The 72,089-nt window shown below is 45.2% G+C and overlaps 1 protein-coding gene across 1 annotated transcript; it reads right to left on the reverse strand.

The window, feature by feature from the left end:
- Positions 1-17,880: 17,880 nt before the first annotated feature.
- LOC126428474 (uncharacterized) lies at positions 17,881-37,431 on the reverse strand. Its single transcript, XM_050090412.1, has 2 exons — positions 37,344-37,431; positions 17,881-20,192 (listed from the first exon to the last, which is right to left on the reverse strand). The coding sequence occupies exons 1-2, from the start codon at positions 37,353-37,355 to the stop codon at positions 18,828-18,830; spliced, it is 1,377 nt and encodes a 458-aa protein (XP_049946369.1). The 5' UTR covers positions 37,356-37,431; the 3' UTR covers positions 17,881-18,827.
- Between the last annotated feature and the right edge of the window lie 34,658 nt (positions 37,432-72,089).

A 72,089-nucleotide genomic window follows, 5' to 3' on the forward strand; every position in this document is an offset into this window, starting at 1 on the left:
AAAAACAAAGACATTTTTTGATGCGACGAGGATTTCACCAACTTTGAATCAGCATCTTTCCTCTTTTTTTCTTTCTTTCTTCCACTGATGCCATGTCCCGTGTCGACACAGGGTCGGCATTGTTAGGAACGGATTTGGCAAGGTTAGTGGAAAGGGGTGGCCGCATGCCCTTACTTCCGCCAACCCGCACCCCCCCAGGACGGAATTAGTGTACCCCAGCTGTCTGCGTCTAGTGGAAGTCACTGAATAGTGCCAGCGTGTTCAGGTGTCTGCGAGTCGTGTGACTGAGGCGGAACGCCGGGACCAGCCCGGTATTCACCTAGTGGGATGTGGAAAACCGCCTAAAAACCACATCCAGGCTGGCCAGCACACCGGCCCTCGTCGTTAATCCGCCGGGCGGATTCGATCCGGGGCCGGCGCGCCTACCCGAGTCCAGGAAGCAGCGCGTTAGCGCCCTCGGCTACCCTGGCGGGTTAATCAGCAACTTTCTCCTCCGAGTGTGAAAATACTTTGTCACCAGAAAGAAAATCGTGATAAAATAAGAGAAATCGGAGGTCGAAGAGGAAGATTTAAGTGTTCATTTCCCCGCGCGGTGTTCGAGAGTAAAACGGTACAGAAATAGTGTGACTGAGATTTGTATAACCCACTGCCAGGCACTTGACAATAAATTGCAGAGCAGTCTTGTAGATGTAGATGATCGTAACACAGTCCCTCCTTGCCGTGAGCATGGAGCGATTGCAGCACTGCAGGAGTCCCCCCCCCCCCCCCCCCCCACCTCCACGTCTGGGAGACACGCCGTCCTGGATGCGAGCGCGTGTGTGACGCGACGTTTCGACACGCAGCGGCGCTTTCATCTTCAGGAGCAGCGCGGGTTCCGCGTTCCGGCCGCGGCCGCGGGTGTCGCGCAGCAGATGGCGACCGGACACTGGCTTTCTCCGCGGCTCCCGGCAAAACGGCCCCTCGCGTCTCTGTTGTCACTTTCTCTGCGCGCATGACGGCCGTCCATCTCGCTGAACACGCAGCGCCGGACTGCTGACGAAACGTCTCGCTCCCCGGCGGACGGCATCTCACGCCGTCTGGCTACTGGCGCGTCACCGGCCCAACAATCGGACCGTGTCTGATGATAGAACGGGACGTCAGGATATCAGACGGAGGCGCGTATACAGGGTTCCGTGTGGACGGGAATGGGGGAGAGGGTTCACAGGTGGTTCCTGCCCCCACACACCATCCCCGAAATATAGCTCACCCACACTTTTCACGAACGACAAATGCTTGAGATGTTAGTCAGGTTGGTATGCCACCACTCTATGGGGCGGCTGTATACATGCATTCGGCCTGTAATTTCATTCACTGGACTGAAACTGCCTTCAGTGATAAGTCTCGCTTCGAAATGAGCGCCAGTGTCCAAGAAAGACGTGTCTGGAGAGGCCGTGGACAGCGCTGGGATACCAGCCAGACTGTCGCCCGCCTTACGGACCGACAACCAAGCCGGTCTGGTGTGCCGTTTCTTTTCATAGGATGATGCCTTTGGTTGTCATCAATTATTCAAAATAACAGTCACAATCGCACTATTTATTTTGCCGTCATGGACTGTGCGGCTGGTCCCGGCGGAGGTTCGAGTCCTCCCTCTGGCATGGGTGTGTGTGTTTGTCCTTAGGATAGTTTAGGTTAAGTAGTGTGTAAGCTTAGGGACTGATGACCTTAGCAGTTAAGTCCCATAAGATTTCACACACATTTGAACATATTTTGCCGCCAACCGGTTTCAACCCTCGACGGAGTCATCTTCAGGGCAATTTACACCATTTGGTCGCTCGCTGGAGTCGTCACCCTGCCTGTGAAGGTTGGTGACTATAGCTAGAGCGACCAAATGGTAAATTGCCCTGAAGATGAGCCCATAGCGGGTTGAAAGCGGTTGGCGGCAAAATAAATAATGCGATTGTGACTTATTTTGAATGATTGATTGTAAGTAAATTAATCGCTGTTTATCTCCATACAACTATGTTGTCTAAAAGTTTTGGTTGTGATCCGTGGTACCTTTGTAGCTGAGCGGTACGTCAACGATATTCTACAACCCGTTTTTCTGCCCTTCATGGCAAGCCACCCTGCACGTAGACTTCAACAGGATAACGCAGCTCACATCGGCGAGAGTTTCTACTGCTTGCCAAACCCTACCTTGGCCAGCAGGGTCGCCGGATCTCTCCCCAATAAAGAAAGTTTAGAGCATTATGGGAAGGGCCCTCCAACGATCTCGGGACTGACGATTCGACGTGACAATTGGATAGAATCTGTTTGCATAAGGGACAGACGTGGGCCAAAGCGTTATTGATTTGTTCAGTATTCGAAGCCTTTTCTCTTCAATAAAATATCGAATTTTTCTGAAATTGTAAACATTTTATTACGGTATATTGCTAATTTTTACTTATGGACCGTCTGCCAGCAACTGAATAGAACACAATTTTAGTGCCATACGCGTTTCGCCTTTATTTTCTGCAAGGCATCATCAGTGGCAGGTTGCGTGGACAATTTCTTACATATTACGCTCCTGTTGCATTTTTGGTGCTGTTCCTCTTCTTATGAATGACATTTTGCGTTTTTTTTCCATTCTACAGCTCTATGAACTGAACTGAACGCTTGTTTCAATGCACTGCAATGCGAAACGCGTATGGCACTAAAATTGTGTTTTATTCAGTTCCTGGCAGACGGTCCATAAGTAAAAATTATCAGTATACCGTAATATTAAACGCAACTGAGCACAAAAGTTGAAGTTGTAAACATTTGTATGTCTACGGATGTACTAAACATTACCGATTTTCGTCCCATTCGTATTGATCCTTCGTGGTGCGTGTTTTTTTGTGCACATATAACTGATACGTCCCTTCACCTAATTTAAAATCTGTCTTGTACATATACGTGGAACTGTCATGTCACCATAAAACACACATTCCTATTTGCCTGAAGGCCGTGTGTCTGGATTTAATACGGCTGCACACGAAAAGAAACCCACATATTTAAACCGTTTTTTTTATATTGTATACCAAAGACGGAAAACCTATCTTCCGAAATGAACACATTACTCCACTCAGTTTTGGCCAGATGCAGTAATAGTGGTTCAAATGGCTCTGAGCACTATGGGACTTGACTTCTTAGGTCATCAGTCCCCTAGAACTTAGAACTACTTAAACCTAACTAACCTAAGGACATCACACACATCCATGCCCGAGGCAGGATTCGCACCTGCGACCGTAGCGGTCACGCGGCTCCAGACTGTAGCGCCTAGAACCGCTCGGCCACCCTGGTCGGCAGTAATAGTGGTTCAATGTTCCAAAAATAGAAAAGAGTTTCTGTCGCAAGCGTTTTATCAAGATTGACGCGTTTCGCAGGGTCAGCGCATCTTCAGATTATCTTGAACAGCGGAGACTTAAAAGCAGTCACGTCATTGGCTTTTAAGTATAAGTAATGGCATCTCCCCTGTTCAAGATAAACTGAAGATGCGCTGACCTTACGAAACGCGTCATTGTTAATAAAGATAATTGCAACAGAGACTGTTTTTTTTAATGTTTGGATCGTTCTTCCGAAATGTTTGGAATTTGTTTTATAAATCGCAAGATAGTTCTTCAATTAAAAGACTCCTTTGAATTTGCGCTTTTCCTCCAACTCTTGTGCTGTCACCTTAATTCGCGTCACTTCATTTGTTTTCAGTTCTTCAAGAGCTTTTATAGCCGCATTTTCTTGTTTTGCTTGAGGACTGAAGAATTTCTTGAGCCGTGCTCCGGCTCGCGTTTGTGCCGTTGACAGGTTGGCGTCGTGTGTTCGGATTGTGACCTCTCGTTTTCTTAGTGCGTTCACTGGCGCCCCCGACCGATGGTTGGTCGTTCGGTCGGTCGTCTCAGTCGACGACGTGTATCTGATCTCTCGATCGCTTCTGTGTTCTTAGCTTTCGTGTCTACGTGCAATTCGTCTTGCTGCTGTGTAGTGACTGTTTTAGCATTGTTTGAGTTGTTTGTGGAATTGTCTTGTGCGGTTCCATGTGCATCTAGTCAGACTTTGAATATACAGCTTGGTCTTAACCATGTCTGCGTACTAGGATTTGGTGGAGCCAGCTTGTGTAATTAAATGCTCGTCATTTGACGATGTTAACTGTCACTCTATCGTGGTATTGGTTATCGCATCTTAGATGGATTTTGCGAGTGTGCTGGTCGGCGTTTAAGCTGTCCCTAGTTTGAGTTGCCATCCTGTTAATTGAGCATAACTCTTGGCTGCCTGCCTCACCGCTTACGCGGCTGTAGGGACTTTTTCTCAGGTCGATTTTTGGAGCACTGTCTGTGGATCACTTCCTTCTTTATTTGGTCTGATTGTGTCAATCGTTTAAAAATAATATTTTGTTAAAGTATTCCTATTGTTTGTGGCCATCAGCCTACAAATAATTTGAATTCTTCTTAATAAGACCTTCAGCGGTCAGTGTTGCTTGTGTTAGTCATTTTTTTTAAATGATTGTTTTAAAAAAAATTATTTCTTTAAATAAAGTGTACGTGTTTACTGTGCAACCAGCGGTAACTGATTAGGCCCCGTCCACACCTTTTCCTGCCTTCTCTAACCACAACGTCTCATTTCTGTGTTGCATAAAGAATGATAATACCTGGATAACTTCTAGGGCGTCATAAAGACAAAACTTATTTCACTACACTTCTTGTGAGGTAGTTGACCAACCCTTTAAATTTAGATTTCTTAAGAGTTGGTTGAAAACGATCATGACTCACTGTTCACAAAGATAGACAAGAGGACTGTGCCTCTGACGATGAGCTCGAACAGCGTTAAATGACTGAGAAATCCAACGTCGTGTAAGACACGCCGTAGTTTTGATAGCTTAGATGACAATTCTTGTGAAACACCCAGTATTAGTCTGTAATTTTTGGTATTTTAAGAAAACAAGGAAGATACGGAATCTAAAAAGTCTGTATATGCTACGTATCTGTCACATCATTCCTAACGTCATGGACAGCAAGTTTCATTTTGTGGTTCATACTATAAACAACATTTAAGTCCTTATATAAATGATTACCATCATCTGTTCCGATACCTACAAGATGTTGTTTTTTAGTAAATCCTATTTGATGTTATACTTTTCAAGAGCTACTAATAGTGTAGTAAAGATAGCTTCTCCTATCCACTTTCTGGTTCAACAATATCGAAAAAATAATTGCAAGCTACTCGCTCTAAGGACACATGGACATGTATTATTAAACACATTTTATTGGAAATCGTGGTTCTTCCTTCTAGCATTGTACTAAAGTTTGTATTTCATCTAATAAACATAATTATACTTCTGCATGCCCAGTCAGAGTGAAGCATATTACTGACTGATAAACCATTAAGCTTCAGTAGTTCAATTAGTTCGGGATATGATTTGAATTACAGTTTCTGTTTATCTGTTACATATAGCCATGTTAAGAACAAAGAAATTTTGGTTACTTTCTGTTGACGTTTTCTTTCCGCACAATGTTTTACTTTCTCACTCATTTTTATATACTTTGTTTTTTCTTGCTAAAAATGCTTAGTCGATAGGCACACGTTCCCTGCTTTCCACTATATGTTCAGAGCCCCCTAGACTTAATGTGGATTTTACCACGTATTTTGTAATTTGTAGACAACCAAGATCTAGCCTTTTTCCAGTTTCGAAAACGTGATAAGCAGCACAATCTCCTTCCATAATTTCAAGCCTTACGTTACTCATATTCTCCTCACAGTTCTCTGTCACCAAAGATGCACTACCTTTTCTTTATTAGTATTATCATTGAAGTTTTGTTTTTTAGATTGGCCGTGTATTTTAAATCTTTTGGCAGCGCTGTTAGTATGCTGTAATTGATTGCACACGTTTCCGGGAATGCACCGCTCTTAAGGTATGACGAAATTTTGCTTTGTTTTTAAGACGTGCGAAAATTACATAGTTCTTACAGGCCTGCACGCACTCACCAACAATACTACTTGCCTCGCAAGCTCACAAGCAACTGACGTCGGAGTTTAGACTGAAGCAACAACGACAGCATGAAAATGACGATTAGATTTGAAATATTTAGAAACATTACGCTTTTTCCAAAATTAAAACGTAAAGATGTTAATGTGAAAATAAACTGAGGCGACAAAATTCATGGGACACGTCCTAACATCGTGTCGGACCTTCCTTTCCTCGGCGGTCTGTCACAAAACACTTGCAGCTTACGTCCTCAATTATTTGCTGGATGTATTCCAATCTCTGACTTCCTCTGCAGTCTTTGTGCCATCTACAGCTCCCTCTAGTACCATGAAAGTCATTCCCTCATGTCGTAACAGATGTCCTATCATTCTGTCCTCCTTATCAGTGTTTTCCACATATTTCTTCCCTTTTCGATTTTGCTCAGAACCTCCTCATTCCTTACCTTACCAGTCCACCTAATTTTCAACATTCTTCGGTAGCACCACATCTCAGATGCTTCGATTCTCTTCTGTTGCGGCTTTGCCACAGTCCATATTTCACTACCATACAATTCTGTGCATCAGACGTACACTCTCAGAAATTTCTTCCTCAAATTACGGCCGATAGTTCATATTAGTAGACTTCTCTTGGCCAGGAATCTCCTTTTTGCCATTGCTAGTCTGCTTTTGATGTTCTCCTTGCTCCGTCCGTCACTGGTTATTTTACTGCCTGGGTAGCGGAATTCCTTAACTTCATCTACTTCGTGACCATGGATCCTGATGTTAAGTTTCTCGCTGTTCTCATTTCTACTACTTCTCATCACCTTCGTCTTTCTCCGATTTACTCTCAAACCATATTGTGTACTCATTAGAATGTTCATTCCGTTCAGCAGATCATTTAATTCTTCCTCACTTTCACTCAGGATAGCAATACAAGCACTTCGTTCTTGGTCGTCAATTCTTATTATTCCCTCTTGGCTGTTGTACATATTGTACATGATCCGTCTCTCCCTATAGCTTACCCCTACTTTTCTCAGAATTTCGAACATCTTACATCAGTTTACATTGTCGAATGCTTTTTCCAGGCCGACAAATCCTATGAACGTGTTTCGATTTTTCTTTAGTCTTGCTTCCATTATTAACCACAACGTCAGAAATGCCTCTCTCCTGCCTTTACCTTTCCTAAAGCCAAACTGATCGTCACCTAGCGCATCCTCAATTTTCTTTTGCATACTTCTGGATGTTATTCTTGTAAGCAACTTGGATGCATGATCTGTTACGCTGATTGTGCGGTAATTCTTGCACTTGTCAGCTCTTGCCGTCTTCGGAATTGTGTGGATGATGCTTTTCCGAAAGTCAGATGGTATGTCGCCAGACTCATACATCCTAAACACCAACGTGAATAGTCGTTTTGTTGGCGCTTCCCCCAATGGATTTAGGAATTCTGATGGAATTTTATCTATCCCTTCTGTCTTACTTGATCATGAGTCCTTCAAAGCTCTTGCTAATTCTGATTCTAATACTGGATCCCTTATCACTTCTAAATCGACTCCTGTTTCTTCTTCTATGACATCAGACAAATCTTCCCCCTCATAGAATCTTTCAATGTATTCTTTCCACCTATCGACTATATCCTCTGCATTTAACAGTCGAATTCCCGTTGCACTCTTAATGTTATCATCCTTGCTTTTAATGTCACCGACGGTTTTATTTCATTCCTCAGCGACATGTATTTCTCTATTCCTGAGGTTCCTTCTTCCCTCTTTCACCAATCAATTGAAGTATTTCTTCTGTTACCCACGGTTTCTTCGCAGTTACCTTCTTTATACCTATGTTTTCCTTCCCAACGTCTACGATGGCCCTTTTTAGAGAATCCATTCCTCTTCGACTGTACTGCCCACAGAGCTATACCTTATTGCTGTATCTATAGCCTTAGAGAACTTCAACTGTATCTCACTTATTTGCGTATTGATTCTTCCTGACTAATGTCTTAAACTTCAGCCTACTCTTCATCACTACTATACTGTGATCTGAGTCTATATCTGCTCCTGGGGTACGCCTTACAATTCAGTATCTGATTTCGGAATCTCTGTCTGAGCATGATATAATCTAACTGAAATCTTCCCGTATCACCCAGCCTTTTCCAAGTATGCCTCCTCCTCTTGCGATTCTTGAACAGAGTATTCGCTATTACTAGCTGAAACTTGTTACAGAACTCAATGAGTCCTTCTCCTCTCTCATTCCTTGTCCCAAGCCCATATTCTCCAGTAACGCTTTCTTCTACTCTTTTCCCTACAACTGCATTCCAGTCTCCCATGACTATTAGATTTTGATATCCCTTTACATACTGTATTACCCTTCCACTTTCCCCACACACTTTCTTTAACTCTTCATCTTCCGCTTGCGACCTCGGCATGTATACTTGAACTATCGTCATCGGTGTCGGTTTGCTGTCGATTCTGATAAGAATAACCCAATCACTGAACTGTCCATAGTAACACACTCTCTGCCCTACCTTCCTATTCATAACGAATCCTACTCCCTCTACACCATTTTCTGCTACCCTATACTCACCAGAAGGACTTGTCTTCTTTCTATTTCATTTCACTTCACTTCACTTCACTGACCCCTACTGTATCTAGACTGAGCCTTTGCATTTCCCTTTTCAGATTTTCTAGTTTCCCTACCACTTTCAAGGCTCTGACAATCCACGTCCCGACTCGTGGAACGTTATCCTTCCATTGATTATTCAGTCTTTTTCTGATGGTAATCTCCCTTGGCAGTCCCCTCCCGGAGATCCGAATGGAGAGATCATCATGACACTTCTTCAATTACAGGCCACATGTCCTGTGGATACACGTTACGTGTCTTTAATGCAGTGGTTTCCATTGCCTTCTGCATCCTCATGCCGTTGATCATTGCTGATTCTTCCGCCTCCAGGGGTAGTTTCTCACCCCAAGGACAAGAGAGTGCCCTGAACCTCTGTTAGCTGCTCCGCCCTCTTTCGCAAGGCCATTGGCAGATTGAGGATGGACTTCTTATGCCGGAAGTCTTCGGCCGCCAATGCTGATTATTAATCAAAATTTAAGGAGCGACGTGATTGGAACCCGGGACCGAAGACGTTTTGATTGTGAATCAAAGACGCTACCCCCCTTTTTTTTGTTGATCGTTGGGTTTGGTCACATGACATCCGTTAAAGTTGGTTTTTTGATCCTTCCACTTAGTTTTTTTTATTACAGAGGCCAACCAGGTCTCTGTCCGAACACACTGAGCTACCGTGCCGGCTGCCCCTTGACCACTGGCCTCTATAACCGTTCGTAATTGCGAAAGTGTTGGTGATACAGGATTTTTTGTACGAAATGACCTCTACATCACGTACCTTCGATGGGATTCATGGCGAGCGATCTGGGTAGGCAAGTGATTCGCTTGAATTATGCAGAATGTTCTTGAAATCAATCGTGATCAATTGTGGCCCGGTGTCATGGCGCATTGTCATCCATAAAAATCCCATCGATGTTTGGGAACACTAAGTCCATGAATGGCTGTAAATGACCTGCAAGTAGCCTAACATAACCATTTCGATCCAATTATCCATGTAAACACAGCCCACGCCATCGGGGAGCCACCACCAGCTTGCACAATGCTTTGTTGAAAACGTGGATCCATGGCTCCGTCAGATCTGCGCCACTCTCGAACCCTGCCATCAGCTCTTACCAACCGGAATCGGCACTCATCTGATCAGGCTACGGTTTTCCAGTCAGCTACGGTGCAACCGATACTGTCAACAGCCCAGGAGAACCACTGCAGGAGATGTTGTGGTATTGGCAAAGGCTCTCACGTCGGTCGTCTGCTGCCGTAGACCGTTAACGCCGAATTTCGCAGCAGTGCCATTATGGATAGGTCCCACATTGATTTCTGTGAGTATTTGACGCAGTGTTGCTTGTCTGTTAGCACTGACAACGCCACGCAACTGCCGCTGCTCTCGGTCGTTAACTGAAGGCCGTCGGCCACTGCGTTGTCCGTGGTGAGAGGTAATGGCCGATATGTGGTATTCTCGGCACACTCTTGATGCTGTGGATCTCAGAGTATTGAATTCCCTAACGATTTCCAAACTGGAATGTTTCATGCGTCTAGCTGCAGCTGCTGTTGTACGTTCAGAGTCTGTTAATTCCCGTCGTGCGGCCATAAGCACGTCGCAAACATTTTAACATGAATCACTTGAGTACAAACGGCAGCTGCGCCAATGTACTGACCTTTTATTCCTTGTATACGCGACGCTACCGCCACCTGTATATGTGCTGTCCTGTGAGTTCTGTCATCTTAGTGGAGTAATAGTACAATTTGTGTGTACGACTCCCCAAATTTAAATTAAATCTTACATTTCAGATATCTAGTAAGCGGAAAGTAAACACTACTGGTTGGGATCGGTAATATAAACTCAAAGAATGGTATGAACTGTACAGGGAGGGAAGGTATAGAATTCCTCCGCTCCGCCATGCAAATCGCAAAATGTGTATGGGCCATGATGAGCGGGACTTACTCGTTCTCTGACGCCTGGAGGACCAGTGCCGAATTGCAACGAAAGGGTCAAGATGCTTGGGACCGTCTATCGCTGGATGTCATTCAGCAAATTTTTGATCGTTTACACGCGAGAATACACCCCCGCATTCCAGCCAAAGGGGATACATTATTGTGGCGTGTGTGTCCCAAAGGTCTGCATTTATCACCTTACACTCCTACAGTGATGGACTACCTGTTACGTGTCAGTACAATGACCTCCTTGAGGGCGTCGTATTTTTTTTTTCCATCAGTGTGCAAATGATCAGTGGGAGTCTTCTCCTTGTTGTTTATCAACTATAGTGCGAAACGCAAGACACAAATTTTTAAAAATACATAATACAAATACCTGTCAAGTATACGAGCCACACTCAGCAGATGATTTAGTCAACGCTTCAGCTTGCTGTCTGCTTGGCGCGCTGCCGTCGCTGTGAATAACAATAGACGAGCGCGTGTGTCTAGACTGTGTGTGTGTGTGTGTGTGTTCCTCACGGTAGACTCTGGTACCAGTGTGGGAGACGGGGTCCTCCAACGCACGAGCGTGAAAGCTTCTTTAGATTTCAGTTGCAACCTTGATGTGTGTCCCCTGCATGTTTCACAATGTTTATTCCCATGCCATTTTTGACGTCATTCTGTTCTGTTTTCAGGTAAGTACCGCTGCTCTTTCTACACAGCAAACCGTAAGTAATTCAAGTTTTGCATTACTCTTTTCTAATTCTGGTACAGAATGATTCGTCAACTTTGCACGTGTACTGAGATTCCTTAGTCTTCGGATGTGTTTACAAAACCTCATTGTGGTATTTTTCGTAGTTGTTAGACGCTCTTTGTGCGAGCTGTTGATGGCCCACCTGAATAGGTTAGCAGGGAAACTTTTCTAAATCTACATCTACATGGTTACTTTGCAATTCACACTTCAGTGCCTGGCAGAGGGTTCAGTCGCAAGAAATTTTTTGCGCCAGATTCTTGGATTCGATACAATTCTTCCCCCGCCATTCCGCGTAGAGTAAGCACGTGTGACGCTATGGGTGAGTTCTGAATCTACATCCGCGGCTGCATGTACGCCTGTACACCACAAGCGACTTCACTGTGTTATGACGGAGAGTACTTCTGCTCCCATTGTAATTTCTCCGCTTTCTTATTGCATTACCGAATATTGCGTCGGGAAAACGACTGCAGCAAAGATCCACATGGAGCTCTGGTGTACTAATTGCTCGGATTCTTTTCATCGCGGTCATATTGCGTGACGTGTGGGAGGAAGTAATACACTATAAGACAGAGGAAAACGACGCACCACGAAGGAGTTGCGAAATTTAGTCACAAATTGTTATTCGTACAGGTATCGACTGAAAATTCAGAATCGTAAGCTTTGGCGGCCGGTGGATAAACGTGTGATGCTGCAGCGCAATTTCGCCGCACAGCTGGCAAGGACAGTAAACAGTGGACGTCTCGATACCAGGAGATAAAGTCTTTGCGAATTTCTTTCCAGCATTTGAGAGAGGACGTGTAGCTGACCGCAAAGAAGCTGATTGGAGTAATCGGTTAGTCGCTCGACATTTGAGCGGGAGCGATGTCACTATTCGCCGGTGTTGGGAGGAACGGGTGAACCATGGCCGAAAACAGCGTCGAGAAGGATGCGGTCGACCAAGAGAGGGGTGACAGAGAGAGAGGAGCGAGCAATAATCAGAGAGAGACTCGGAGCCACGGATTCATCAGTACCGTCGATCCGACGTGCGGCTGGTGCTTCAGTGATCACAAAGACGACTAATAAGCGTCTCACAGGAACGGGACGGAGTTCGCGGCGTACTTTGTGCCCACTACCACTGATCTCTGTACACCGACAAGCGTGTTTGCGCTGGTCTCGGGCGCATTCGGCCTGGAAACTCACTGACTGGAGTAGAAGTGTCTTCAGTGATGAGTCTCGCTACCAGTGAAGACGCGTCTGGGGAAGCCTCAGACAGCTGTGGGACACTAGCCTGACATTCAGGAGTGCTGGTCTGAGGCATCCTTCTCTTTTCATATCGAGACCCCACGCATTGTCATCCGTGGCGACCTCACACTACACCCCGTTTCGTTGCCTTTCGTGGCAACATAATCCAGCCGGCACACGGCGAGACTCAAGTGCTCGTCTCCGTGCCTGCCAAACCGTACTGTGGCCAGCAGAGTCTCTGGGTCTCTCCCCAGTTGAGAACGTCTGAAGCACTATGATCAGGACCCTCCATGTAGCTGGGGATTCTGACGATCTGACGCATCTATTGGACAGAATTCAGTACGATATCCCTCAGGAGGACATCCAACATTTCTATCAGTCAGTCAGTGTCGAGCCCAGTAATTACTTGCAAGGAGGACAGACGGTGGACCAACGCGTTACTGACTTGCTCAGTTTGTGAAACTCTTTGTCTTGAATATATAATCCGTTTTGTTTTTCAGTACATCAGCGGCAGTTTCGGGAGCTGCTTCCTTCATCGCTCAGTTACATTTCCTGAGGAGTGTCCCAGTGAATCTAATTCCTTAAGGGGAGGTTTACTATCTTTTGGTTCAAAAAATCGATTTTTTTAAATTGCGTTTTTGGATCCATAAAAGTGTTTAGATCCCACCCCTGAAACTGTTTTTCCGAATACGGAACGCAAATGTTTGTTATTCGCGGTTGAACAAAAAGATGCACCTGCCTGAAATCGGCCTTTTTCATGCACCAGTTTTTTTCGGTAATTTCAACTTTGTAGCCGCGAAAAGTTATTCTATGTGCTTGCCCATGACTAAATCTGATAAACTGATCAAGGAGCTTACCACGTACTACGGCTTGGCTTGGCAATCCGACGACATTCCAATTCGGTGGAACAGATGGAGAAGTCAATTTGGGCAACGTATTTCCACAAGTGTTCGACGGATGACCACGCACTACACCAAACTTGTCCGGCTGGGGAAACTACGTGGTTGGTGCAAGTGGCGCATTGCAGAGGCTACCGGACATCTGGACGAATATCAGCTCGAACAGCCGCTCTCCAAAGAAGTTCAAAAAGTGATTCATCCGATCTACGAGGCCCTTTCGTAGGACGACTTATTTTACCTGTGCTTGGGAGGAAACACACAAAATTCAAATGACAGTTTCAACGCGTGCGTTTGGAAGTTAGCCCCCAAGCATTTGCATTCTGGTGCGAAAACTGTGGAGATACTGACTTTTCTGCCAGTGAGCAGCTTCAACGAAGGGTATTCAGCAATTCTGAAGACCGTGACAACGATGGACGTCAAACCGGGACTCTATTCCACGCAGTTGGCCAAGCATTCGGACGACCACCGGATTCAAGCGGCCGAAAACCGCTTGTCACCGGCCGTAAGAGCGGCTCTGGAGCAGCGCAGGATGGCCCAGATGGAGCAGAACGTCCTCTATGATGAAGAGGAAGGACTTGTTTATGGACCCGCAATAGCACATTCAACGTAAGTTGCATAATATTGCAGTTATATATAGTCAAAACTTCAAACGCGTTTTTCTTGAAATGACCTTTTTAATCGCGCGTTATGATAACTTCAAACCTACTGAACCGATTGGCATGATTCTTTGTTTCCGACGAAGCCAACTAAATTTTCTAGGAGTTGTACCACTTTTATTCTGATCCATCAACTATGAATATTTTTACGTGGCCAACGAAGTCAAAAAATCGATGAAAAAACTCTATTTTTTTCAAATGGCCGCGTTTTGTTTCCTATGGTCCAACTCCTGAAGAATCTCACATACTTCGCTAACGTCAACTCAATTTTGATTTCAGGCGAGCCGGCTGACCTGTGACATACCGCGCGTGGAGGTCTACATGGAAATTTGGTTTCGTTCCGACGGCACTTCCGCCTTTGCTCTTCGACATTTCCGGTCGAAAAAATTCCACTTCGTAGAGGAAATATCAATAAACATTTTGACCAAATTTGACATTGATATCTGTAACACATCCCAAGAAAAAAATTCTCAAAGAACATGCTTTTTTCGGGCCAAAGATAGTAAACCTCCCCTTAATGGCCGATTTTAAGTGACCGTCGCTGCGGACGGTTACCTCAGTCTTAGATCCTGGTGTATCAGCTATGTCGAGGTAGTTACTTACCTGTTCCATAGATGATCTGAACGAATCTGTTATCGAAATAACGTAGAACGATTCAGTGTACAGAATATATATACTTCGTCAGCGTTAACATTAAAGACATATTTTTAGTCCTAATCATGCAGCTACACTTGAAAACTAGCTTTTTTCAACAGGTTATCTGTTTTAAACAAAAACTTGTCCATGGGATAGAAGTAATTGTCCAGAATAAATGTTCTTAGTTTACACTGAAAACTTTCTTTCCTACCTGTCAGTTATTTTATGTTATTGGGGAGATGTCAAAATTTTTTATAACTGCTTTCTGAATTCCTTTCTGAGCCGGCAACAACTTTAATAATGTGGAACAAATGTCATTTTTTTCTCTGGTGTCGTAGGTGTGCGTGTTACTGTTATCCTCAAATTGTGATCGATTATTTATCACAAATTGCATTAGCGAGTCAATGCGTTGTAGCGGCGCAGTTAAATGCCTAGCTTCATGATGACCGCGGCTGACCATCACACATTAGCCATACTGCTCGCTTTTGTGCAATCAGAACTTTCTTTCTAAGTGAGGAGTTACACCAGATAATTATCCCACATGACACTGTTGAGTGGAAACATGCAGATTATGCCAGGAGATTTGTTCGCTTGTCTCCAAGACTAGCTAAACTAACTGAGAAGCTCACTAATACACTTCTTCCTGTCCAAGTTTTCATCAGTATATACACACAAAAATTTGGAGAATTTCATATCTTTCCAATATTATCTAAACTATATAGTATAGCATTTTGCATTCGATCTGTTAAGCATGATTCAAACCTGTTGTGTGCAAAGGCATCGACTCCGTGAAACTTGTAACGTGATCTATGCAATCAAACGTCTTGGAATTATCACAGAAAGTACTAACTGGCGATATTTTGTCATTTACGGCTTGTAGCTTTTGGATGAGACTGGTTGTTACAGTTGATTATTGTTTCGTCGCTTGTAAGCTAAAGATTTTATTTATCAGCCGCTTAAAAACATCGAAAAATATTTGGTCATAGTTCCCTACTTTTACATCCCTATCTCTGCCCCGAATATATTTGCCTTTTTTTGTTCTATGATAGGTGATTTTTCAGTCTGGTTAAATACTACCTCAAAACGACCCGATCCTCTTGGTCGTTTCTTAAATTTTTTTCTGAATTGAGAAAAATTGTGCAATTAATCGTCTCGGTTGCATAGATCTAACTTTATTCATCTATATTCTTATAGAAAAATTATGTTTTGCTTTCAGATACAAAGATAGTAAGTTTTGTGGTTGGTCGACACGCGAACATTCGACGACTAGTTGTTCGTATGAGAAACAATATTCTTTTAAATTCACTCTTTTCGAGTGATTGCCCATGAGATTTACAATGAAGTGATAAAACTCGTGGCATACCTCCAAATATCGTGTCGGACCCTCTCTTACCCAGCATTGCCCTGGCCCACAGTCTGTGTCTTCATCAGCCCAGTGCTTGCCTCCTCCTTTTCTTTCTCGCTTCTTTTGTCATTTGCTGAGCAGCTAACTCTGCTTCATGTAAACGACGCTCATCCAGTTACCACAGTCCTTTAGCTGTGCTCTGTCCAAATCTTACCCCTAATTTCTCCAGAACCTTCTCTACTTCCCACCATTAAAAGTTATTACAGCATCAGACAGTGCTAACTTCAGAGTCATAAGGCCAACAAATGTATTTATAGGCACACGGCACCACACAACTTTATTGATGCACTTATTCACATTCTGGGGCCTCCCATGTATATTTACACCAAGTGTTTGGTGGAGGTAGACGCAAAGCATGACATGGCTTTTCATCGATTGATATTCGATGAAAGAAAGTGCTCCACATAGCTCTTTTTATCTTCTCTAAATTGTCACAGTTATTTCTAATGGCCTTCCCATTATATTCCGGTAATTCATCAATTACTTCGTGAACTAGTCTTCCAGCACATTTTGTCGTTTTGCCCTGAGACAGTTTTGTGCGACGCAGCTTGGTTTTTAGGTTACACACACATGTTCCCATCCTCTTCTTGACACGTTCTACACACTACACACTCAGCCTTCTAGACTGTGTAGTTCCCAAGATATGACTGCTCAACTGTGGCAGTATATACGCAGCCACGAAATTTGACAGTCACACGTCAACATTCAAAATATGATTTGAAGGTCTCACAATTGTCTGATTTTAATGTATTATATACCAAAATGTTCGGAAAGTCCAAAGTACATTACGGAGTAGAAAACAGAAAATGTCAAATTTCAACGAATTTCACGTACAATGTCCCCTTAATGGTTGAATTTCCAAAAATACCCTAACGTGTGTTTTTTTTATTTTTAACTGAGACTTCAAAATTTTGTTAGCTTTAGCTTCAAAATTGTCTTAATAGCGACATTTTCAAAAAGCTTTTATCTTCTATTTCACCCCCTTACGAGTGAAATTTAAAGCAGTCCCTTCTGAACCGATGCTTACAGTATAAAATCCACACCCTCTCCAAATTTCAGTTTTCTATCCTTACGGATTTGGGCTAGGCCATGATGAGTCAGTGATTCAGTCTGACCCTATTTCACGCCGTTAGCGATTCAGTTTCCAAAAACAGTGAAACACTATTTTTTGTTTCTAACCGAGAAGCCAAATTCAAATTTTCGTAGATTTAGATTTAAAATGTTTTCATAATGAAATATTTCATGATACATTCATTCTTCTATCTCACCCCCTTAGGGAGTGAATTTCCAAAAACACCGAGACACGTATTTTTCAAATTGTAACCGAGAAGTCAAGTACCAGTTTCCATAGACGTAGCTTTAAAAATACTTTAGTTGTTCATCAATAATGGTTTATTTTCGAGAAAACCTACACCACTATTTCACCACCATAGGCGTTAAATTTCCAAAAATGGTGAAACAGGTGTTCCTTTGTTTCTGACCAGTTTTCGTCGGTCTGGCCAAAAATTCCCGTTACGTTTCTTATTTCACTACCTTAGGATTGGAATTTCCAAAAATTGCTTCTTAAACGATGCCTACAATATAAGATACACACCCTCAGCAAATTTCAAGTTTCTATCCTCAGTGGTTTGGGGCGGGCGATGATGAGTTAGTCAGTGAGTGAGTGAGTCATTTAGTCGGGACATTGTCTTTTATTTACAGAGACTACACATTAGTGGAAAGTCATTCGGCAGTATTCTCAGGTAAGTGCAATCATCAGTCCAAATTTCTGTTTCCAAAAATGAATTCAGTAGGATTTGGTAGAGGGAACTGTATTAGAGGAATGCACAAATAAAGCAGCTGACGTCAGAGTTTTTGTAAGAAATATTTGGTATTTTTTTATTTGCAAGATATAAAAATACATGTGAACATATAAACATAACTTATCACAAAACGAGACGATGAGTGCTAAGTATAAAACGTGAGACATGAGTGGAAGCTACAAGTAACACAAAAGCACATTTGTACCGTTCGGTTATACAGGGACCCTTCTGGTATGTAGATTTCTCAGGCTCGCGCAACGACTGAGAGACCTTAATAAGTTATATTGCACACTGCGGTGCCCCTGAGCCTTTCGTATTACACTGGATGGCATCTCGTACGACCGTCACTTCGAACAGAACCTGGACTCTCTCTCCTTACTCGCTTGCGAAAAGCTTGTGCAAAGGCGTTGGTGGTTCAAAGTTGGCGTCTGTGCACAGCGACTCCGCCAGCGGAAACAGCAAGTGGCCAGGGTCTGTTCTAAGCAATAGAAACGGCGTGGTGGAAGCAGCGTGCCCAGATCTGTACCGTTTGGAAGATAGAAGTAAGAGCTTAGTTGTATGTGAGTGGTTATCGGTGCCAACTGCTGAGCATCTTCATCGGAAGATCTCGTTAGCGGACTAGATTATTTTTTTTTATTGTCTTCCGAGTAGCTGTGTGGGTAGGGTAGCAGATCTGGACAGAGAGAGTGACAGATGGAGGGATATTCCACCAGGAGTGAGGTCATACCCACTGGTACAGGTACATGCAGATGAGAGTTTAGAGATATGGTGTGCGTGACAGTTAGATGTGTGAGGCGACTCAAGGAGCAGGAACAATGGCGAGGAATGATGATCAGCAAGACGTCTGCACGGCCCTCACGTGGTGTTATCAGGGAGTTGGGGGCGCGGTCCGGACGACTGGCGACGATGCTCGAGGTGGTGTCTTCGTAATGGTGGTGAGGTATGTGGTCGGCGATACTGGCGATGCGGAGAGGTTCCCTGGCGGTGCCTCGGGACTTACTTGTGGTGGTAGCCGCCGCCGTAGCCGCCGCCGTAGCCTCCCAGACCGCCTCCGTAGCCGCCTCCGTAGCCGCCTCCGTATCCGCCGCCGAAGACGATGCTCTCACCTCCGCCGTATCCGCCTCCGTAGCCTCCGTCGTAGTGCGACTTGACCGGGACGGCCACCGGGACCTTCACCGGGACCGGGTAGGGCCTCTCCACGGGCACCTTGACGGGCACAGGGACGGGCCTCTCCACCGGGACCGGGTAGGGCTTCTCCACCGGGAAGGGCACGGGCTTCGGCACGGGCACGGGGTAGGGCCTGTCGACGGGAACCTTGACCGGGTATGCGACGGGCCTCTCCACCGGGTAGGGCACGGGCTTCTCCACGGGGTAGGGGACGGGTTTCTCTACGGGCACGGGGTAGGGCTTGGGGACGGCCACCGGGTAGGGACGGTCGACCGGGACCTTGACCGGGACCGGGTAGGGCTTCTCGACCGGGTAGGGGACGGGGTAAGGTTTCTCCACCGGGTAGGGCTGCGGGACGTGGACCGGGTAGGGCCTGTCGACGGGCACCTTGACGTGGACGGGGTAGGGGCGGTCGACGGGCACTTCGACGGGCACCTTGACGTGGACGGGGTAGGGCTGCGGGACGGGGACCTTCACTTCCACCGGGTAGGGCTCCGGGACGGGCACCTTCTTCTCGACGACGACGGGGTAGGGCTTGGGCACGTGGACGGGGTAGGGCTGGGGCACGGGCACCTTGACCTCGACGGGGTAGGGCACGGGCTTGTCGACGGGCACGTGCACGGGGTAGGGCCTGTCGACGGGAACCTTGACCGGGTAGGCGACGGGCTTCTCCACGGGGTAGGGGACGGGCTTCTCCACGGGCACGGGGTACGGCCTGTCGACGGGGATCTTCACCTCGACGGGGTACGGCTTGGCCACTGGGTAGGGCACGGGCCGGTCCACGGGCACGTGCACGGGGTACGGCTGCGGCACCGGCACGCCCACCTTCTGCGTCACCGTCACCGTCTTCACTTCGCCGCCGTAGCCGCCCCCGAAGCCGCCGCCGATGCCGCCTCCGTAGCCGCCTCCGAAGCCGCCGCCGAAGCCGCCCCCGTATCCGCCGCCGAGGCCGCCTCCGTAGCCGCCTCCCAGCAGCTCACCGCCCCCGTAGAGGCCGTGGCCGCCGCCCAGGTAGCCGATGCCCAGCCCGAAGCCGTAGCCGCCGCCGTAGCCGAGCCCGAGCAGGCCGCGCTTCTTCTGCGTCTTGCTGATCTCCTCCTCCGCCTGCTTGGTCCTCTCGTCTTCCTTGGCCGCCTGCGAGTCTTCGGCCGCCACCGTTGCCGCGAGGGCGACGGTAAGCAGGACCAACAGCGTCTGCGAACAGAGGGCGCGGGCGTGTCAGGCGGCGTAGAAGAGTCCTCATCAGGGGCTGCAGCCCTCAGCGCCGGAGGACTCGGGGACGATGTGGTTATATTGCGAGAGATGGTAGACAAAGTAGATAAGTTTATATGTGGGGCTGGGACCAAGGGCGGTTGGTAACACGAAGTAGAAGATTTCAGGCAATGTCGTACACTAGGGAGAAAAGTCTAACAAGACACCCACGAGACCACCTTTGGAATTTGTATGGTAAGAGGTCGCTAACGGCAGAACCGAAGCAGTACTGAGGATGGTCAGCCACTTAATAGCTCAGCAGCAAGCTCATTGCCCAGGAAAGGCAAGGGGAGTCTCGTCACTTCTAAAGTATTATTCTCAGCAAGACATACTGTGCCGGCCGGAGTGGCCGAGTGGTTCTAGGCGCTACGGTCTGGAACCGCTACGGTCGCAGGTTCGAATCCTGCCGCGGGCATGGATGTGTGTGATGTCCTTAGGTTAGTTAGGTTTAAGTAGTTCTAGGCGACTGATGACCTCAGAAGTTAAGTCCCATACTGCTCAGAGCTATTTGAACCATTTTTGAACACATATTGTAGAATTTCTCAGCGCTCGAGGAAGTAACTGATGCCTTTGCGATCGTCCTACTAAATTTTTGCAAGATGACCCTTCGTGCAGACAGCAAAACTTAAAAAAGTGGACTGGCTGCCTTGTCCTCCGCTGATTACTTCACACAGAGGCTGGTTCATACCGAGACAGTAATTTAGTCACGTGGCGTGTGTTTTAGTAGCTAGCGCTTCTAAACGATGTAAGGGGAATAGCGGGAGTTCAGTTGGTGGCCTAGTGAATGTGCTCGGCAAGTTCGTTGAACAAGTGAGGGCGAATCGAGTAGAACATCTTGCATCAAGGATTAATCTGGCAGAAGTGGAAGAAAAGATTAAAAATATAAAGAAGAGAAAATGAGTACGTAAGCACATTTGCTGAAGAGATACACACAGAATGCAGAGCGTTAAATGTGCTCCGTAAAAGGTTGTAGACGCAAAAACATGCTTCTTAACGCTGAGAAAGTCAACTCGGATCCTTTGAGAGGAGCCAAAGTAGGGAGAGGACCAGATGTCTCCCCTCCCAGTGAGGTGGGCGTCCTTAACGACGTAACGTCAGCTCCCTGTAGGGCTGGAAAGGAATCGGCCGTATCTTTTCGTAAGCAATCGTCTTCCGTCATTTGTGGATACCGCGAGAAACTGGTCTATGACAAGGATTACGACGCCGCTCCTCCTACGTACTAAACCGCGCTCAGGCTCATACTGAGCCTAAACACGAATGACCAGGATTCTCTGCCGTCTGCATAATTTCGAGCCGAAATGCTTGGGACTGCTCTATATAGAAGCAGGCGTGTGTCGCCACGGCACTGAACTCTATTGGCTTACGTCTGCCCCTAAAGTTTGACCAGCACGTCCGTAATCTTTTTATATCCCACTCACTGCGAGACAACAGATCACCGCATCCTGTGCGACGACATCTGTAGTCGTCAATCCACTCTAATGTGTGCTGCGGAGGGTACTTCTGTCTTTTCCTCCCTCCCTGAATCATTCGGAAAGTTAACTGAATCTTCCGCTATTGTAGAACAAAAGCAAACTAGCGCTTTTCATTCATTAGCGAAGTATGTGTGGAGAGGAACAACTGCCTTGTCGGTCGATAAAGCCACGTATGAACTCTGGTTTCGCCGATTTTCTCGTCGTTGTCATTTCGCAGGAGACATGTTCGAAGAAGTAACATGTTCCGTGCGTTGTGTCTGGGACTCCTATTAGTAAAACTCTGAGGGATGGAAAACGCTTCTCTTGTAGTGCCTGTTACTGGTGCACGTTGTATATGTCTGTGAAGCTCTCGCGCTTAGTAAACGACCACTAAACTGACCTATCTCCTGATCTTTAAATAATCGAATGCCCGCGTATAAAACAGCTCCAAACGTCTGATTACATTACAGATCATTTACTATGCTAAACGTTTGACGTTAAGGATATAAACGACAGAAAACTATATCGAAGGTTTTAAATTATATTTACAGTTTGTTGGAAGTGCTAATGGCTCCCATTACCATAAACTGGGTGAGAATGGTGAGGATAATTTGGACTCCGTTTTAAGCAAAATCAAGTTTTTCACGCGTCTCGGAAATTATGACTTCATATCGCGTGAACTGCGTGTCGTGCAATGATATAATTTTGGAGCTACATCGGATGATCCAAAATGGGATTCTGTCACAAAAAATGTGTTGCAAAGGTGTTAGCAGTAAAGAAGTAATAAATTAAAACGTCATACCGGGTGCCAAAGTTTTACTGAATGAACAGCGAAAATATATTAAGCGGTGAACTACGTTGCTTTCGTCATTTTGTAGCGGATGTCAGCGGAAAAAGGTTTCGTAATGGTTTGAAACTATGTACGAAGTTTATTGGAAGTCGCTAAGTGCTCCCATTGTCAAAAAATGCGGGAGAACAGTGAATGTATTCGGGTATTTGGCGCCTCGTGAGCAGAACTGCCATAAGATGTATGCGAAGTGTGTGGGAACAGTAATGAGACTGCCTGTGTACCTGCCAAAGTTCTTATTTTTTTGAAACAAAGATATTGACACCTTCAAAGTAGCAGCTATGTATTGGCAGAGTCTCGGTAGCGGCGCTGAGTTGCTCAACTGGTGGGGCCTCTGTAATGTCTGTCACATTCCTTTGAATGTTCTGCAGAGTCCCAGAACGACATCCTTTTGAGACTTTTGCAGATTCAAGGACTCAGATCAGATGAATACGGGGTGGTGGCGAGGGGTGCGCTGAGGAACAAGAATACCTATCGAGGTCAAAAATTCCGTGACGAAAGGGGCGTGTCATATGAGGCGTTGTCATTATGAGTATCCGGTCTCTCTCGGTCCATCCTTTTCTGCGCCTTTGGAGGACGTCTCGGTGAGACTCTTGGTTGACAGTTTGTCCTGGGCAAAGAACGTCGGCCTCATCTCACAAGAGCACCAACACGCTGAACGTTTCCGTCGCCTTTTGAAGTTTTAGGTCTCCATGAGCGAGGATAATCTCCATTCGCGGATTCCCCAAGTTTAACACAAAACTTGAGGGCATAACTTTGTTCTAAATTCCGGTGTTCCAGTTTCGTAAGAAAAGCACAACTTAACTGAAGGCGCTCTCCAAAATAACGTGATGGTTGGACGGAGCTGAAACACGGACTGAGCATCTGCAAGGGATGAACACACCAGTCCGCCCAGGTAGAACAACAGAAGGTTGCACAAAATGGTTCAAATGGCTCTGAGCACTATGGGACTCAACTGCTGAGGTCATTAGCCCCCTAGAACTTAGAACTAGTTAAACCTAACTAACCTAAGGACATCACAAACATCCATGCCCGAGGCAGGATTCGAACCTGCGACCGTAGCGGTCTTGCGGTTCCAGACTGCAGCGCCTTTAACCGCACGGCCACTTCGGCCGGCCAGAAGGTTGCCAGATGCCTGTGTACAAGGGACACTTTGTGCACAGTTTCTAGCTGTATGTCCATTCTTACTCTGTTAAAACCATTACCATAACATTGTATCTCTTAATGAGTAGAGTAGAGAGCGTTTTAAATTTTCAAATTCTGTCATTAATTATGTGCAGTGCTGAAAATCAAAGTTTTTTTCACCCTAGAAGCTGTTAGTCAACCTGCAACGGAGACTATGCGAGAGTCACGCGTGCAGTGGGTCAGCCCTCCGGCAGTCGTGATGTTGGCAAGAAGTACGTTACTCTTGCTAGGATCTGCTCCATTTCCCCTGTCTGTCGTACTAAGTAAGGGACCCCGACCGTTGACCAATACTAAAGAATATCTCGGACGCATGTTTTTATGCGGACGCGTTGCGTTGTAGCTAGAGAAAGTAGGCGGCCCGAGCCTGAGGAGGGACTATTTCCGTCCGAAACGCCAGAACCCGCTGTTACGGCAGAGCGGCCGCCGCGGCCACAGCCACTGCCTAGCTACAGCGACCCGGTTCGGTTTCGCTCCGTTCCGCAACGCTCCTGCGGTTCGGGGACCAAAAAACAGGAGGCGTAGCGGAATGCCAGACACGTAATACCGTCACACAACGACAGTCGCAGAAGTTCTGACTCAGCGGTGAAGGTCGCGTCGCTCGAGGCGCGAAAGTACCCCACTGTGACAGGAAAAAAATAAACAGCGGGACCTCAGAAAGAGAGAGACGGGCCGGCTGGTTAGCGGCGTCCCAGACAAGAGCGGCCTCTGTGTCTCTCCCCAGGCTGGGAGAGTGGCGGGAACTGGGCCGGTTGCCTGTCCACTTAGCGGCCACGCGGTTCGCACCCCTTCCACGGACTGAAGTGTGTGAAGGCTGACATTGTACAGCTACAGAACACGGTTCAGGCTCAGAAATCGTGATCGCTGTTAGACTCCTTCACACAGAAGGGCTTCTGTCCACAAGAAACTGAAATGAAATGGTCGTGAGGCATTGTGGTTACAAGTCTTATTTCAGGTGACGCCACGTTGGACGACTTGCGCGTCGGTGATGATGATGATGAGATGGTGATAAAGATGTGGTGTGACTAGGGCCTGCCGTCGGGTAGACTGATCGCCGGGTACAAGTCTCTTGGTTTGACGCCACTTCGGTGACTTGCGTGTCGATGGGGATGAAATGATGATGTTTAGGACAACACAACGCCCAGTCCCCGAGCGGAGAAAATCTCCTGCCCAGCCGGGAATCGAACCCGGGCCCTTAGGATTGACATTCTGTCGCGCTGACCACTCAGCTACCGGGGGCGGACATGAGATGATGATGATAACACACCACGCAGTCCACGAACCCAGAAAATCCCCAACCCGGTCGGAACTCGAACCCGGACCCGCTCCATGGTAGGCAAACACGTAACGACTCAGCTAAGCAGGCGGCCTTCTGTCCACAAATGAGCACGAACTGAGAAAGCATCGCGCCTGCAAAACTCAGACTGTCCTTTCATCACATTATACCTTGCGAACTGTGGATGAAGGTCAGCAGGTAGATTCCGTATTCCTATATTTGCATTACTAAAACGGTCGATGTCCCCTGTCCGTGATGGACCAACAGAGACTGAATTTCTAGTTACTGTGATGGATGACATTAAGCTCTAAATGTGGAAAACGCAGGCGAGTAGGAAATACAACCCCGTAACTTTAGAATATAGCATTAGTACTGTGCTCCTTGACACAGTCACACGGATTGAATATGTGGGCGTAACGTTGCAAAGCGACATGGAATAGAATGAGTGTGTGAGAATTGTGGTAGGGGACGTGAGTGGTCGACTTGGGTTCCTTGGGAGATTCAAATGGTTCAAATGGCTCTGAGCACTATGGGACTTAACTTCTGAGGTCATCAGTCCCCTAGAACTTAGAACTACTTAAACCTAACTAACCTAAGGACATCACACACATCCATGCCCGAGGCAGGATTCGAACCTGCAACCGTAGCAGCCGCGCGGTTCCAGACTGTAGCGCGTAGAGCCGCTCGGCCTCCTTGGGAGAGATTTAACAATGTGTGTAGTTCATCTGTAAAGGAGACCTCTTAGAGGACACCTGTGCGACCCGTACTCCACTACCGCTCAAATGTTTCGGATCTCCACCAGACTGGATTACAGGAAGACATCGAAGCAATTCAGATATGGTCTCCTAGATTTCTTAATGGTACGTCCGAGATGCTTCGGGAACTCAAATGGCAACTCCTGTAGGGAAGACGCTGTTCTTTTCGAGAAACACTGTTAAGAAAATTTAGAGAACAGGCATTTGGAACTCACAGCAGAACGATTCTGCTGCAACCTATGTACATTCCGCTCAAGGACAATAAAGACAAATGTAGGATATTAGGGCTCATTTGGAGCCATATAATCGGTCGCTTCTCCCTCGCTGTGTTTGTGAGGCGAATAGTAAACAAAATGACTGGTACAAGGTATTTTCCGGAGAACCCCAAGGAAGTGTGATACGAGTTATGTTTATAGTGGAAAGCTTCGGGAGATGTTTAAGACTGTTCGCAAATGTGGTTGTCTAGAATAAAGTAGCAACATTAGAAGACAGTCTCGATTCAACGAATGACCTTCAGAGGATTGATGAATGGCACAGACTCTGGGAATTGACCCTCAATAATATATAGCATACAGAGGAAAAGAAATCCACTACTGTACAACTACCCTTTCGCTGACAAAATGCTGGAAAAAGAATCTACAGGAAAAATCTGGGAGTAGCTATCCAGAGCGGCTTTAAGTGGAATCACTACATAAAACATATAATAGGAAAAGCAGATCCCTGACAGACTAATAGGGAGAATCTTAAGGATATCAAACTCATCGGCGAAGGAAGTGGCTTATAAGCCGATTGTTCGACCGATTGTTGAGTGTTCTTCGTCAGTATGAGATCCATACCAGGTAGGACTGATAGAAGAGGTAGAGAAGATCCAACGGTTTCGTCACGGGATCGTTTAGTCGGCGCGACGGCGTTGCAGAGACTCTCAACAAACTCGAGTGGCAGACGCTAGAAGAGAGGCGTTCTGCATCACGGAGAGGTTTACTATCGAAACTGCGCCGGAGCACTTTCAGTGAAGAATCGGACAACACACTACTTCCTATCTAAAAAACAACTCGCGAAGTGACCACGTCGAGATATTACATTAAATACAGAGGCTTCCCCACAATGATTCTTCCCACTTGCCACTCGCGAGGCGAGGGGCGATCAGTTAGTCGTACCAGAAGTATCCTCCGTTGTGTACCCTCAAGTGGTTTGCGCAGTACTGGCGTAGAAGCAGATTAGCGAAATGGAACAGGAAATTTGGGAACGGTAGTGCTGGCACAAGTACGTCCACCACACACCATTAGGCGGCTGGTGAAGTTTTGTCATACAGATGTAGGTGAAGATGTAGAGATGCCACTGTCTGAGACTCTGCGAATCAGCGCAGTCGTCGGAGTGTGGACGATGGCAGACTCACATCCCAGCCTGACATGGTTCATGTCCATCCACATCTACATTTTGTAACCCAGCAGGTTACTTGGAGTATTACGGATAGTGGTAGTAATCCGCCGTCAACCACCACACTGTGTGCTGCTTTCGCGGTAATCTTGCGGGAAGTGTATGGGAGGACGTAATACACAGCCAGACTCTACATGTGACGTACTCCGTCGGAATTTCAGCAGCAAACCTCCACATGATGCGCAACGCCTCTCTTATAACGTCTGCCACTGACTTCCCCTGAGCATCTCCTTAGCTCTCACGTGTCGAGTATTCCCTATATCTTCCGTTAATTTGTGTTATTAGGGGCCCTCACCGGCAAGCAGTACTCGACAACTGCTCAAATTTAAGCGACTTGGTCCATGGATGAACGAGATTTTCTCAGAATTCTTGCAGTATCTTAACCGATACTGGTCTCCACATTCCCAGGTTTACCGTCTGTCTTTCCACCTTCAAATCCTCGTAACAATCCCTCCTAGATAGTTGGCGATATGCACTGGTGCCAAACCGCGGACCCTGTGATCTGAGTTGTCGCTGAGGATGCCTCTGCCTACGAAAATTTCATAATGTCGAGTATCATACAGTTTGTGTATGTATGTATGTATGTATGTATGAATGAATGAATGAATGAATGAATGAGAGAGAAAGAGAGAGAGAGAGAGAGAGAGACGGACGAAACAGAAATCAAAACTGTCGTATTTCAAGTTACATGTCGTCCTATTTATTCTCTGTTTTTAGGGACACAGGTTACTAGCGTCCCTATTTCTCCTCCCGGACGGTTAATAGAGACGTCGGCAAGAGGCAGTTGCCTGCCCAGCTATTAACTGTGCTTCATCGCCAAAAGGAACGCGGCGCTGTATTCCAACTTGGAGGGCAATATCGGTTTTACTTTATCCCTGGAAAGACCATTTTACGAGGTACTCCTGAAGATTGACTTGTATACGAAAAGTAATGTCTACGCGGGAAGTCTGGTCGGTTCGGCAAACGACCCGCCTGGAGAGGGGAAAAAACCTCATCCCGATGGCGGAGCGCCGCGAGATGTCTCGATCCCACCGCTGCCGACAGCTCTTGGACGGGCCAGCAATTACTTTCGCATAATGGCCGGGACGGCGCCCATTAGCTGCCGCGCGGGTGTTTACTCTTCGGCGGTTTAACGACCGCCGTAATTCGCGCGCCTGATGGAGCCGCCTCATCGGCTGTTATGACGCCGGCCAGGGGCGGTAAGTCTTTGCTGTGGCGGATCAGGTGTACGGCGATAGCAAAGGCCAGTGTTCCACAAAAGCGAAGGTGTAGCAGGGGACTCATAGGTGACCGAAATTGGACTCTCTGGAAGAAAAGAAATATTCTTCTCTCGAAGCCTGTTCTACTCTGAGGTTACAAAAGTCACGGGATACCTCGTAATATCGTGCCGGACCCCCTCTTGCGCGATGTATTGCACCAACCTGACGTGGTATGAGCTCAACAAGTCGTTGGCGGTGCCCTGCAGAAATAGCCATCCATAATTACGAAAATATTCCCCGTGCAGGATTTTGTGCACGACCTGACCTGTTATTACGTCGCATGAATAGTCGGTGAGATTCATGCCCGACGATCTGGATGACCAAATCGTTGGCTCGAATTGTGCAGAATGTTCTTCAAAACAATCGTGAACAATTGTGGCCCGGTCACACGGCGCATTGTCATCCATTGTCATCAGCCGTGCAATTTTTCTGCCCAAATAGCATAACCCATGTACTGCTTTAATGTGTCATTTGACAACTCAATTTTCGAGCGGCGCGCACGTTAACTCGATTACCTCCGACTACACTAAAGACGCACTTGGTGTGTTACCTTTCTCCGCACGGTCACTCGCAGCGGTAGCACTTGACCCCTGTGGAGGAGACTGCAGTGTTTACTGTGCAGTATATGCAGGATGACCCAGCTGCCCCTACCGATGGGTTTTACGCAACCCACAAGAACATCAAATACCACATGCAAGGTTTTCGTATCGCCTCACTTACTACGTGCAAAGTGTTAGAAGAAATGAAGAGGATCTTTTTTGTAAATGTAAAGTAGTTAAATTTTGTACTGGGATACAGTCTCGCTTGATGCCATGTTTTTCGAATTACTCAAGAAAAACGTATAAAAATGACCGTCAAAGGCGTTTCTCTTCAATAACTCGAAATCCGTGACCTCTGGTGGCAACTTATTCTAGTGCAATACTGAACTAGTATAATTTTCCTACAGAAAGGCCCCATTCGTTTTTGTCTGTAGGACTAATAGTTTGAGCAAAACGAGAGAGAGAATATGAAGATTTTGCGCATGGTTTTTGAATGTGTTGTGGGTTGCATGAAACCCAGCGGTAGGGGTAGCGGAATGACTCTATGTAAAGGAAACAGGGCCTTTCGAAGTATTGTATGAAATGCCTAGGGGTGCAATAGCTTGTGATGGGGAACAAGTTCCGTTAGGAACAAAAGGTTCGGGAGGTCGACGGTTCAATCCCGCGTCCGGCCATCCTGATTTCCTTAAATCGCTCCAGGCAAATGCCGGGATGGTTCCTCTGAAAGGGCACGGCCGACTTCCTTCCTCGTCCTTCCCTAATCTGATGAGACCGATGACCTCGATGTTTGGTCTCTTCCTGCAAACAGCCCAACCAAAAAAAGGTTCGCTGTCACGTCCCAGCGATACGAGGCATGTTTTTATTGAATTTGCCGGCCCTGGTGCGACGAGATTTCATGGAAGTAAGAGTGCCCACTGTGTGCTGTATCTGCAAACTGCCTACCGCGGTAAACTAGCACAGTGATTTTCAACAAGGAAATCTAAAGAATCATTGTGGAATAGATGAGTGGCTTACAGAACAACACACGCTACATACGCGACCTGCAGACTGTCTAGGCCCCAGCGCCTGTCAGAGGCATGACCAGTTATAATAGACGTGTACCATCGCTGGGAAGAGTCAGCGAACATTTTGCATCTAACAAAAGTGATGTAAGGACGTGATCTATCACCCCAAGAAGTTCGCTGAAGAGACTCTGAGAAACTCTGTATATGGAGGCGCCGAACTAGTGGGACGGGTGCTGGACTGCAGCGTGCGTGACGCGAGGAGCGCTGGAGAAAGCTGGAGTCCAGCGGTGCGTCCAGTCCAGTTCCGCTCGGCCCGCGACGCGCAACGCAACGCTGGGTCGCCGCCGGCGCTTTTAATTGCCGCGCTGTGTTGCTCAAGGACCTCTGCGGCGCTTCCTGCACACAGTAGCTCTCGTCTCGTAGCCTTCGCTTTGGCACGCGCTATCCGAGCACTCGACGCCTCAGCCCCGAGGATTCCAACGACCGATGGCCGATCGTGTGCTGGAACGGTCGCGCGTGTTTCAGGTCTAGTACGCCCATTTCACAGCGTCGTATGTGTGTGGGGCCAGCTGCTGCTATCAGCAACAAGTGTCTCTCCGTTTCGTAACAGTTTCCCGTTCACGAGTTCGTTCGCCAGCAGAGCCACAGGAGATATTAGGTAACACTTGCAGCCATACCGTAGATCCATTAGGCGCACCGAACACTGCCCTCTCTTTGGACGGCGCTACCCCATAGAGACCACTTTAAAAACCTGCAACGAAATCCCGTAATGACCCGCCTCCTTAGCCGTGTCCGCTAACACGCTGCTGAACGATGGCACTCGACTCTGAGGTAAGCCGGTTCGAATACCGATGGCAGATGTTTTTTTTTTTCGCTGCATTTGACCAGCAAGGGTAGAAGAGTTGGTGGCGTAAAGCTCCTGATCACCAGCCTTTCCGCCAATGACCTGAATTACATTCTGTAGTGTCCCGTGAAGTGCCGCTATTGATGGTGACCCTTAAGTCGGATGGAAACGCTAACCTCGGCGGAGCCGCCCGTGAGGAACAGGCTGTGAGCCGGCAGCGGGTTTCCAAACTCTCCCGCCCCGTCATTCATAACTCCACAAATCTCATCACTACACTGTGCAAGCACTCGTCACCCCACTCAGGTACACACTTGACGCCTCATAGCAAGTCTGAGGAAGCCAATGGCGAACCACCTCCACCAGCACCTTGCCTACAACAGCTGCGCACAATTCCGGCATCTGTCCCCCTAGCCCCATTCCTCGCCTATGGAACTATTTTCACTACGTTGATCCCTAAGGAGTTATATTTTCTGCTAAACGGCGGTCCTGAACTGTGTCTAATCTCTCCCAAAAGTTGACGAACAAAGAGTCAACCTTTGCTACGCCGTTCACCAACTTCTGGATCTCGAAAGATGCGTGGGTCAAATACAGTCGCTGTCTGTGGAGCCAATGATGGTCCTTCCTGAAGAAGTTAAATATCACCGAAACGCTCTGTGTCTGAAGAGCACAATCACCGTTCTCCATTACTGTCACTAAGTTCACTTGGCCCTCCCAAAACCAGTGTTTCGAGAAAAGAAAATCCCTATTTCGCTTCTGCACACAGGCGTACCAAAATAAGTGTTCCGAAAAAAAAATTCCCCATTTCGTAAACACTGCGATGCCAATCCCAGAAATACAGGTTTACCTGCTCTACTCAGCTCCAAGAGTCTGTATTCCCATACATGCAGACGCTCAACCACAATTGTTTTTTCGGGTCGATACCTGCTTTGTAAAATAATCATGATGAAAGCGGCCGAAATGGTTTAGCCTTGCGTGAAGGAGTATTGTAGTGATTGCACCGATCAGAAAGTCACACATTATGTTTATGTAACTGAAAGAAGTTCGTGGTATCTTCTCGTCTAAATCTGTACTCCGAATGCCACCTCACGGTGTGTGGTGGAGGGTACTTTGAGTACCACTGTCACTTCCCCATTTTTCTGCTCCAGTCGCGAATGGCTCGCTGAAAGAACGATTGGCGGTAATCTCTTTCATTTTACTTCACGGACTTTTCACGAGATACACATAGTAGTAAGCAATAAATTGGTTGATTCCACTAGGAACGTTTGCGCTTGGAACCTTAACAGTAAACTACAGAGAGATGCACAACGCTTCTCCTGCAGAGTCTGGCAGTGGAGCTGGCTCAACATCTCCGTGTCGTTTCCGCCCTTAGTAAATGAGCCTGTCACGAAACGCGCCGCTCTTCTTTGCATCTACTCTGTGTTATCGATCTTCTTGGCGAGGCTCCGGGAGCGACGAGAAATATTGGAGTACTGGTCGAAGGAAGGCTTCCTAAGCTACCTGTGTACGGGTGGACAGCACTTCCTCAGGAGTCTCCCAGTGGATGTCTGGCGTCTGCCTTACCATCAAATAGTCTCATGTGGCCGTCCCACTTTAAACCGCTCCTTAGACATACTTCTAGGTATTGAAAGGATGTGTGTGCTTCCAGTGATTGCTCTACAATCGTGTAATTATCCAGTAATGGGTCTTTCTGCCTTTTTATCCTCAACACGTTACATTTCCTTATACTGAGCGGCAACTGCAAATCCTTGCACCGATCGTCGATACTCTGCAAGTCTTTATGAACTACAAAGAGGTTCGCCAGTGCTGATATGTTTCCTGAATGATGACAGTCGGACTGACTTTCAAGAACGGAGTGTTCCGCATACTGGCAATTTTTAAACAACTATATTGGTTATCTTAGTGACGAAGGCTCTCGTTCATTATCACTGGCGGATGAAAAATTGTCTGCTTATTTTTGAGCTCAATATTGTGACTGTATCGTTACCAACTCGGTAATTCTGTGGCCTTTCACAGCATCCAAAATACTGGAGTACTATTATGATCTAACGGTGATCACATTGCAGGTTTCTTTTCCCAAAACGCTAGCGATCCAGATTTGTGCAAGGAAACAGTTTCGAACGTATTAACTGGCAAGGTTAACCATCTGCTACTAGTCTTTCTTACGAGGTCACGGATATCCGCAAGGAGATCCTACTTCCTTCTCATTGGTGATGGTATTTATGAAGGTATTTATGTCGTGGCGAAATGAGAGAAATGTTTGGTGAAAAACGCCTGAGGCTGAGAAGAATCTATACCTGCCAGGCCAGACAAAATCAGATTCGGCACTGACGTGTAAACACTACAGCGAAGAGTGGTTTACGAAATCCTTTCTTCCCCCGCACAGGTCGTGTCCGGTGGAATGGATATGGCAACTGCAGCCCTCGCCGCGGTGGACCAGAGTGTGTGCGTGTGTGTGTGTTTTGCCAGGCAGCGCACTCCGTTGACAGATGAAAGTCAAGAGCAGCTGCAACCTGACGATGAGGCCCGCAGCGTGCGTGCGAAACCTCCACACACACACACACACACACACACACACACACACACACGCCACGGCGGGACATGGAGGACACGCTCTCACTCGCCTTTCTCCGCCATTTCTTTCTTTTTTTGCCGCATATGGCGACTCTGCGCGGGAAGGAGACAGCGGAGCCGGCTTCGACACCTGCTGCGGTCCGCTTTCTTGGAAGGAATCAAGCCCGGGGTCAGCGCGTCCTGTCTTGCCCACCACAGATGCCGCGCGACCATATCGCCAGATGCTGCTTCTCTCAGCTTTCTAAATAGTGTTCGGGGGAAAAGAACCTATTCTTACCTCCAGGCATCCCCATTTACGTTTGCTGTACATTTCCACGATACTTGTGTGTTGATCGAAGTTACCGGTAACAAATCTAACAGCACGCCTCCGGTTTGCTTCGATGTCTTCCTCTATTCCGACCTGGTGCGGATCCCATGTACTCGAGTGGTGATAATTGGTACCACACAACCGTTTTACGTGCTACACACAGCTCAACGACAAATGCGCTCATAATCAGGTTGTCAGAAGCAGATCATGAGGTTAAAACACTAATAAGTGTACCGAAACATTTGCGATGGTCATTTTAGTTATTTTATCGATTTTGGTTAGAGAACACCGGATCTGTTGTGTTAAATTATCCTGTAGGAAATACTGCAACCATCCACAGGTTTCAGGCGTGAGCCCATCGTCAGAGGGTAGCAATCACAAAAACTTTGTTACATTTTAGGGCGCAAACGTATAACGGCAAAAAGTAAACATCACCATCTGACGATTACCTCAGGCGTGAAAGTAGTAACGGTACAATAAAATAATTTAAAAAAAAAAACCGCTCGTTGGTTGCAGTGTTTCCTACAGTATAATGTTCAAAGACTTTATAGTGTTTCAAACTCACGACTTGATTCCGACAACCTGATTATGAGAGCACTCTCTCTGGAAACACGTTGTTTAATTTCCTGTAGGACGTAAAACTATTGATTACAACCGATTGTTACTGATAAAATATAACAATGGCTACCTCAATCCCGTAAAATTGATAATATTAAACTTTAGCTGTATCGAATAGTGGGTCACGAAAGTGTTGTATACGCAGTCTCCTTCGTAGATGAACTACGCTTACCTAGAATTCTCCCACTAGAATAGTGTCGACCATTCAGTTTCGCTACGACCGTCCTTACTGCTGGTTCCATTTCATGTCGCCTTCCATCGGTTCTAAATCCTTCCATTTTGACAAATGACCAAAAGTCCAGTAACAGGAAAAAATGAGATAGTGTCAGTCCCTTACAGACACAGTGACAAATTTATTTCAGTAAAAGGGTATAACACTATTTCGAATACTTTAAACGGGAAATATTTTTTTTCTCCTTGTACTGACGTTAACATGCACAGATATAAGTAACTCTTAGCCATAAGTCGCACTTATACGCTCCTATCCAAAGACGAGCGAAATGGTTTAGAGCTTAATGTTGGAAGTTCCTGTGGAAATTTCGGGACTAGTAACATGGATAAAGAGTTTGCGACAGAGACTTGTTGAATTTGTCGTGTTCCTGTTATACACAGCTCTAGTGGATAAACCGCGTGTGAATAATACGAAACGTAGACGCCCATTTCTATTACACTTGCGTGATTTTCATGGGAAGCGATCCAGAATGACACAGCCCATAGTGAAAATTTTATTGTGCTCGTAACAATAGTGAGTGGTGTAGCGTGCGTGTGAAGTAGAACTCTTAGGAATAAAAACGTGTAAAACAAGCAGCGACTATTTTTGTACGCATTTTTCTCGTTGTGGATTACTGAATGTTGACCATTATTGTACTGCTGGCTGTCCAAACTGCAATGAATGTTTAAACTCTTCGACACATAGCCACAGGAACGAGCTCTTGTTTACCTGCATCTAAGCTCCACCCTCCAAATTAGTAAATTCATTTGGCGATTTGTGTCAGCCTTGAAATGTATGTCTACACACTGCCACTCTGCAAGCCAGCTTACTGTGGGGGGGGGGGGGGGGTGTATTTTGTATTCTAGTGTCACCTTCCTCCCCTTTTTCTGTTCGAGTCGCATTTGGTTCGCGAGGAGGAGGATTAGTTGCTAAGCCTCCGTGTAGGCTCCAATGTCTCTGATTTTATCTTCATGGTCTCTTCGGGAGATATACGTAGAAGGAAGCAACGTATTTGTTGATGCCTCTCGGGGCACTTGGGAGTGGTACAGGCAAGAGAATCAACAAATATACTGCTTGATTGGTTGAGCTGATCATCTCTGTGAAGATTCCGTGTTTACTGTATGAACCTGTGACGAAACGAGCTGCTCTTCTTTGGATTTTTTCTATTCCCCTATCAGTCGTATCTACTACAGATCACAGAAAGACCAGCAATATTCAAGTGTATTGTTCCCCTGAATCTCGGTCTGGCATGTACCTTACTTGCGATTAATTTTAAATCGTTCCATATGCAAGCTTCTAGATATTTAATGGATGTAACTGCTTGCATCGGTTATTCTGCAGTCGTTTAATCGTTAGAGAATGGGTCTTTCTGTCGATGTATAGTCAGTGCGTTACATTTGTTTACACTGAGGGTCAGTACCGCTATCTGCAGCAGGCGTCGACGGAGTTTTTGTACCCCAGCGACTTTTCTGTATACAACAGCACCCGCGAAAAAGCTTCGTGGAACTTCCGACGGTTTTCACTATCCCTCTGTAAGGCCATCTATATACAGCACGGTTGAGCGACTTGGGCTGTTCAGTGTTAAACGTCAAATCAAAAACACCTTGAGGCGTCTATATCTCAAATTTTATTTTCAGCATTTCATCTATCCTCAGAAACTGTAGTATATAACGAAGTAATAAGCAACCAGTTGCATAAAAGAAATTTAATTTCTTTTCCTATTTCGGGCGCTTAGTGCCTTTCTTCACTTAGTGCATTCTTCACTCAGTGCCCGAAACCGGTAAAGAAATTAAATTTTTTTATACAGCTGGTTGCTTGTTATTTCGTTATAAATATTATTTTCCTTATGTGGATCCGTTTCGGCGTTTCAGTACGCCATCTTCAGGCTAACTGATGAACGAAGTGCCGGCCGATGTGGCCAAGCGGTTCTAGGCGCTTGAGTCCGGAACCGCGCTGCTGCTACGGTCGCAGGTTCGGATCCTGCCTCGGGCATCATGTGTGTGATGTCTTTAGGTTAGTTAGGTTTAAGTAGTTCTAACTTCTAGGGGACTGACGACGTTAGATGTTAAGTCCCGTAGTGCTCAGAGCCATTTGAACCATTTTTGAACGAAGGGATCGCGTTGTTAAAAAGAAGTGTACGGCTACCATTTGCTGAATGCTGGCCGCTATTTTGATGGCACATAATGTCGGACACTTCCTACATGTCGGTCACGGAGCTTTAAGATGGTCGCATAAGTAAAATAAAAATGTGAAATATAGATAGCTGAAGGTGTTTTTGATGTGATGTTTTCTATTGACTATGGTCCTGCAACGCTTCCTTGGGGTACTCCCGAACTTAGTTTTACGTCTGAAAATTTCTCTCAGTTAAGAAAGAGGTGCTGTAAACTATACATCGGATGGGACAGGGTGGTAAATCGTAAGGATGAGAAAAGAGCAGAGGCTCTTGACCACGGTATCACGGCTGGAATGACTGTGCAGAGCCGGAGAGTCCTGACTGGACAGGTTAGTGTGGAGAGCTGCTCGAAACAGGTGTTCGCAGTGAAGGCGATAGCGACTGCACGTGCTCCAGGTCGTGTGGCGGTCCCACCCCCTGGCTGGAGAGGCTGTTCTGTGCGAAACTCGCTCATCGGCATTATCCAGAAAGTCCTGGGCGGCATTTTCGGCTCGTACTAGTTTTCTCGCGTACCTCCCCAGAATAGAAGTTGGGACCGGAGAAGGTTTCAAGTCCGTGTAGTGGTCCAAAAGGTTTTTTTGTGGCTGGTGTGGGGTGATGTGTACGTGTAGACAACTCACCTCTCTCCTCATGACTCCGTGCGTGCGATCGCGTCAGGTGGATATCACGTCTGAAGGAGACGTCCGCTGAGACTGCCGGTGGAGGCTGCGCCCGGCCCTTATATAGGGCCAGCCAGGGAAGGGTAGGGCCTGGTGGCCAGCGGCTGTGGAGGGAGGAGGTGCCGGACGCCGCCGCGCCGGACGCCGGAACTTTCGCCAGAGCGGATCAGCCGCCCCCACCACCACCCCTCCGGGCTCACGTCTCGCTCACCGGCCGCCGGCAGAGCACGCTCAGGACCCCGTTACGTCAGCCACCGACACCACCTCACACGTCCGAAACCCCCAGTGGTCCCATTATTTACTCCGATGACGAGTAACCCTTTCAGACGACGTGATGCCGTTTGAAACCACCAAGAATTTTCTCACTTCGTGGCGTATGCACAGTAGCTACACCTGCAGCCATTTGCGTGTAGAGCAGGTGTGGCGGTTATCGTTGAAACAATAGGTTTTCGGAATGAGATTTCCACTCTGCAGCGGAGTGTGCGCTGATATGAAACTTCCTGGTCCCGAGTTCGAGTCTCGGTCGGGCACACAGTTTTAATCTGCCAGGAAGTTTAATAGGTTTTCGTTTTTCTGTTCCTATTATTTCTTGTAATTAACGTAGAAATCGAACGGAAATGAAAATAGTGATTAAAATTCTTCTGGGTATCATGCCGCGTCATTGCTAAAAACTAACAATAATAAACTAAAACCGACGTTTCGGCCGAATTGCAACGGCCTTCCTCAGGGCACGACTCGGGCGAAACGTCGGTTTTAGTTTATTACTGTTGTTAGTTTTTAGCAATGGCGCGGCATAATACCCAGAAGAATTTTAATCACTATGACACCGCCTTATATCAAAGATTGAAAAATCAGGCTCCGTTTCAACATACACAGACTGATATATTAAATTACTTAGCTAAATAAAAGAAAACTTAGTCCGTCCACGATTCGCAACTTTTCTCGAAAAGTCGTAGGTGGTTGAATACCACAAAATATCACCAGCGCTCTCCTATTCGTCGTAATTTTTTGAAACTCTGCTGAAAAACCGTATTGTAATCTGTGTTCTACCATTATTTGGACGATACGAATAATCACTGCTGTTCTTGCTGTTATAGTCTTCAGCTCTCCATTCTACTCTATCCTGTGCAAGCCTCTTCATCTCCGCCGGCCGGGGTGGCCGTGCGGTTCTAGGCACTACAGTCTGGAACCGCGCGACCACTACGGTCGCAGGTTCGAATCCTGCCTAGGGCATGGATGTGTGTGATGTCCTTAGGTTAGTTAGCTTTAAGTAGTTCTAAATTACAGGGAAGTGATGACCTCAGAAGTTAAGTCCCATAGTGCTCAGAGCCATTTGAACCATTTTGAACTTCATCTCTGAATAGCTACTACAACCGACATCCTTCTGAATCTGCTTACTATATTCATCTCTTGCTCTCCCCCTACTATTTTTACCTCCCACGTGTCCCTGCAACACTAACCTGGAGATCTGTTGATGCCTCAGAATGTGTCGTACCAACAGATCCCTCCTTCTACTCAGGCTGTGCCACAAATTTGTCACCTCCCCAATTCTATTGAGTAGCTCCTGACTAGTTACGTCATTTACCCATCTAATCTCGAGCACTCATCTGTAGGACCACATTGCAAAAGATTAACTTCTCATGGTTGGGATTCACAGCCATATAATATTTCTTAAAAGACATCATAGTCACCGTTGACTGTATAAAATATTTATTGCAATTTCGGCCTTATGGCCATTTTCAAGTAACACTGCAAAAGTTACATTTGTTTTATATTCTGACAGAATGTAACTTTTGCAGTGTTACTTGAAAATGGCCATAAGGCCGAAATTGCAATAAATACTTTATACAGTCAACGGCGACTATGATGTCTTTTAAGAAACATTGCAAAAGCTTCTATTCTCTTCTTGTCTAAACTATTTATCGCCCATATTTCACTTCCATACAAATACTTTCAGAAAGGACTTCCTGACACTTGAATGTATATTCGATGTTAACAAATTTCTCTTCTTCAATAAAGCTTTCCTTGCCATGGCCGTTCTACATTTTATATACTTTCTACTTCGAGCATTATCATTTGTTTTGCTGCCCAAATAGCAAAAATCATCTACTACTTTAAGTATATGAAGATGGTATCTGTTCTTTCGGACACGTCTGAGAGAGCAGATACCATCTTCATGTAGTTAAGGCTAACCGGCCATTGTCCTCCTACTTCTGTGCTGGATGCACACGTATTGCCCGAACTCTTACGGGACTCGGTAAGATTGCCTGCCGCGAGTAATCAGTGTAATGGGCAGGGGCACTACGAATGTGGTGTGTGGACATTAAGTTGGAAATGTGGGTCTCACGGGGAGCGTGCAAGGGATAAATCCGTGCAGTCGCACTGTCCTCGGTGGCTCAGATGGATGGAGCGTCTGCCATGTAAGCAGGAGATCCCGGGTACGAGTCCCGGTCGGGGCACACATTTTCAACTGTCCCCGCTGATGTATGTCAACGCCTGTCGACAGCTTAGGGTGTTGATTTAATTATCATTTCATTCACCACTTTAAGTGTCTCGTTTTCTAACCTAATTCCGCCAGCATTCGAGTACATTCCATTATCATCAGTACTAGAGAGTAAAAACTGAAGTTGAAGTCTGTTTCTCGTGTTAATTTGTCCGTTTTCTGGTGCTAAAAGCAGATGAAGGGATGTTGTGAAGACACAGTCAGCAGATCAGCTGCTGTATGTTTTGATTGTAAAGTATGAATGAAGTGTTAAGTTTCAGGTTTTCTACACATATCGCAAGTTTGTTGTGGCTCATCCTGTTTTTAATCCTCTAAAGCAAATGGAGCATTGAACTTACCTGATACCACGCTTCGTGAAATACTTCCAGACTTGTTGTGATAGAACTAGTGACCGAACCGACGACACAGTGCGAAATCACCGTACGGACCAGATGGGACTGGCCTCGCACACTGCCTGTTCACGCGTACCATCCAATAGGCCACACCACACAGCCACAGGGGCGGTATTGTGTCAGAAATGATGTACCAGTTCTTTCGCCATGTCTTTGTTGCTTGTTTCTGTCGGTATTGTTATTAAAATAGCACTGATCGCTTTTTACCATTTTCTATAATAATGCAATACTTCAAAGCTATGTAAATTTTACGAATTAAAATTATTCGTTCTTTTAAAACGCGTATTAAAAAACTAAAATTTGTACCGCTGCTGCTATGGCCAATTTATATTTCGGTCTTTATACCGGGTTGTTCGTAAAAAATAAAGACACCTGTTATAACCGAGACCAAACAAATACCGATTACTCAGAACTAAAATACTGGTATCGGTTTTATCCGGCCGGGTTTCCCCATCCCTAGTCTCAAGTAGATGCTGCCCTGTCGCTGCTGCAGCTTGAACAACTCCATAGTTTTCAACCTTAGCAGTTAGACGAACAAATGTAGCTGCCATTTTCTATGCTGTGGACAACTGTTTTCAAACTGTGATTTAATTTGCCTCCATTTGCGTATTGATTAGGTACGGAAGACTCCTGCTCAAATTTATACTGTGTATGTTTTGGCAATAATTAAATGCGTATTTATTTTCATAATAATTGTGGTGTCTTCTTTTGAAACCACTGCAACTCTAAGGGGAACATGAGTAGCTGCGCGAGTTGGTGGTATTTCCAGCGTCACACGATGTACTCTCTCAGAGTAAGGGCCTTTTGGAAGGGACTTGTTCCGATGCCGCCTCAGACTGACAGGATCACTCAAAGTGGAGAGTCGGCTATCTCGATATTCGAACAAAAAAAAAAAATCAAATCTTGTCATGCATTATTCCGTGACTGAGAGCAAAGGACCATTAGAAAAAAAAGAAAAAGAAATTAAAACTGTTGTTCCAGTAGAAAAACTTGCAACAGAAGTAAATCATGGACCTATGCGTGGCACCTCAAAACACTGTGTACGCTGCAGCACAAAACAGGAACATCGCAGAAGCAGGTGCAAGTGTCATCTCTGACCAGTTGCCCTGTGCGTGGCTGCTGAAAGGAGCTGCATTTTATCTTACCACAAAAAGTGACGACACTTTTTGCACAGTGGCTCCATCTGAAACCACCCCGCACGTGTTCAGTTAATGTATGTAACACTTGTTTTTCGCATTTCTCTGTCTCAGTGTATGTATAATAATCCAATGAAAACAAGAAAATTCAAAAAATTAATTTTTAATATTTCGAGCCTGAAAACGGTACAGAATACAGGCGAAACACCAGTACCGCAATAAGGGCAGCAGGTGAGAGGTGGCAGTCCAGTATTGAACAAAGAAGAGAAGTGGGGAGCTAAGAGCAATGTACACAGAGCGTCTCCCAGGAGGAACGGCCAATGTTCAGAGAGGTAACAGGAAGCAAAAAAGACTAGTAATCCTTGGCTTTGAAATGCATACCTTAAGACGGGGGGCCGTTCAAAACATAGACCGAACGATTTCAATTTATTTTTTTATTTGTTGGTAGAACTCATGACCGATAAGATCTCAAAGTTTCATCGATGAAATCGAATCCGAAGTGCCCGAAAAATAATTAAATGTGTGACGTGACCTTCCTGCCACGCCCACTTTTTGAAGCAACACTTCAGTACGAGTTCGGTGAACGACGATTCCGTGCCTCAATTTCAAGCAAAGTCAGGCGGGATACACCTTTGAGGCTGGTTTGTTTTACAGATTATCTGTGGCTCTGTTCCGTATCTGAGAAACAGTAACCGACCATCTGCTTTGTTTGTAAAGAAGAAATTCCTATTTTGCCTCGTGCTGCTGACGGAGATTAATGCAGGTGTTCGCTTATCGTGCAGTTCTTGTATTTAATGACGGAAACGGAGGAAGCGAGACGGCATCAGGGAGAACGGGCTTTAAGATAAGAGAAATAGTTGTGCGGCGCCTCTCTCCAGCTGAAAAGTCAGTTGAAGACCTGGTAGAGGAAAGAGGACAGAAAACAGGAAACCGGAAGAGAAGCATTGAAGGGAAAGAGCACACTGAGTAAAAAATACGGGGTCTCCTGAAGTTGTGGCATAAGAAATACCATTAGGTCGAACTTAAAGTTGTATTTCCTGAAAACTATGTTTTTAAAGCTCCTCATCATCTATGAAGACTATAATTATGAAATTTTTTAATGTTATTTCTGTAAACACAATAGCCGGCCGGAGTGGCCGAGCGGTTAAAGGCGCTACAGTCTGGAACTGCACGACCACTAAGGCCGCAGGTTCGAATCCTGCCTCGGGCATGGATGTGTGTGATGTCCTTAGGTTGGTTAGGTTTAAGTAGTTCTAAGTTCTAGGGGACTTATGACCACAGCAGTTGAGTCCCATAGTGCTCAGAGCCCTTTGAACCATTTGTAAACACAATAAATGTTGTTTCAAGAGTACGCTTTCAAATACTGAGTGAAAGCTGTGATATGGGACAAAGTGCTTGAAATTTTGCATTAATTTTACATTATACCTATCGAATTATAATTAAAAAATTATGAAAATTCTCCTATTCGATGTATTCAAACCAACCTCATGATAGGAGCTTACCATATGTAAAGAGATTAACCAGACAGCATTTTGTAGATATCTTTTGAATAGTTTGTGAGAGAAAGGTACATATATTATTTTCTGAAAATTTTTGAATTCCATAAGAAAACTGTTAGATATACGTAATGCAAGGGACGTAGCAGTAACCGGGTTAATTTCATGTAAAGTACAGTTCAAACTTTCATTGCTATATCTTCAAAAATGTGAATTTCTCGCCTCTTATAAAGAATGTGTGCTTCTCATGAACGTGCTCCCTAAAGAGCTATGAACAGTTGTTTATCTTGGCTAGTGTGAAACACATCTCTTCTGCTGAACAAGTTCAAATCAAATGGCTCTCAGCACTTTGGTAATTAATATCGGAGGTCATGAGCCCCCTAGAACTTAGAACTACTTAAACCTAACTAACCTAAGGATATCACACACATCCATGCCCGAGACAGGATTCGAACCTGCGACCTTAGTGGTCGTGCAGTTTCAGACTGAAGCGCCTAGAACCGCTCTGCACACCGGCCGGCGCTGAACAAGTGCTCTTACGGCATGCATTGTGGAGCGCGTGTTTAGCGGACAATATTTTTCTTCTTTTTGGTCCGTACTGCCTCCTCCCAAAATATGGAAAGGAAAGAGCCTACAGTAGAAGGCATTTCTTTCGCGCGCCGGCCGGAGTGTCCGTGCGGTTCTAGGCGCTGCAGTGTGGAACCGAGCGACCGCTACGGTCGCAGGTTCGAATCTTGCCTCGGGCATGGATGTGTGTGATGTCCTTAGGTTAGTTAGATTTAATTAGTTCTAAGTTCTAGGCGGCTGATGACCTCAGAAGTTAAGTCGCATAGTGCTCAGAGCCATTTGAACCATTTCTTTCGCAATACTGAAGACGAGGAAGTGGTCATAGGTCTTCAGGTACGCATTTTGGAGCCCATGTTTACTGGACATGTTTGCGTCGAATGACCACTCCTCTCATGTCCCTGAATACGGACAATGCCTCCTGGAACGCCTTGTATATGCAAGATCTGTATAAAGGAATTAAACTAGAAGGGAATGCTGTGTTCATCATCATCGTTTCAGGGATCAGGCTGTTACACGTTCCGGAGTCACAAACAAAATCATTCCCTAAGGTCTACATACTATGTCGTGGGCGATCTGTATGGTTACAAACAAAGAACGCACTTCGTTCGCCGCCATCGTAGTATAGATACTTTTATTGTTACAAGATGACTGGTGTCAGCACCTTAATATACTGGAACACATACAAATTTACGGAAACAAAGAGAGATACTCAGATCACATTGTTAGCGATCAGTTAGTGAGGTGACCGCAATTTTTTTAGCAGTTTTGGTGGTGTACTACAAGTTTAGATAAGGCATTGGAAGAGATTGCAGTTTACTAAGTTGGATGGTTTATACATAACGTATGTATATTCCGACAAACAGGCGATTATAGTAGAACAGCCTGTGGGCCCGTGTCATTACCCCAAACGTTATAGATAACTTATCCACGTGTAAACATCTCATTGTACAGCCAATATATACTTTGCTCCCAGCGTATTTCATGCTACAGTCATTTTTCATTTGGTCGTCCAGTGCATTAATCTGCAGCTTTATCATCGTATTAACGTGAGAGGTTGCCGATATAAGTGTTTCCGTCTCAACCGTTAGCTATAGTGCTAAATGATGGACATCTGACTCAGTTCCAGCTAGTTGACTTTCGTCATTGCTGTTTACTTAAATGCCCCCGTTTGTAGCAGTTTGTGACGCACCGCATGGGTTGTAGACATCCTTTACGCGCTGCCACGACCTGTTCACATATTCACATACGCACTGTTACGACCCATTCATACATATAACTTCTTTGTAGTTGCCAACATTACTTTTTATTTCTGTTTGACTCTGTAAGGCACACCTCGCCCCGGTTAAGACTTTCATCTGAGTTAGGTGACTCCCGAAGTAAGTACCGCCCCGCGCGGTTGTTGCTTGTGCTAACCCTTCCCACGAGTGACACTCTGCTGGACCCCGCCCACTCGTCTGGCCGGCTTAGCATTCGCGTTCGCACCAGTGCGATTTTCTCTTTATGTCGTGTTGCTTTGTTTCTAAATTTATGGGTTACTTTTTAAAATTTCTTGATTATTACTGTAGTTTCCTCACTGTTCAACAAGCAGACACTATGTATAACTGTAGATTTTATACGAAACGTAGACCTGAAATGTATGGTCAGTTGGCATCCTGTATTCTTGGATCGGCCATTTTGAAAGATCCACCTTTATTTCTGGTGCAGCGCTATTCACTGCATGCAACTTCGGCATGTGGTCACTTAGCGTGTACTACTTATGCCACCCATCGGCGAGATGGATAATTCTGTACCGACCTGCCATCTCTGTGTTGAAGACCCTTACATATGCACCAATTTATCGGCCGACCAACAGACTGATCAATTTCGTGTCGGCCTACGCACGTCCCGACCGACTGCACTCGCCGATTACAATGATGCCCTGTTGTTGTGATCTGTTTCTCTTAGGTTCGTTGCGTTTATGTCGCCGGCCGTGGTGGCCGAGCGGTTCTATGCGCTTCAGTCTGGAACCGAGCGACCGCTACAGTCGCAGGTTCGAATCCTGCCTCGGGCATGGATGTGTGTGATGTCCTTAGGTTAGTTGGGTTTAAGTAGTTCTAAGTTCTAGGGGACTGATGACCTCAGAAGTCAAGTCCCATAGTGCTCAGAGCCATTTGAACCTTCTTTTCTTGCGTTTATGTTCTACGAGATCTCGCTTGGTTTCACACACAAACAAAAACGAGGCATTGTAATGGCAGTTTCAAAAGTAACAGGGCAAAATAAAAGGCGACAAAAAGCTGTTGACAAAGAAGTGGCCAATGTAGGGAAAGGAATTTAACAACGTCCTGTTACTTAAGCAGCTGGGAGCTGATGATTTTCGTAGTTATTTAAGAATGGGTGAATCATCCATTTCGGAGCTGCTGAACATCATCAAACTATTCCTAACGAAAAAGGATGCATTACGCTTTCTAGCCACTGGCAGAAGTTGAGAGGACCTGATATTAGAGCGAGCTATGGCGCTGCAGTCATGGACTGGGCAGCTGGTCCCGGCGGAGGTTCGAGTCCCCCCTCGGGCATGGGTGTGTGTGTTTGTTCTTAGGGTAATTTAGGTTAAGTAGTGTGTAAGCTTAGGGACTGATGACCTTAGCAGTTAAGTCCCATAAGACTTTAAAAAAATAATTAAAAAAACCCATATTCAGCGCTGTTTTGTCTCCGTAGCCATCAACCGAAATTATTCCTTAAGCCTGTAACATGATTTACAGTTAAATGAGGTTCAAATGGTCAAATGGCTCTGAGCACTATGGGACTTAACATCTGTGGTCATCAGTCCCCTAGAACTTAGAACTACTTAAAACTAACTAACCTAAGGACATCACACACATCCATGCCCGAGGCAGGATTCGAACCTGCGACCGTAGAGGTCGCGCGGGTTAAATGAGGAAATACATCCTGGTAAAGCAAAATAAATAAGCCAAAAGATTTCACGTATACGTTATTAATTTATTTATACATAGCATAAAAGGTGACCTGTAAGTTTAAGAACGTCATTTTACATTCGAAGAATATAGAACAGACACAGGAAATGAAGCATTTAGCAGCTGCCAGAACAGTAAAAATTATCCCACACTTTGCTCTTCGTAACAGTGGGGTTGGATATGGGCTGACGTTTTTTAGCTCATCTAATGATGAAGCAATTATATTTTATGAATTAACGTCCACTGAATGTCGATATTTTGATTTATAGATTTCATGTCAGATAAACATCGGAAATAAAACGCAAAAACAGAAACACAATTTGTCTACAGATTTCCATTCTCTCTATGTGCCACACAAAACGATTATGGATTCGTTAAAAAATATAAAATAGGTGCTTCATTCCTTGTATCTGTATTGCTGTACTTCCCACTCGACGTGTCCCACAAACATTTGCAGTCTTTAAATTTCTCCAGAAACAGTGACTAAAGACGAACTTTTGTCGGTCAGTTGGCTCGACAGCGCTGCACACGGCACAATTTGTTGGTTGGATGTATCGGGGTCGGCCTTACAGGGGTCCTACCAACACCGACTCAAAGGAAGGCCTCGGCACTTGTTCGTGACGTCACGTCAGCTAGGCACGGCCAACGCCAGGTCTGTTGCAGGCATACTCATAATGGCGGTGTCTCCCTCTCTGACACAGGAAAATGTGAAGCTATTGGCGGTAACTGACCAACACACATTGTTTTGAGAGATTTCTGCAATCAATTAATTGTGCAGTTCGTTACACTTCTGAACTTAAATTTCCACCTGTTTTAAGGATTGACAGAATTCGTGCTTCTTTACCTTATTTGTAAATCTCAGGAAGTTACGTTTGTACTGGGTTGCTTTTACAACAAACTGTGACCATATTGGTGCTCTTCTTTAGGCATCATTGTTGACTATGGGGTGAGGAACACTGAATGTTAATGAAATATCTTGCGATTGTACACGTTTGGGGAGGGGGTGGGGGACAGAAGAGGAGGCAAAAGAGAGATACTTGTTTTATAAAATAAAATTTTTTTATCTTATAAAGTTTCTCCTTTCAGTTGCAAGAGGGGAATATTTATCTTTTCTAATGTGCATGTTTAAAAAAGTTTAAGCTCAGCAGTATTTTCGATGTATGAAGCTATTTTGTTTCCTGTTTAGAATTCCTTTCGTTGAAAACGACTGTGATCTAATGGCTGGCAACAGCTGGACATTTACACGTAAATTAGTTCACATTTCCAGTGATGATGTCAAACGAAAATAAATAAAGAAAGAAATAAATAAAAGAAACGAGTTCATTCTAAGAGGGTTAGGGTAAGTTTCGATAGCAAAATGGATGAAGTAAATATAGTTTCTTGAATGTAAAATTTACGAAGCTTGCAATGGGGCAAAGCATATTCTCATTGATCTACGTTTGTTTCTACACGATTCAGTAATACAGAACTATGATCTTCATTTGTAACTTTGCGATAGTAAAAAAATCTTTCATCTAAATAAATCTGCAGAATCCAAAACAATACCAAACAGTTTGTCCAAAAATAAGAGATTTATAGTGATAAGCTCGCCCACGCGTTTCTGCCTGCAACAAACCTGGCGTTCGCCGTGGCTAGCTGACGTGACGTCACCAACAAGCGCCGAGGCCTTCCTTTGAGTTGGTGTTGGTCCTACTCACCCAACATCCCGACAAGGAAAGTTCGTCGGTAGGTCGGTCGGTCAGTTGGTGCGTATGTAAATGTCGTGTGACTAGGGCCTCCCGTCGGGTAGACCGTTCGCCGGGTGCAAGTCTTTCGATTTGACGCCACTTCGGCAACTTGCTCGTTGATGGAGATGAAATGATGATGATTAGGACAACACAACACCCAGTCCCTGAGCGGAGAAAATCTCCGACCCAGCCGGGAATCGAACCCAGGCCATTAGGACTGACGTTTTGTCGCGCCGACCACTCAGCTACCGGGGGCGGACGCAGGCGGATTGAATTGGGCGTCGATATGCGTGGGTGGAACGAGGATGTTGTCAGCTGTGTGCATTTTATGAACTGTGTGTTTTCTTTATCAAGATGGGTCGGGTTCCTTTGTGCTTTAACTTCATGTAATACAATATGGCACTTTTACAACAGGTTCCGTAAGGTACGTGAACTTTTGTATTTTATATAATCGCTGAAATAAATCGGATTCCCCCCCATTATTTTCATCTTAGGCTGTTGAAACCGGTCGCCTTGAAATAGTGAAAGTTTTTATACTGGGCTCGCAGAGTAAGAAGGTCTTATTCCAGTATCGTTTTCCTCATTCGGATTGTACTTCACTAACTTTTGGGGAATTCTGTGACCTGGCTTTCTCATGAGGTGTTGTTTCCAATCTTCACGATATTTTTGAATTTGTTCATTGACTTTCAATATATTTAATTCTGTTTTAATATCTTCGTTTCGAATGATGTCTCTTCTTGTGCAGCCTTTCGTATTCCTTGGGAACCTCATCTCTGCCGTCTGAGCTTTATTTCCTTTTTTCCTTTTTTGGAGTAACCCAGCTTTCACTTCCATAAGGCAAAGCAGGAACTGCCATCAGTTTATAGAATTTCATGATGCACTCTTTTTGTACTTATGGCCCAGTGTTCTGCTAAAGAAACTTCTTTATTTTATTTTCAGTATCAGAGTTAAAAGCAAAAGTTATAGCACAGCCTAAATAAGTGGTTTGAGAGACTTGTTCTAAAAATGAATCATCGAAAACAATTTCTGATCTAACTTGATATTTTTCTAGGAACGCCGTTATATTTATTTTATTACTAGAAATTGTAGAGTTTTATTTATTGCATACTAGATGTACCTGGCTTGCCACAGAAAGAAAATAAGTGTTTGGTTTCACGACCTTTTTATTGACGTTGGTCTTTCCGTCTAGTGCGTCTTGACCGATTGTCTTGAAATTTTTACTCAACGTTGTATTGGGATACGCCAATGGTTTCATATGTTTTTTTAAAAAATAATACGTATGCGAAATGTGCTGCGAATAGCTTCAGTACGTTTCTCACGCATCACAATGTTAATGACGTTTCCTAAACTATGAGTCGTACAGTGGTATAAATTTGCCCGCACATTTAGTGATGATGTATGTGGATAACGTATGCAAAATATGTTGTGAATATAATTGGTAGTAACAGTATACAGTAACACATTAAAACTTCTTGTCAGATGCGGCAGTTTTACGGTATGTTCAGCGAAAATGTAGTAACCGATAACCCTTTTTCCTTTCATAATTTTGTGGCGGTGTCAGCGAGAAAAATTTTCATGAAGGTTTGAAATTATAAACTACGTAATGTTTGTTACTGACGCTAAGTGCTCTCATGCATATCTGGGTATATTCACGCGGTGGCATCTCATTGTTAATCATATCTCCTTAACTGTGTGTCGTACTCTTTTTACTGGGGGGGCGTACGGATGAGTTTCATCACAATCGGACGAATGTTATGTTTAGGAACGCATAAGGGCAAACATACAGAGAAACGTTCATCTTTTTTATACATGTTTGGTTCACCCGTTATACTGATCTTTTGAGGTCATCTTCATTCTTTTGAATAATAACAATATCTGCAAACAGAAGCACATTCAGGTATTCCTCATCCGTTATCTTAATTCCTTTGCTTTTTCTATCTTTAATATTCCACTAAAAACAGTAAAGCAGCCTGTTTTAGATCCGGCTTATTATGCAGTTGCGGTTCTTTTAATCTAGTATAAGGCGTGGTAACAGTGGAACAGGATGGGTTCCCAGTTCGGAATGAATTCAAGGGGCTCACCTATTTCAGATGACAACCTTTTCCAGACGTTGATCAGAGCTGGGGGAGTGGAACTATAATTTATTTCTAGGACAGTGTGTGTATACTTAAGTGTTACTGCACGGAGTGGTGTGCTGTTGTGATCGAGTGTGTGTCCTTGAAAGTTATGGGAAGTAGAGGAGGAAGTAGGTGAATATGAGAGGGGAGCTATGACGCTACGAGGAGAATTCGGCAGCAGAGCACTGAAAAGTCTGAGTCGGAACAAGGCAAGTGGAGTTGCCGACGTTCCCTCAGAGTTGCCGAGACCCTTGGTCAAGCCCTCCAGACAAAACTATTCCACCTAAACTGTAGGCAATGACACTGGCAGAAAACCCTCCCACTTTCAGGAAATTGCAATATTCCCAGTTCCAACCAGTACACCTGCTGACAGGTGTCAACATTACCGAAGTATCAGCTTAATACTTCGCGTTTGCAAACTGCTGAGACGAATTATTCACAGAAGAATGGTACAAGTAGTCAGCCTCAGGGAAGATAGCTTTGCATTCCGCAGAAATGTAGGAAACAATACTGACCACACGACTCAGAAGATAGGTAAAAGAAAGGCAAACATACATTTGTAGCATACGTAGGTGTAAAGAAAGTGTTTGACAGTGTCGATTGTAATGCAGTATTCTAAATCCTTAAGGTAGCAGCGGTGAAATACAGAAAACGAAAGGTTATTTACAACTTGTACAGAAATCAGACTGCAACCGCAAGAATTTAAGGACATAAGAACGAAGTAGTTCTTGAGAAGGAAGTGAGACAAGGATGTAGCTTATCCCCGATTGTTCGACCCGTGCATTGAACATGCAGTAAAGTAAACCAACAAAAAACCTTGGAAAAGAATTAAGCGAAGGGGAAGAACAAAACAATTGAGGTCCGCTAACGTTTTTATCAGAAACAGGAAAGGATCTGCAAGATCACTTGAAAGGAAGATATATCATATTGAAGAGAGATTATGAAGCACCCACAAAAGTAAAATGAAATGTGGTCGACCTAATACGAATGATGCTGAGTTAGGTTAGCAAATGACAGTAAATGTAGTGTATGAGCTTTTCTGTTTGCGCAGAAAAATAACTGACATGGTCAAAGTATACAATACATAACATACAGACCGAAATAGCAAGAAAAGAATTTGTGAAAAAGTCACATTTCAAAATCTAATGTAAATTTAAGTGTTAGGGTATCTTTTCTGGAGCTATTTGTTTAGAGTTATTCTAGTACGGAAGTCAAAGGCGTACGATAAACAGTACATCTACATCCATACTCCGCAAGCCACCTGAAGGTGTGTGGCGGAGGGTACTTTGAGTACCTCATCGGCCCTCCCTTCTATTCCAGTCTCTTGCCCGCATCTCGTGGTCGTGCGGTAGCGTTCTCGCTTCCCACGCCCGGGTTCCCGGGTTCGATTCCCGGCGGGGTCAGGGATTTTCTCTGCCTCGTGATGGCTGGGTGTTGTGTGCTGTCCTTAGGTTAGTTAGGTTTAAGTAGTTCTAAGTTCTAGGGGACTGATGACCATAGATGTTAAGTCCCATAGTGCTCACAGCCATTTGAACCATTTTTATTCCAGTCTCGTATTGTTCGAGGAAAGAAAGATTGTCGGTATGCCTCTGTGTGGGCTCTAATCTCTCTGATTTTATCCTCATGGCCTCTTCGCGAGATATACGTGGCAGGGAGCAATATACTGCTTGACTCCTCGGTGAAGGTATGTTCTCGAAACTTCAACAAAAGCCCGTACCGAGCTACTGAGCGTCTCTCTCGCAGAGTTTTCCACTGGAGTTTATCGATCATCTTCGTAACGCTTTCGCGATGACTAAATGATGCTGTAACGAAGCGCGCTGCTCTCCGTTGGATCTTCTCTACCTCTTCTATCAATCCTATCTGGTAAGGATCCGACACCGGTGAACAGTATTCAAGCAGTGGGCGAACAAGTGTACTGTAACCTACGTCCTTTGTTTTCGGACTGCATTTCCTTAGGATTCTTCCAATGAATCTCAGTCTGGCATCTGCTTTACCGACGATTAATTGTATGTGATCATTCCATTTTAAATCACTCCTAATGCCTACTCCCAGATTGTTTATGGAATTACCTGCTTCCAGTCGCTGATCTGCTATATTGTAGATAAATGATCTTTCTTTCTATGTATTCGCAGCACATTGCACTTGTCTACATTGAGATTCAGTTGCCATCCCTGCACCATGCGTCAATTCGCTGCAGATCCTCCTACATTTCAGTACAATTTTCCATTGTTACAACCTCTCTATGTACTACAGCATCATCCGCAAAAAGCCTCAGTGAACTTCCGATGTTATCCACAAGGTCATTTATGTACGTTATATTGTGAATAGGAACGGTCCTACGACACTCCCCTGCGGCACACCTGAAATCACTATTACTTCGGAAGACTTCTCTCCATTGAGAATGGCATGCTGCGTTCTGTTATCTAGGAACTCTTCAATCCAATCACACAATTGGTCTGACAGTCCATATGCTCTTACTTTGTTCATTAAACGACTGTGGGGAACTGTATCAAATGCCTCGCGGAAGTCAAGAAACACGGTATCTACCTGGGAACCCGAGTCTATGGCCCTCTGAGCCTCGTGGAATAGAGTAGAAGATTTTGAAATGTTGCGCTACAAAAGAATGCTGATGATTAGAGTGGTCGACCGAACCACCAACGATGAGAAGTTGCATGAAATCGAGAAGGAAAGAAATTTATGGCACAACTTAATTAACAGACTGCGTAATTAACTGAATACGTGTTTATGCAGAGTAGGAGTAGTTTGGACAGCATAGATTTCATCTGTATCTGCATGATTATTCTGCAATTCGCAATTCAGTGCTCGGCAAAGCGTTCATCGAACAACATTCACGCACTTTCTCTATCGTCCCACTCTCGAACAGGACGTGGGAAAACGAAAACTTAAACATTTCCGTGCGGGCTTAGATTTCTCTTATTTCGGTATGGTGATCATTTCTCTCTACATTGGTGGGTGTCAGCAAAATATTTTCACATTCGGAGGAAAAACTCGCAGATTCAAATTTCGTGAAAAGATCTCGCCGCAAGGAAAAGGGTGCCTCTCCAATTTGCGTGTATTTGTGAGACTCTCCGCCCTGTGTCAAGATAATACAAAACAAGCTGCCCTTCCTTGAACTTTCTGATGTCATCTGTAGATCCCAACTGATGGCGATCCCATACCGCACAAAAATATTGCAGAAGAGGTCGGAAAACCTTAGTGTAGTCAGTCTCTTTTGTAGATTTGTTGCATCTTCCACCTAAATGCTCTGCGAACAAGACACAGTCTTTGGTTCGCTTGCCCAGCAACATTTTCTGTAGGATGGTTCCAGTTTAAGTTGTTCTCACTTTATAATCTCTAGATACTTAGTGGAATCTGGAGCCTTTAGACTTGGGTGAATAATCGTGTAATCGAAATTTAGCGAACTCATTTTACTACTCGTGTGGGTGACCACACACTTTCCATTATTTAGAGTCAATTGCCACTTTTCGCATCATACACTCATCTTGTCTAAATAACTTTGCAATTGGTTTTGATCTTCTGATGACGTTACAAGATGGTGAATGACAGCATCGTCTGCAAACAGTCGAAGATGATAAGAGGGCTGCTCATAATGTCTCCTAAGTCTTTTATGTAGATCATGAACAGTTGAGGGTGTGTAACACTTCCCCTATGACTTTCCATCAATTTCTACGAACTGAGATCTCTCTCATAGAAAATTACCAATTTAGTCTACCATCAAACCAGTCTTCGGTCCGATGGCCATAACAACATACCCGAATGAAAAATCAAAATATTTTTCAACCATTGCCCATTTACATAAATATAAACATTCGTTGTTTTGAACAAAAAAAATGGTTCAAATGGCTCTGAGCACTATGGGACTTAACATCTGAGGTCATCAGTCCCCTAGAACTTAGAACTACTTAAACCTAACTAACCTAAGGACACCACACACATCCATGCCCGAGGCAGGATTCGAACTTGCGACCGCAGCGGTCATGCGGTTCCGGACTGAAGCGCTTAAAGCCGCTCGGCCACCGCGGCCGGTTGTTTTGAACAGTTAGTGCACAAATGAAACCCAGATTTCAATGTAAATATGTACTGCTACAGATCAGTTATTTCTAAATAAAAAAGTACTTTTTGTTGCATTTAAATAATTTTTAGAACACTCCTTGTTATTTCGAGATCTCATCTGATGGTTATATAAGTTTGGAATATCGATATTCTGTCATATGAAGAAACACGTTCGTCAGGTGCTGGAGAGGGTAGAGGTTTGTTATACGTTGTCGGGATAACCCATCTTCTATAGTAAAAAAAATGGAACAGTCATCGGTTCTGGCCTAGTGTTTAGGCGAATAACGTCATTCTGGCTATGCGTCAGTATCACCTCACGAATATCATTAACACTCGAAAATAATTTGTCTTTTACAACTTCACTCCGCTGCTCGTCATTCGATTTCTCTTCTTATTATGTTGTAAGCTCCCCCTGGCCTTTAAGAACAGCTCAGGACAAACACTGTTTTAAATTTTTCATAACGTTGCAAAAACTGCAAGAGTAACTGAAAGTTATTACTTTAGTGTAGAAACGCGTTTACATCGTCACAAGATGCTTTCCCGATAGGAATTACTACACAGTGCAAGGCACTACCCATTCCTTTCAGCTGATCTTCCAAGTCCTTTGCCGTCTCTAATAGAATCACGACGTCACCAGTAAAGTACAATGCTCCTGTTTCTCCTCTCTGAATTTTAATTCCTGTTCCAAATTTCTCCTCGACCTCCGTTACTTCTAACGTAAACCATGGGGTCAGTAGCGTCTTGTGCGTTTCTCGGCAGTTCGAACTGATATTCTCAGAGGTCGACTCCTGCCAGTCTTTCCCTCGTCCTCTGAAACGATTTCGTGTTGGTATTTTGTAACTGTGACTTATTAAAGCGGCGATTCGGTAATATTCACACCTGTCAGTATCACGTGTTGTCTCGTGCTGAGTTGAAGGTAAAAAGACGTCTGGTTGACAAGACTATTGTTTCGTCATCCCCGTTAAACAGAGGCAATGCTCGGTTGTTCCATGCCGAAAGAAACCAAGTCCGCGAATGCGAAAGCCTTCAACCGTCTGTTCTCTTCCGCGCCCAAGTCTAGTAAATGTGGGCTCTAAAATGCAAACTTGAAGAACTGTCTTCATTTCTTCATCTTCGATACTGTCAAACAAACCTCTTCTACTAAGGGCTGTTTGCTTGTCATATTCTGACAAGTGGTAATACAGACAAAAAGAAGAGCATTTATTTCCAGTAAACGTGAGCTCTAAAAGTGCATACGTTAAGAGCTATGAGCACTTGCTCTTCTTCCCTGCTATTAAACACATCTCTTCTACTGAACAAGTACTCATAGCCCTGAAAGCCCCCCTACACACGCACCAATTTATTGGCCGGCCGGCCATTTTCGTGTCGTCCTATACACGTCCCGGCCGACCGACTGCACTCCGGTTCATTGTGTTTATGTCCAACGAGAAACCGCTTGGTTTTACACAGACGCAAAAGCGGAGATTCGCCTTGGCTGTTTTAGAAGTAAAAAGGAAAAAAAATGAGAAGAAACTGTGGGCAAAGAAATGGCTAATGCAAGTAAAGATATTCACCCACGTTCTCTGTTACTCAAACAGGTGGGTGCCGATCATTTAGTCCACTGGAACATGGTTACGCCGTAAACTTCAACCAACTCGTTATGCTTCACAGATTCATGATTTTCTCCGAATACGAGTGGCCGACTGTGGTTTGTTGAGAGAATCCTGGGAAAGTGCATCGAGGTCGCATACAAAATGCGTGTGCGACCTATTCTCGATTAATGCTCAGTATTTGGGATCCCCACCAGATCAGACGAAACGAAGACGTCGAAGCAATTCAGAGGCCCGCTGCCAGATTTGTTATCGCGGCTCGATCAGTACGAGAATGTTGTTGTTGTTGTTGTTGCTGTTGTGGTCTTCAGTCCGGAGATTGGTTTGATGCAGCTCTCCATGCTACTCTATCCTGTGCAAGCTTCTTCATCTCCCAGTACTTACTGCAACCTACATCCTTCTGAATCTGCTTCGTGTATTCATCTCTTTGTCTCCCTCTACGATTTTTACCCTCCACGCTGCCCTCCAATGCTAAATTTGTGATCCCTTCATGCCCCAGAACATGTCCTACCAACCGGTCCCTTCTTCTTGTCACGTTGTGCCACAAACTCCTCCCCAATTCTACTCAATACCTTCTCATTAGTTATGTGATCTACCCATCTAATATTCAGCATTCTTCTGTAGCACCACATTCCGAAAGCTTCTATTCTCTTCTTGTCCAAACTATTTATCGTCCATGTTACACTTCCATACATGGCTACACTGCATACAAATACTTTCAGAAACGACTTCCTGACACTTAAATCTATACTCGATGTTAACAAATATAAAATTGTACAACTGGCGAAGAAACATGATTTTTCCAAATTACTTAAGAGCTGTAGACAATCACCTACGAAAAGCTCTGTTCGGTTGATGTGAGGCTGCAAACTATGACAGCTTGATGAAACGTCGATCATACATAGAAGAAACTGCTACAGTATGCTACAGGAAGTAACAGAAAGAAATACGCAGTGAGAACAGAAATGACACATTTATTCAAAGACAATAATTACACTAGAGCCACAGCGTTTTATAATGGTCCCCCTAACAGTACAAAAGACGGGACACGTTTGTTAATAGGATGTGTCACCACCAAGGAGGACAACGCGTGTTCTCCACCTGCTGGCACGCTGGCCGGGAAGTTGGTAGGGAGTTCCTCCCCCACCAGCGCCATTGACAACTGACGGAAGGTCACTGTTGCCTGTGGACATGGCGCAACATGTCTCCACACTTAAGTCGGGGAGGGGGGGGAGAGGGGCAGGCCAGTCCAGTCCACTCGCCGATCATCATCTCGTTCCAACAGCTCATCCAACTGAATGATCCGATGCGGTCGCGCATTGTCATCCGGAAAATTGAAGTCAGGGCCGAATGCATCGCGGCAAAGAAGCACGGGGGGAAGGAGTACAGTTTGACAGTAACGTCCACTGGACACTGTACCGTGCTCAAAGATTTGGAGCTGAGTCCGCCGTCGCAACATCACTCCTGCTCACACCGTACTACTTGGACCACAAAAACGGTTATGTTCGACAGTGATTGATATATCCTTACATGACGAGAGGTGGGAACAGGTAATGCACTCGGGAACACTGAAGCAATGCGACGTCCTACGACGAGAACTCTTCCAGAATGTTCGGTCCAGCGTGGGAGCACCTTGCAGAGCATGCGTTACCGCCTTCGCCGTCACAATGCATATATTCTCTAATGAAATTCGTCAGAAAAACAGTGATGCACATGTCTACAGCACTACAGCGAAAAAGCGGCCTTTATTACCGAGTTTTAAAGCTGTCAGTGGCCTAGAAAGGAGAGTGCAGCAACAAAAATTTTTGATCTTTTTCCCTGTAATATGAAGTGAGTGACAGATAGCGAAGCAAGTTTTAAATCAACTTTAAAATCATTTCTCCCGGACGACTTCTTCTCTTCCAGTGATGAATTTTTACTCAAAAACTGGTAGCCAGTAAAAATAGAGACAGGATGTAGAAGCATGAGCAGAACTAAAAATCGTGATGTGTTCACTGATGTTGACACTGATCGTGTATACATATCATGCAGACTGGCTCGTGGCATATCGTTCCGCAGAAAGAATCGTTCAAATGATCTGTGGAGCATGTAACTAACTAACTAGCTCACACACCGTGTTAAGAAGCATGTCGCGCCTTTTGTAATCTCCATGGGACCATCATGAATCACGGTGCCTTTTGTGTGTAGAGTCCTGTACCGGAAGGAAGCAAAGAAGTGGATGTTGTTATGGGTGGCCAGTATCCTCTTTCTACCACAAAAATCAACGCTTGGATTAATACAGTTCTTTATTTGCATGAACTGGAAACTTAACTTGAATAGAGTCCATGTGTTGTGGTACAAGTTCATCAGTAATAGTCGTCTTGCTGCCTGGTGTAATGTCAATAAAACTAGTCCTGCTGTAGTCACTAATCTGGTTGCTATGTACTCTCGTAGCCTGTGACGAACTGAATTTGCTCTGCGAGTAAACTGACAGATGCCAAACTGGATGAGTGACAGTGACCCTCAGCTGTGCCAGACTAAATACGTCCTGTCGAGAGGGCATTGGTGGCTTGTTGCTTGCGGGTGTGTCTCTGGCCTCTCTCGTGACAGGTGCGCTTGATCCATGACCTACTTGTCGATCTTCGTACTTCATCCTTGTCGACCGGTGTTCTGGCAATGGCTTACGCCAGCACCCTGGGCACGTAATATCTTCGAATAAATGTCCCATTTCTGACTGTCTCATTCCTTATTTCTCCCAATTAACATTCTTTACTATACAATAGGTTGTATACATGGAAGAATCCTGGAGATACTAGAAGGTATCAGATAGTTTATATAATGGTAAGACAGAGATTTAGGAACCAGGTTTCAAACTGTAAGACTTTTCCAGGGGTAGATGTGGACTCTGACCACAATCTATTGGTTATGAACTGCAGATTAAAACTGAAGAAACTGCAAAATGGTGGGAATTTAAGGAGATGGGACCTGGATAAACTAAAAGAACCAGAGGTTGTACAGAGTTTCAAGGAGAGCATAAGGGAACAATTGACAGGAATGGGGGAAAGAAATACAGTAGAAGAAGAATCGGTAGCTTTGAAGGATGAAGTAGTGAAGGCAGCAGAGGATCAAGTAGGTAAAAACACGAGGACTAGTAGTAATCCTTGGGTAACAGAAGAAATATTGAATTTAACTGATGAAAGGAGAAAATATAAAAATGCAGTAAATGAAGCAGGCAAAAAGGAATAAAAACGTCTCAAAAATGAGATCGATAGGAAGTGCAAAATGGCTAAGAAGGGATGGCTAGAGGACAAATGTAAGGATGTAGAGGCTTATCTCGCTAGGGGTAAGATAGATACTGCCTAAACGAAACTTAAAGAGAACTTTGAAGAAAAGAGAATCACTTGTATGAATATCAAGAGCTCAGATGGAAACCCAGTTCTAAGCAAAGAAGAGAAACCAGAAAGGTGGATGGAGTATATAGAGGGTCTATACAAAGGCGATGTACTTGAGGACAATGTTATGGAAATGGAAGAGGATGTAGATGAAGATGAAATGGGAGATACGATACTGCGTGAAGAGTTTGACAGAGCACTGAAAGACCTGAGTCGAAACAAGGCCCCGAGAGTAGACAACATTCCATTAGAACTACTGATAGCCTTGGGAGAGCCAGCCCTGACAAAACTCTACCATATGGTGAGCAAGATGTATGAGACAGACGAAATACCCTCAGACTTCAAGAAGAATATAATAATTCCAATCCCAAAGAAAGCAGGTGTTGACAGATGTGAAAATTACCGAACTATCAGTTTAATAAGTCACGGCTGCAAAATTCTAACGCGAATTCTTTACAGACGATTGTAAAAACTGGTAGAAGGCGATCTCGGGGAAGATCAGTTTGGATTTCGTAGAAATATTGGAACACTTGAGGCAATACTGACCCTACGACTTATCTTAGAAGAAAATTTAAGGAAAGGCAAACCTACGTTTCTAGCATTTGTAGACTTAGAGAAAGCTTTTGACAATGTTGACTGGAATACTCTCTTTCAAATTCTGAAGGTGGCAGGGTAAAATACAAGGAGCGAAAGGCTATTTACAATTTGTACAGAAACCAGATGGCAGTTATAAGAGTCGAGGGACATGAAAGGGAAGCAGTGGTTGAGAAGGGAGTGAGACAGGGTTGTAGCCTATTCCCGATTTTAGTCAATCTGTACATTGAGCAAGCAGTAAAGAAAACAAAAGAAAAATTCGGAGTAGGAATTAAATTCCATGGAGAAGAAATAAACTCTTTGAGGTTTACCGATGACACTGAAATTCTGTCAGACAGCAAAGTACCTGGAAGAGCAGTTGAACGGAATGGACAGTATCTTGAAAGGAGAATATAAGATGAACATCAATAAAACGAGGATAATGGAATGTAGTCGAATTAAATGGGGTGATACTGAGAGAATTACATTAGGAAATGGGTAACTTAAAGTAGTAAAGGAGTTTTTCTATTTGGGGAGCAAAATAACTGATGATGGTCGAAGTAGAGAGAATATAAAATGTAGACTGGCAATGGCAAGGAAAGCGTTTCTGAAGAAGAGAAATATGTTAACATCGAGTATAGTTTTAAATGTCAGGAAGTCGTTTCTGAAAGTATTTGTATGGAGTGTAGCCATGTATGGAAGTGAAACATGGACGATAAATAGTTTGGACAAGAAGAGAATAGAAGCTTTCGAAATGTGGTGCTACAGAAGTATGTTGAAGATTATATGGGTAGATCACATAAATAATGAGGAGGTATTGTATAGAATTGGGGAGGAGTTTGTGGCACAACTTGACCAGAAGAAGGGATCGGTTGGTAGGACATGTTCTGAGGCATCGAGGGATCACCAATTTAATACTGCAGGGCAGCAAGGAGGATAAAAATTGTAGAGGGAGACCAAGAGATGAATACACTAAGCAAAGGATATAGGTTGCAGTAGGTACTGGGAGATGATGTAGCTTGCACAGGATAGCCGCGCGGGATTAGCCGAGCGGTCAGGCGCTGCAGTCATGGACTGTGCGGCTGGTCCCGGCGGAGGTTCGAGTCCTCCCTCGGGCATGGGTGTGTGTGTGTTTGTCCTTAGGATAGTTTAGGTTAAGCAGTGTGTAAGTTTAGCGTTCAAAAATGGTTCAAATGGCTCTGAGCACTATGGGACTTAACATCTATGGTCATCAGTCCCCTAGAACTTAGAACTACTTAAACCTAACTAAGCTAAGGACATCACACAACACGCAGCCATCACGAGGCAGAGAAAATCCCTGACCCCGCCGGGAATCGAACCCGGGAACCCGGGCGTGGGAAGCGAGAACGCTACCGCACGACCACAAGATGCGGGCTAAGTTTAGGGACTGATGACCTTAGCAGTTAAGTCCCATAAGATTTCACACACATTTGAACATTTGCACAGGATAGGGTAGCATGGATAACTGCATCTAACGAGTCTCAGAATTGAAGACCACAACAACAAACTACTGTAGCAGTTCTTTCCACATATGGTCCAAGTTTCATTGACTTATGTTACAGTGAGGTATTGTGAGAAAGTTACGTTCGTCCGTAAGTGTAGATGACGACCTGCGGTGCTCGAACCAATATTCCGAGCGAGGATGGCTTCTACTTTCTCTCGTTGTAAGGAAAACTGAATTTCGCTTAGTCGACAGTAGGCGCCACAGTGTCGGTACGGGCAGAGGACAGATATTTGGGCCAGGGCGAGTAGAAAGCGCTGGCGATCTGGCGAGCAGGGCCGCCACTTCCAGTTTACGAGTTTGCAGACGTGATTCTCCCTGCAACCTGCAAGCAGAGCCTCGCCCGCGGCGGGAAAGCGAGCGAGCCGTCTTCTTAATCGGAGCGGTGTGGTCGGTGACGAGAGGCCGCCCCGTAGCGTCGCCGCCTGGTTCGGCCTTGCTGCCGGCAAACGAGTTCTGCTTTACGACAGGCGAGGCCTCGTTGGACCTCTCGTTGCTGCTCGCTTCTCGTCAAGCATGCAGAGCGGGCGACCCCCAATAGCGCTGCGTGTAGCTTTATTGCTCTGTGGCCTCCTTTTGGACGGAAATTCATTTTATGGCGTTCCCAGCCGTTGGTACAAGTACCTCTCTGCCGTACTTATTACCCGACAAGGCTGACTGGAGACCTCGCCGGAGTGGCAGCACCGTCGTCAACACAGTGAGGGCAGACAGCGACTTTCTTTTTTTTCCGAAGGTGATAAGCATAGGCCAGGTGCTGTAACCCTGTGACTTCTATCAGGACGTAAAAACCAGTTGGAATTTGCTTCATGCTATAGCTACATACAGGGTGGCAATTACTGAACTATATGATAGAAAAGTAAATTACTTGCAAACTACAGGGGGCACACACTTTGGTCAACTTGTAAACGTCAGTACAAATATTCGGATCCAGTTGGTGACATGTTCGAAATGCCTGCCATCATTGGCGGTGATGTGGCGGAGCCGAATAGCGGAGTTCTGCATGACCCACTGAACTGCCAGAACATGTATGCCGTCGATGACCTCCTGAAGGCCGTTTTCAGCTCAGCAATGCGTTTTGTACACCTTGTCTTTAATACAGCCCACGTCTTCAGATCCGGAGAATATGGCGGCCAATCGAGGCCCATGCCCGGCCACTGTGGCCGAGCGGTTCTAGGCGCTTCATTCCGGAACCGCGAAGCTGCTACGGTCCCAGGTTCGAATCCTGCCTCGGGCATGGATGTGTGTGATGTCCTTAGGTTAGTTAGGTATAAGTAGTTCTAAGTTCTAGGGGACTGATGACCTCAGAGCCATTTGAACGGTTTTTTGAGGCCCATGCCTGTGGCCTCTGGGTACCCCAGGAAAACGGCGGAAGTGAAACAGTAGGCGTAATAAAGGAGCCACAAGTGAGTACAGAAAGTAAGCTAGTCAGGCTAATTACACTGATGAGCCAAAACATCGATACGTCGTGCTTAATAGCTTGTTTGCCCGTCTTTGGAACGAAATACATCACCGATTCTACGTATCAGGAATCCGACAGTTTGTTCGTAGGTTTGTGGCATAAGATGTCTACGCACAGGTCACGTGATTCGGATAAATAACGAACCACTGAATTGCATACGCGGTGATGGCGTTCGATAGCGACCCAGATGGGGTCTATAGGATTTACATTAGGCGAGACAACAACGTTCGTGTGACTAGGGCCTACCGTCGATTTCACGCCACTTCGGCGACTTGCACGTCATTTGGGATGAAATGATGATGATTAGGACAACACAACACCCACTCCCTGAGCGGAGAAAATCTCCGACCCAGCCGGGAATCGATCCCGGGCTATTAAGATTGACATTCTGTCGCGCTGACCACTCAGCTGACGGGGGCGGACGACATCAACGTGAGTTCACGACACTACTTCTCAACCTACTACAGCAAGATTCTGGCTCCGAGACACGGGCAGTTCTACTGCTGAAAAGATGACGTCGCCGTCGGGGAAGACTTCAAGGATGAAGGGATGCAGGCGGTTCGGAGCTGTCGGCTTGTCTCCGATTACTACCACAGGTCCCGTGCAAGCGCAGGAGACTGTCTCCCATATGATAATATTGCTTCCACCAGCACTGGAGCACTGGACGTTTCGAGACGCCGTTCACTTCGATGATGGCGTTCGTGAAGACTACCAGCGACCTAGTGATCCACCGGAAAAGCCGACACGTTTCTGTCGATCGACGGTCGAATGTCGATGGTCCTATGACCACTGCAGTCGTAATTGACGATATCGTTGGGTCAACATGTGAACGCGTAGGGGTGGTTTGCTGCGGAGCTCCTTGTTCAACTATGTACAATGAACGGTGTGCTCCGAAACACTTGTGCGTCCACCAGCACTGTGCTCTTTCGACCCGATCACCATCTGTCCTACTTTTGAGAGCAGACAAGCCTCCAAACCCCGCGTTCTGAGAAAAGTCGTAGTACCTCGTGGTAGTTTCACTGTTCATCTACCTCTTTCCATATATGCTCGCGACAGTAGCACTTGATCATTAGACCAGCTTCGCCGTTTTCGGCTTACCGGTTCACAGGCTCTGCGTAATAATTATCTGCCCTTTGTCAGAATCGCTTCCGTCAATGGGATCCCCCATTTGCAGCCCATTATCTTCGCTAGGGTGATTCCCCGTCCGTGTCTGCTCCGCCTACATACTTTTGTTACCGCCTCACGTGCCATCAATGCCACCAGGCGGCATCCAACGTCGCGGTTTACTATGCCATAATGTTTTCGGTGACCAGTGTAAGGCCGGCCGGTGTGGCCATGCGGTTCTAGGCGCCTCAGTCCGGAACCGCGCGACTGCTACTGTCGCAGGATCGAATCCTGCCTCGGGCATGGGTGTGTGTGATGTCCTTAGGTTAGTTAGGTTTAAGTAGTTCTAAGTCTAAGGGACTGATTACCTCAGATGTTAAGTCCCATAGTGCTCAGAGCCATTTGAACCATTTTGACCAGTGTAAACAATAAATGAATGAATGAATGAATGAATGAATGAACTGAATATAAAAAAAAAGTTAGTAACACCATAGGATATAATATTATTACAAGTAGAGCGGTGTCAGACTCTACAAATCTGTGGTACGCAAACCGCCTTGTGGTGTGTGGTGGAGGGTAATTCGTATACCACTGGCACTTCCCACCTTCCCCGTTTAATTCACGAACGGATAGCGGGAACAGATAGCAAGCCGCCGTTTGTGCTCGTATCTCTGTAATGCTGCGTGCGTTGTCTGTTCGTGAGACAGCTGTATGTCGGCTGACAATTCTAGGAACGTACGCTCTCAGAACTATGACAGTAACCTACACCCTGATGCAGAACGCCTCTCTTGCAGCGTGTGCCAGAGCATCTGGCCTAGCCTCTCTGTCACGCATCCATGCTCACTAAATGGACCTGTGACGAAACGCGTTGTTTTTCTTCGGAACTTCAGGATTCAAGTATTGACGCAACAAGGATTTTGTGATGTACCTACTTTGAGGAGGGCCTAAATTTCCCGAGAATTGTTCATATGAATCCCAGTCTGATATTGCCTCACCTGTGATTTGTTTCATATGGCTGTTCCTCTTTAAATCGCTCTATACGCGTACTCCGACATACGAGTTAATGTATGAGATTCATGAGCCGTGCGCGGCTCGTGTTCATGACGTTTATTGGTTCGCAGGAGAGCTTATGCAAAGTTTGGAAGGTAGGAGACGAGATACTGGCAGAAGTAAAGCTGTGAGGACCGGGCGTGAGTCGTGCTTCGGTAGCTCAGATGGTAGAGCACTTGCCCGCGAAAGGCAAAGGTCCCGAGTTCGAGTCTCGGTCGGGCACTCAGTTTTAATCTGCCAGGAAGTTTCATGCCGTTTATTGTTTGTCATCTTCTCTTACAGTACTGCCGCCTCGTTTTCTTATTCCATTTACTAGCGTCACTAACTTCCTGCCCGCGAGTGGCAGCAGCAGCGCTTATTGATAAGTGCACTGTCGTACCATCTCTGCAGCGACCGATAGTATTTCCTGGTCGTCGTGTGTCGGGAGTTCAGTTGCTGACGGACCAGCTGTGGAGTCAGTCGGGGGACGGACCAGCAGTGAAGTCGGGGACGGAGCGCCAGTGAGGTGCGGACAGCCAGTCCAGTACCCGCCGACCGCTGGCGACACACGTGCACTGTCCGACGGAGGGAGACTGGAGCGTCATCGGGCGACGTGATTTTGGTCCTTTGACCGTTTCTGGGCCTCGTCAGTTGGTTACATTGCTGAACATGGGTCGGTTCCTTCCTTGTGCAGAGATGTCGTGGCCAATGAGCAAGAGTTACCTTTGCAAGGTTGGGTCCGAGCCAGTGTGCCCGGGTCGCCGTATCTGCGAATTCCGAACGGACATCGAGTTTGATTGGAGCTGCAGTCAGCTTCGGACAGCCTAGACTCGGCCGACCGTTGCCGGCGCACGTAGCTTCAGTGGGAACGACCTCGTTTGGTCGTTCGGTCGGCCGTCTCATCGGACGACGTGTATTTGGTCACCGACCGCTTTTGGAAACTCTGTGTGTCGAATTGATTCGTCCTTGTTGTTCCACAGTGATTGCTTTCACGATTGTTCGAGTTCTTGTGCAAGTGTGTGTACGTGGAACTGTGTGTAGCTTCTGTGATTTCCACTGAGTAGATGAATGCTGTCTGCGGACTGGAGTAGGCAGTTGGTCGGTTGCGACAGAGGGAATTGATTAGGTTGTTGGTTTGTTCATCGGCCGTCCCTAGGTCGTGTTGCCACCTGATTATTTAGTGTTACGCTTGGCTGCCTGTCTCACCTAAACTGTTGTTACAGTTTCCTCCCCAGGCTGACCCTTGGAACACTTCTGAGCACCACTGTTGGTTGTTTATCATTGTAATTTTGTTTGGTCGCAGGTACTGTGCCAGGCCTTCAGCCGTGTATTAATGTTGTCTGTTTTATGTTCACTATATGGCCAACAGCCTACTTCTTGACAACTATTTTAAGATTAGGTTCAAATGTTTCAAATGGCTCTAAGCACTATGGCACTTAACATCTAAGGTCATCATTCCCCTAAGACTTAGAACTAAGTAAACCTAACTAACCTAAGGACATCACTCACATCCATGCCCACGGCAGGATTCGAACCTGCGAACGTAGCAGCAGCGCGATTCCGGACTGAAGCACCTAGAACCGCTCGGCCACAGCGGCCGGCCTTAATATTAGGCCTTGAGCCGTGTTTTATTTAAAATTCTTGTTGCTCTGTATTTAGGCCTTCAGCCGTGTTTGTTTCAGGGGCTGTGGCTTTAATATGTAAATCCTTGTCTGTAAGGTTTCACTTTAATTATCTTGAATTCTTCAAACGGCCTTCAGCCGTGTTCTGTAAATGTTTATCTTTAGGTGGTCCTCAATTATTCTTCAGTAACTGTTTGTGCCTTCAGCCGACAAGATACTTCAAGTTTTCTTAAGATGTTTTGTTGTACCATGTAAAAGCTTATTTTTAAAGCCTTTTATTATGTAAAAAAAAAATTTTTTTGGGCTTTCAGCCGAAGGATTTATTTGAATTTTCCTTAATATGGCGTTTAGCCGAAAATTGTAAATGCTTGGCTTCTAAAGAATCTCCTTAGCTGATATGAAATATTATTTCGGCCTTTGGCCGAGAAGATATTGCAATTTTACGTAAGTAAGGCCTTCAATCGTTACTCTAAATCCTGGTGTTTTAAAGGGAATTATTTATACTTATTCTGAGAAGTTACTTGGGCCCTCAGCCGTGAACTGACCTTTGTTGTTTTAAAGAGAAAGCTGTGCATTAGCTGGAGCAATAAAGTTGTGTGTTCTGGTATAGCTAACAGTAATTGACCTAGGCCCCTTTCCACAGCCTGATCTGCTCTGTCCTGCGACAACCAGGATTTCAATTCGTTTTTCTCGCAGTTATGTAAACGTGCAGCAGTTGGTAATGCTGCCTATTTATGGGTAATACATCACTGTTAAGGATCAGCTGTCGATCCTCAGCAGATCTTCCTTCAATGACTACAATTTTCTAGGGCCGTATTTCTCTTTATACAACAGCATCATAACGTGAACAGTCTCCTGGAGCTACCAAGGTTACCCACTACCTCGTAACTGACGGTATATCGTAGGAACCGTGACCTCTTTTGTTGTAGTAAATAAACAAACACCGTCCCTATCACTTCTCTTACTATAGACTCCGGTTTCGATCAGCACAGTAGATCATCTTCAAGTCAAGAATGAACAGAAAAAACGCAATAACAATCAAAATCACAAAAGTGTGATACTACGAATACTGTCGTCTGAGGTTGTACCAGTAATAACAAAATATTGAGAGATCCGCACATACCTCGCCGCAAACAGCAGATTGTCAACTTGCGTACAATTTTTCGTTTAGTCACGTGGTGTGGGCTAATACATCAAAACTGCGTCAAACAGATTCGTCCATTATAAAATTTAATAAAATAAATAATGAAACCCAGAATGTACCCCTTCGTGCTCCAGACATACACTACTGACCATTAAAATTGCTACACCAAGAAGAAATGCAGATGATGAACGGGTATTCATTGGACAAATATATTATACTAGAACTGACATGTGATTACATTTTCACGCAATTTGGCTGCATAGAACCCGAGAAATCAGTACCCAGAACAACCACCTCTGGCCGTAATAACGGCCTTGATACGGCTGGGCATTGAGTCAAACAGAGCTTGAATGGCCTATACAGGTACAGCCGCCCATGCAGCTTCAACACGATACCACAGTTCATCAAGAGTAGTGACTGGCGTATTGTGACAAGCCAGTTGCTCGGCAACCATTGACCAGACGATCTTAATTGGTGAGAGATCTGGAAAATGTACTGGCCAGGGCAGCAGTTGAACATTTTCTGTATCCAGAAAGGCTCGTACGGGACCTGCAACATGCGGTCGTGCATTATCCTGCTGAAATGTAGGGCTTCGCAGGGATCGAATGAAGCGTAGAGCCTCGGGTCGTAACACGTCTTCAATGTGGATTCATCCGAAAAAATGACGTTTTGCCAATCGTGCACCCAGGTTCGTCGTTGAGTACACCACCGCAGCTGTGATGCAGCGTCAAGGGTAACCGCAGCCATGGTCTCCGAGCTGATAGTCCGTGCTGCTGCAAACCTCGTCGAACTGTTCGTGCAGATGGTTGTTGTCTTGCAAACGTCCCCATCTGGTGACTCAGGGATCGAGACGTGGCTGCACGATCCGTTACAGCCGTGCGGATAAGATACCTGTCATCTCGACTGCTAGTGATACGAGGCCGTTGGGATCCAGCACGGCATTCCGTATTACCCTCCTGAACCCACCGATTCCATATTCTAGTGACAGTCATTGGATCTCGACCAACGCGAGCAGCAATGTCGCGATACGATAAACCGCAATCGTGATAGGCTACAATCCGACCTTTATCAAAGTCGGAAACGTAATGGTACGCATTTCTCCTACTTACACGAGGCATCATAACAACGTTTCACCAGGCAACGCCGTCAACTGCTGTTTGTGTATGAGAAATCGGTTGGAAACTTTCCTCATGTCAGCACGTTGTAGGTGTCGCCACCGGCGCCAGCCTTGTGTGAATGCTGTGAAAAGCATCGTCTTCCTGTTGGTTAAATTTCGCGTCTGTAGCAAGTCATCTGCGTGGTGTAGCAATTTTAATGACCAGTAGTGTATATACCAGGCGTTTCAAAATTCATGCTACACACATCTTCAGGTTGTAGAGGGGACTTAATACATCTAGTTTTACGTTGGAACCCATGTCCGGAAACCTCATCCAACAACACTGTAGAGCGTTGAAGTTATAAGTAATGTTACTTACAATCCCTCTTGATTGCATAAAAAGTTTATTCACATACTGATTATAAGTAACATTGTAAAACCACTGATTGCGGTTATCCCATCAGACATTATGTCTGTTTTTGCGAAGTTATAGGCACCGGTGGCTGTAAATTTGTGTATATACAGGTTGATTGGATGATGATGTTGCAGACGTCGAGGGATGATGGAGGCGGATAAATGCATCAATTTGAGGTAATGGCCCCTGTACCGGAAACTAACGAGTAGAAAGTTACAATAGAAAATCATTCAGATTCCTCTGACTATGGGATACCTGTGCCAGTCCTGCTGTTGCTAAGGTTCTAGGGTCGACAACATTCAGAGGTGGTGGCATGGGCGAAAATGAAAAAAAGTGTAGTAAACATGGGCTTTAAAATCCATACCTTAAGAGCTATGAACGCTTGTTCAATAGAGGAGGTGTTTCACACTAGCGAATATCAACATATGCTTTTTGGGGCCCATGTTTACTGGACATTTTTTCCTTATTTTGGTCCACAGTACCACCTCTGAAAGCTGCCTACCCTACAATCTTGGCAACACTGTCAGGGGTATCAGAATGACTTCCGTTTGCAATTTTCGACTCGTTTGTTTCCGGTACAGGGACCCGTACCTCAAATTGATACATTCATCCATCATCCCTGAAAGTTTGTAACATCAAGGAATCGCTCTTTATAAACACAAATTTACAGGCGCCGGCACCTGTAACTTTGACGCTCTGTAGCGTTGTTGCAAGACGTTTCCGGACATAGGTCCTTCGAAAAACTTGATCTACCAAGCCGCATCTACAACCTCTAACAGTGTGTAACAGGAATTGTGAAACACTGTGTATACACTAACCGTTTCAATGCTCTAGGCGTATACATAGGACGTGCTGTGAAAGATATTTGCAGCGGTTCGTTCCCTGCTACAATAGTACGGATTCGTATAACGTCTACTGCCCGGCCAGCGAGTCGGAGTTGATTGTTGCAAAAGTACGCCGTGTAGTTTTTGGAATACTGGGAGTCACCTAAACGAGTTATTGAATGCTGAATTCTCTTTGAAGGTTGTGTCCCTTTGGCATCGCCAATGGTCCTCCCTTCACGGGAGTAAGCTCCGGCTTATTAAGCCTCTCCCAGCTGCAAAAACGCAAACAGTGATGAAATTCACTGTTTTCTTGCCCTAAATTTTGTTATGCTTCAAGTGAGAGAAAGTGAAACAGTTAGTGGATCAACGAGCCGTTAGTGTTTACTCTGCGCAGTTCACATCAAGAGATAGGTACCTTCTGTTATTAACAATGGTACTATTGTTGATAACAATGAGTATCCTGCAGATGATAAAATCTGGCAAATTAGGCGAATTGTGGGCCATCTCAGAAAAGCACTTCCAGAAGCTTTCCATTCTTTTAAAAATCTGTGCACTGACGGAATTTTAGTCCTCTATTATGGTCGCGTCTTCTTCAGTGTATTCCATCCAAACGCCAAAGATTTGGCGTATAATTTTTTTTATTTTTGCAGGGAAAATTGCCACACAGCCGTTTGTTTTAAGACATTATTTTATATAGGCAACCAGTTTCGGCATCTCAATAATGCCTGCAGTCATGGAATTTGCGGCTGATCCTGGCGGGAGTTCGAGTCCTCCCTCGGGCATGGGTGTGTGTGTTTGTCCTTACGATAATTTTGGTTAAGTAGTGTGTCAGCTTAGGGATTGATGACCTTAGCAGTTAAGTCCCATAAGATTTCACACACATTTTCAATAATGCCATCTTCAGACCCCTGCGCACCCCATGAGCTCCGAAGATGATGATATTCACATGACGAAACTAGTTGTCTAAATAATATAACTTGTTAAAACATAAGGCTGTTCGCCGATTTTCCTTGTTAAATATTTGGCCGGTAGCTCTCCCCATTCCACAATGGATCAACTGACAGATAGTTTTTTGTGCCTCGCGACTGTCAAGCTGGATATATTCTTGGCTTTGCTATTTATGTGGGGTGCAGCAACGAACGATTGTAGAACTCTAAAGAAAAAAAAGTAATGGCATGTCTGCTTTATATAAAAAAAACTGGTGAGGTCGAGTTTGTGTGAACAGATTAACTTCTTGCTCTCAAATGGCAGAGCAAGCCGAAAGTGAGGACGCTTTCAGTTCTTCATAAAAGCGAAATTATAGCGAAATACAAAAATCGACAGAAGCACAAATTAAGCAAAAAAGAAAACTAGCTTCCATCGTAACATACACTGGAAACACGATGGGGACCTTCTATAGGAACGACATGCCGCTAACTTCAGTAGTGCGTGTACGAAAAACTGTAAAATGATACAAAGAATTATTTCTTCATTTGGTGGATCTGTCTCCAGTGATTGCGCATGCATTACATAAAACTCAAACGGGAAGAAATTTTTTATGTGGTTTTCAGCAGAAACTGGTCAAGGAGATGTAGAGATTCATCACAGATGGCCCTCGCGGAAGCAGATCAGCTGATACTGATAACTCCTTACGCCTAACTGAGCGCCACTTTATATATCGCTAGTGCCAAGAACACCGAAGAAGAATACCGCCCACAGAAGGTGTACAGTACTGAATGTGCAAAACATGACAAACGAAGTGACATTAGATACATTTAAATAAACATGATGTACCTTTACGTTTGAATTTATGTTACGAAAGATACCAACCACACTTTGGAAGTTTCACAAATGTAATAACTTATGTATTTTCTCTCCTAATAATGTATCTTTCTGGAAAAGTATATTTCTGTTCTCCAAAGGGCCAAAAAACAGAAACAATTTAACAAGGTAATACAGCATCTGGGACTTGGCTTTTTCTCGATAATAACGGTACACTGCTACAGTCGTATATATA

Source organism: Schistocerca serialis, chromosome 12 (genome assembly GCF_023864345.2).
Source record: "Schistocerca serialis cubense isolate TAMUIC-IGC-003099 chromosome 12, iqSchSeri2.2, whole genome shotgun sequence".
In the NCBI taxonomy this organism is placed as follows: Eukaryota; Metazoa; Arthropoda; class Insecta; order Orthoptera; family Acrididae; genus Schistocerca; species Schistocerca serialis.